We start from the raw sequence: 61,563 nt of genomic DNA on the forward strand, positions 1-61,563 counted from the left end.
ACTTTAATCTTTTCTTTAATGACCTTACCTCGAAGGTCTCACTCTCGAGTATTAATGTGTGCTGATGATGTTAAATTATGCCTTGCATATAATGATATGACATCATGTCAAATCTTAAAAGCTGACATTGATGCTTTTCTAAATGTAAGGTAATAACCTTTTATAGAAGCCTTCTTCAATTGGTTTCTTACAGCCTTGATAGCTTACTGCTCAAGCGTGCTTACAGTACTTTTAATGAAGTTAATAAAATAAATAAAAATTCGACTCTCATGTTAAGACCGTGGTCAATAAGGCCAGATCGTGTTTCGACGACAAAATACTTTACATATCTTTGGTACGTCCTATTCTTAAGTACGCCTCATGTATCTGGTCCCCACAATATGCTATCCATCAGGACAGAATTGAATCTGTTCAGAAATAATTCTTGTTGTTTGCCCTTAGTGGCTTAAATTTGAATCCTCGTGTGCTGTTACCGTCATACTCCAGCAGACTTCTAATGAATTACCATGTTGGTCGTAATATTTATTCATAACTTAATAACTGGTGAAATTGACTCTTCCGTGTTGACTAGCCAATTAAATTTCTCTATCCCTACTAAACTAAAACGTAATTTTGTACCAATATCGCTGTAATTTTGCTCAACTAATTATGCTTTGCATGAACCGTTCAGGGTTCCCTGTGATGACTATAACATTACAGAGTATTCTGCTCGCAGTCTTCTCAATCTCTATTCTAAACTATTTAGCAAGTAGATAGTCTTATTTATATTTGTAATTGTATTTGTACACATACTCATAGTTTGTATCGTTTTTTTTATTTTTTTTTATTCACTTTGCATTTCGTGCGTACGCAACATAAGTACGCCCCTCGGTCGGTTGGGCGGGGGGTGGGATATAGTACGATGCATCGGGATTCGCGTTAAAAAAAAAACATACATATAAGTATATATTTAAACGTTATACCCAATTTAACACCCGAATGACTTTAAGTAGTACAGTGGAACAACTGCTCTATGTGATTCTCATTATTGCGTCTAATTGAGGTAGGCAAGAGGCCTGCTGCAAAAGTGCGTGCGTTTTGAGGACAAATTCGAATCCGTGCCAAAAATATGATAATAAACGAATTTTCGCTTTTAACAACGAAAGCTGGCCAAAAACCCAGTCACACCGGGCTCCAGTGTAGGCAAACTGCGTGGAACCACATGCAATTTTGTGTGGACGTCTGTTGCAGGCACAATTGGTGGCATGTGGCAAGATTCTGAGGCGTGCTGCAGCCGGGGCGCAGAGCAATTGCCACAGAGAGCGGTGCAGCACAGCGGGCAGAGGTGTTGGCCACATGGAAGCCGGGCAGGCGCTGCTATTTGTATTTTGTTACAGGACATGTCATTGGACATAGCTCCAACCCCATGGAGAGAGGGTGGGCGGTATATAAATGAGCAAAACGAGCTGTCTGCAGGATGGAAAATAATATTGAAAATTGTCTATGCGAAAAATTCATAACTGCACATTTGGGTTTCGGGGTTTAGCTGTGCCCGGTCCCAGGGCCAATACCAGGACCAGCATTAGTCCTTGCTTCAGGCCCAAACACAGAAAACGTTTTTGCTCTTTCCATAGGCAGCAATTCCGACAGAAAATTATTGAATTTCTGGTTCTTTTGCAACGGCAAATATAGTCAAATTTTCAACTCAATTGTAATATGGTTATGAACCAGTTAACTAGCAATTGATATGGCGAATATCCGCCTTGTTGTTGTCCAGCGTATTGGTATTGTGTATCAACTTCGATTCGACTCAATTAGTATTGCATGCCGTTGGCATCGCAGAGAGTTAAGCAAATCTTATCAGCTAAACGACTGGACAGTTGTCTTGGCAGTTTCAGTTTTCAGTCTTTGTCTGCACACAGGCAGCTCAACATGTCAGCGTGGGCAGTCTCCAATACAAACCTCTATGACGCCACACCGAATGCCGGTGGCGCCACAGGACCCAGACATCGGCGGCTGCTGCGTCTGGCCTGGCAGACGCTCGCTGCCAGATGCCAGCAGCTGGGGGATTTTCTGAGGCGGGAGACGAATAAGCCGCTGCCCAAAGAGCTGCGCCGATCGTTGCGACTGAATAAATCGGCTAAACGGAAGGGCTATCAGCACTACGAGAGCGAGGCAGATAAACGGTAAGTGTATTGGCCAACAAAAAAGTTAGATAAGCCAATAGATTTTGTTTACCTGAAGGTGTGTAAACATATATTGAATAAAACGTTTTATTTTAGACGCATCAAGGACTATTTGAATGAGCCCATTAATATATCGATTCGAGTGGGGCCTGCCTATGAATATAGGCCTTCGAGTTATTAGCCAAATAAGACGTAATTAGCCTTAAACTATAGAAATATTAGAAAAATACATTAACTTAAAATTATAGTTGTCTTCGTATTTGTTAAATACTTTTAAAGTTTAAACTTGAGCATTTTAGACTGCATTCAAACCATTTAAAACTTTTAAAGCTTTTATCAAAAGTTTTAATTTGATATGTAAGCGTTTTCGACACTGTGCTGAGCTTTAAAGCATGTGGCAAGCTTGTAGAGCTTATAAGCTATCCAAAGCACATGTATATGCTGGCGTTGCTCTTTGCTTAGCCCAGCTCAGCTCTTATTACATATGCTTTCAAGTTCACGAATACCGACTTCTCTTAAATGCGCCCACACAAAAGTTTATTGCCCCGCTCCTAACAAGTGAATATGTCGACGTGCGCTACACTTGCTCGGCATTTAGATTTGCTGAAAGCTAGAGATTGGTGTTAATTAACAGAGGACATCATTAGCACACATAAACACACCATACGTAATTCACATAAACGACTCGACAAGTTAGCCCAATATATGTATACATTTTTTACGAAAGTTTCAAAAATTAAAATTAGCCTGAAACGAATATATAGTAATTAAAACTGAAACTTGCATTTATAAAAATTTTGATTTGATTTGATGATAAAACCTACAATATACCTGAAATACTATAATAACATATTGAAGTTCCGTTCTCAAGAGCATCAGCTTAACCAAAGCTTTGTAGCGCATTGACGAGTTGAAAAAACTCTTCCAAAACCGCCGAAAGCACGAGCTAGCTTTTCCTTTCAACAGCTCTACCGTTCGCTTTGTGCTCACTCTTACTCTTTCTCTCTATATATTTCACTTGCGCTTTGTCCGTAACCATGGCACCACATACACACGTACGTCACAGAAAGCGTAGTCTCCTCTTTTTTATGTCAGCTTAGTGTGAAAAACGTGCTCAACGCGGAAATGACATTGATAGTAAAATTTAAGCAAAGTGCATAAAGTTCAGCGGCTAGAAAAACAGAAAAGAAAATCTAACTAAAATACGAAACTATGAATTGTTACAATTACTAAAATTTTGTTATGTAAAGTGAAATTTGTTCGACCTAAACCCTTGGCTTGTTTATAGTTAACAGTGCATTTAGTAACACATGAATTTATAATTTAATTTCAAAAAAATCTCAAATATAATAAAAATGAAGCTAATTTCAACGCTTGTGTACATTCTAGTGGCATTCTATAAAGTCTTAACGAAATTTCTGTAAGTTGCATTTATTTTGGGCGCATGTTGATATCTAAATTTAATTATTGATAAAACAACAAATCACGCCACAAGGAGACTGTCAAAGTACAACAAAAATATACAAAAACAACGACGACAGAGACAATATGCATTTGCATGCAATTGGATTTTTCCGTTTTTATGGAACCCCACCAAATTGTATAATTCCTTTGTGCACTCATTAAACCATTTAACGGTCACCTTCTTTGATTTTGTTTACGTCTGTGTGTGTGTGTAGGTGTTTGCTTATGTGTGTGTGTTATTTGTAGTTTATTACACAAAATATTTTTGACTTGGATTTTAATGCGTCTGAAAGAGCAACTCAGTCTGTCAAAGAGTAAGAGTGCTTGCTGAGAGAGCAGCTGGTTGGCTGGCTAGCCAGCTCTCCCGCTCACTTTCAGTCTCTGTGCTGCTTCTCGTCAGACTGTTTGTTTGGGTTTGAGGCCGCTAGCGAATTGGCTGCTGTTGACCCCCGCATGCTTACTTACACTTGATTCAATGTAATTTACTCGAGTGCTGACAACAGAAATGGGCTTTTAATTAATAAAACGGCACTTTGTGTGTACGTGTGCCAGAGTATCCATAGCCAACACATTACATTGCTTTGTTGAGGGCGTTGCCTCCGCAGCTCAATAAGCTTTTGTTGTCGAAAATGTGTCCCTTTTGTGGATCTCCGAGTTAAGTGAACTCGCCGGACTTGGGAGCTTTATGCTTACGACTGCGCCGGGGCTTTATTTATTGTTATAAACTATTACATTTGCTAATTGTTTTAGACACGGTATATATGATGTCAATGTTTGGACATGACATTTTTGAACAAAGAGCAACAAGCTGTCAGTGCTCTTTCGAATAATCGTTTCCTTCCTTACGATATCAGATACCAAATCATGTATTTCCTAATAGGTTTAACAATTCAGGATGAAATCAAAATAATTTAATAAGACATATGATTTATATAAAATCCACATTACCTGTTGTGTACCTTCACCTGTGCTGACCTGAAAAACCTTACTTTCTGAATTCTCTATAAAGTGTAGGTGAGCTTAGGATATTAGTTACCCAGATAATAATTATACTTACGGTTATTCATCAATAGGCTGTCTTCCCACAATGAGTACGTGCCCATTCACATGACTACCCCTGTATTCCTTACCTTTCCCAAGCATAATAAATATTTAATTAGGTTACCCCGTATGGCATTGTGTACACCAAATTTCATCATAAAAATCCAGACGCTATCACAAACTAGTAATTACCATTAGTAGATAGAATGCACTCAACAGGGACCCCCTTGAAGCTACTCTGTGCTACTAGAAAACACTTTCAGTGATAAGTGCATACAGCTCAAATTCCAAAATACATGAATACAAAGCGACATATTTACGAAAATACATATACAATTACGCATATTCATATAGGTTGCAGTAGTATGCGGCACGCTTTCGTAAACAAAAATCATATCACAGCTGAAAATATATGTATATGTGTATACTTGTGTGGTGTTACGGACCATTAGAGATAAATACGCTAATGTGCCGCATGCCACGTTGGATACATTTAATTTTGGGCGGAGGAAGCACCGCAGCAAGGCCGTCAGTAAATCTAGTCGCTATCTAATCGGTATGGCTAGACCACTGGCTGTGAGCAATAAAAAATAAACCGACTTCTAATCAGCCTAGACCCAATACCCTTGATAAAATCGTTTTTAATGGAACCCAACAGACCGGCCGGCCGGTTCACATGTACAAACATATAGTTTGCTGATCTGCTGCGCATATGCAACCGCTTAAAACTAATTCGGACCAATTAGTTCTGGAGCTCTAGTTTCATGCGTCACTTTTCGTATGCAATTGGCCTCTGACCAGCCGTGTATCTTATCGCGGTGCTCGATCGTAAATATTACTCGGCCACTCTGTGGCGAATAGTCGATAATGCCGATGACAAATTCCATTTGCAAATTTCAAGTGGCGCACCGCTCGTGTGGTCCTTAATAAGATACGCGCCATGCCAGACATTAGAGCCTCAGGTCCAGACGCGACAAACTGACTGTTATCAGGTGCAATTTGTTGATGCGGTAAATACCAGTATTGAATTGTGGCGAAAAACAGAGAAAAGAGAAGAGAATATACTTATACTTATTTCAGTTGTATTTCGAGATTGTCTTATATGTATATTTCAATTTATTTTAAATTTATTTTATTTGTAATTTATTTTATTCAAATACAGCGTTTCCTTGCGTTAAGCTATTTTAACTGGATAGCATTTATATTTTTTAATATCTAATATCTTGAGTTATTACAGCACCCACTCAGCCTCTGAGGCCTCTTACAACATGTGTTTGCCTTACAGGCCCTGAGAGAATGAGCTACTGAACTTAAACTAAGTGTGTTGTTAGATAGCCACACTAAGAGACAGAAAGAGAGAGTGAGAGAGACTGCGGTAAATGAGAGAATTTTGTAAGCCCGCTGCTCACTGTTGAATTGTGCAATATATACATCGTATCGCAGCTGGCACAGCAACAATACCGCTCGGTACTCGGTACTCAGTAGAGTATGAAGCACACTGTATCCTTATCAGCATGGCAATATGGCGTGCGGGAGAGCGGGATCGATCGCCCTATAAATGGCGCAGAGCAACAATTGTTGCTTTTAGTTCTTTGAGGTTTGGCGGCGCGTTTGAATCGCAGACAGATCGCTAAATAGGGCCCCAAAAGAGCCAATTTGACAAGAGTTTAACGCAAATCCTGTGAATTTCGCGAACGAACTGCATTCAACTGCATCCAAATATATATACCCAAATTTGAACAATGTGCTGTGGCGAGGTGCTGGCATAAAAATGGTGAGTTTATATTCTGCAAACTCAAAGAAACCAACCAGCTGCCCAAACCCGAACCACTTGCAAATGCGTTACGACACCCCCTGGGCAATGCATATTATCGTACTAGGCATAGTACATAGCATAGTTAAAGTAGTTGCGGAGCCCACCAACTTCAGGCGGACAGTTTCAGTCTACGCCGGTACAGAACCAGTTTTTTCCAAATCGAGATATGTGCGTCCGACCATGTGCCCCAATGCTGCTGTTGTATAACGAAATATCTCGTTCGTTTCACTCGCAATACAAGGGGTACTTACACACTGCGTATATATACTATAGGCGTCTAGTGCAGCTGTTGATCTTTATATATATATATATTTACATATACACTTACTATCACCGTAAAGGGCATTAATTTGTTGTAATCGCAAAATCAAACTGAATATGCAACACATGAGATTAGCTTTTCTTATTCATAATTTAAAACTATTTCAAGGTTTCTTTTTTGTAATTAATATTAAATATTTATACTTTTTAATCTTCTGCAGTAACTGTCTCACTTTTGTTTATATTATCTAATGCCCTTACATATAGGGTATCTCTAGTCAAGCTGCCTTATGGGCCAAGTGTTCCCACAGACCGTCTGCTGATAAGGCTATCAAATAAAGCTGACGACGATACGTCCCATGCGAATTTATTTGTTTTTGTTTAGTTTGTTTCCCAAACATATCTACATAAAGTTCGGCAAAGTGAAGGACGATCGATCACCTCTCGCTTTGCGCAGGTGTCTAGGCTATCCGCCCCGCCACCCCCTCTCCATTGTTGTAATTGGGCGCACACCCCACACACCTTTATTAAGCTGCCGTGAGGATTGTCCGCTCACTGCCAAGTTCAAATAACATTTTCATGAAACAATCGGCACATTTTAACATGTAGACAACTGCTAGGCGTGCTAGACTGTACATACATATATAAATATATATATATATATATACATATATAGTTACGTGTAAACATTATATTTGCACACATATATATCTGGGACATATAAATAAAACTCAATGACGGACGCTGCTCTTGTTAATTTTGCTTAGCTTTCCGTGCTAGATTGCCAAAAAATAAAAAAAAAACAACGATAGAAAAACAAAATCAAAATAAAATAAGAAATGTGTTATCTGCAGTTAGCAGCAGGCTGCTAAATGACTTAGGGCTGACTAATACCGCAGAGTAGGAAGTAAGGGTTTCACGTCCATTTAGAAGAACTCAAACGTAAGACCACCTTGGGATATGTACAGTTTAATTGAACAGTTTTTTGTTTTTAATCTAGCTGGTGTTTATCAGCTAAACAAACATCGTAAACACCGAAAATATTTTGCCTAATAAATTTGAGCGACTGCAAGAATAAGAATTTTGATCGGCAGCCGAAAAGTAGACAATACATTTAGTAACTCATATTTATTTTTATTTTGAGACGTGAAATCGCTCTGAATTCTTTGCGTTCAGGGTGTTGTTACGTTTTATAAATTTAAATTGGTAAATATACGAAATAAAATAAGTATGAACCCTCCAACCCAACTTGCGCTACAAGCTTATTTGCCTTAGCAATAATATGAAAAAATGAAGAATAGTTCCCCAATAGGACTCACATTCGTACCGGCATTAGAAACCGTGCGTTCAAAAAATAAAAAAGTGAATTCATCGCACAAAAAACAAACCATCGCAATTGCAATGCTGATTATAGAATTTAATAAAGGCGCGCATGAATGTGTGTGTGCATTTGTATACGGAAATTCTTGCAATTTGCGCTAGCTTATCATGAAAGATAGTCTTCTGTGTTGCTTAACCGATCTAACTGTGCTATAGAATATATATTCTCAGGAGGACAATTGCATTACAAAGATGGCTTGAAGTTATAGCTATGGAGTGGTCGCAGGGGGTTGGTGATATCTATGAAATAAAAGATACTTGTTCTGTACCCATTATTCTAGAAGCTCATATCAAATTTGATCACTCCTGCCATTAAAAAATAAGAGATGCTTCCTTCTGTCTGTCTGTCCCTTTTTATCCATTTTAAATGGGTTCAGGCTCTAAAACTAAAATTTAATTCGAGATCATTTGCCTAATATTCGTACAGTATTGATAAGACCTAATTTTGAGAATCGCTGGACATTAAAAATATAATTTAGCTTAGGCAATTTTAATTTTATTTGTGGTGAGAATTCGCGAGGTCTTACAGTGTTTGTATATATAAATAGGTGCACATTCTTTTTATTAGCACATACATTAATAGAAATTTTGCAATTGCACATTGCGGAAATAAAGGTTTTCATATTTTTATTTTCTTTTTATTTCTTGTCAGAATTCGCGAGCACAGTAAGACTGCTTGTATATATAAATATTTTTTATTAGCACATACGTTCATAGAAATTGTGCAATTGCATATTGCGGAAATAAAGGTTTTTATATTATTTGATCATATAAATTAAATGAAATGTAAATAAATTCAGAGTGATCAGACTCTCTCAAATATTGACTGCTATAATATTTGCAACAATATTCTGAATAGATCTCGGGATTATAACTTTTATTTAACGGTCTTTAAAGACAAATAAAATTATAGTATATTCGTATATATTACAATATTAAAATGATAGCCTATATTTATATGAATTAGCTCGCATGCTGCAATAGCAGGTTGAGAAGTGAGACTTGAAGATATAATAAGATTTATGAGCGTGGCAAATTAAACATGTGGGTCTACTGCTGGCTTTTCGACGAACAAATGCACTTTACAAAACTTACAAAGTGTTAATTAAATGAGACATATATCATTAGCTAAGTGCAACAAAGTTGAACAGCTGTCAATCCGTCCTGATGCCTTGTTATCTTATATAGGCTGCATATAGTATATAGATGGATTAATCATCAGATAGTTGTAGATTTAAATCGTTGTGTTATCAACTCAAGTCTAGGGCTTAGAGTCAATGTTATGAGATGCGATTGGCGAACGCCTCTACCAAAAATAATAATTTGTTTAAACAAAAGAAAGCAAGTGATATATAAAAATAGCAAATCAAAAATTGTAGGCAGCACTTTTGTTACTTTGTTTCACTTTATTTTTTATTGCTAATTTTGTGTTTTGACATTTTGGAAAGTGCGCGCACAAAATCTCGTTTGCCTTTACTAGGGGAGCGCACAGCCAGAGAGAAACAAAATCATGTACTTATGACTGTACAACATCGACAACAACAACAACAACAAGAACAAGCACACAACAACAAGAAGCAACAACAGCAACATAAACAACAACTGGCTCAATTAATGAACGGCGGGCAGCGGGGCACCTTGTAGCGAGACACCGAGACACCGAGGCAGCGAGGCAGCGTCCACTTGATTGCCTCGATCTGGCTAGAGCGGGCCAAAGATATATAAATAAGGAAAAGCAACGCACGCGCGTATTAACACATTGGATGTTCGGTTCTAAACGCGCAACGGTTGTTCGAAAATTGCGCATACGCCGCGTGGCCAATGAATTAAAATAAAGTGTTGAAAAGTGTTAAGAAATATGAACAGTCACAATGATAAGCACGATCAGCGCCTGGGCCACCGTCGTCAGCCCGCGCTCGGCAAGGCCATGCCCGTGACAGCCTTGCTGCTCAATCTGAATCTAGCGGAGACCAACAGGGCGAGCCATGCACGCAGCGCAGCTGCTAATGCTGATGAGATTGAGAATGAGCCGCCGCCGCGTTACTTTAATATTGCAGACGAGCTGCAGCCTCCACCGTCGCCCAATGAGCATAATACGCCAGAGCCGCCGCACTACGCAGATCAACAGTTGCTTGGTCATGCCAAGGCGGACATGCCCTGCCTCAACTGCAGCCAACGTACGCCGGAGGGCTTAAGTGGTCCAGGCCTGGCCATCAATGAGATGTGCCAGCGCTTGTGCAACGATGAGTGCCGACATGGCCTCTGCTTGTCTGGCCGCCTGGCCACACAGGATGCAGAGCAGCTGCGCCAGGATTTCCTGAAGCAATATGAAATTGCGGAAGCGCTAGCCAAGACCTCGGCAATGACCTCGACAACGCAAATGAAACAGCGTCTCGCCGCGCGCAAACTGGAAATGGAAATCGAGACCCAGGCGGCGGGCACTCAGCCAGCCTGGCTGACCACACCCAGCGGCGAGGCTGCGGCTGCTGCCGTAGCTGCTGCTGCTGCTGCTGGAGACACGTTGCCGCCAATCGCTGATTATGAGTCGCCGCCGCCGCGAGATTTGCTGTTGTATCTTGTGAGGTGAGAGATAAATGCGAGCGGGCGTGCTCCATACACAAACATTGACTGTCAAAACTTGTTGCTGGTGTTGTTGTTGTTGCTCGTTGTTTTTTTTTTTTTTCTGTTGCTAAGTTGTTGCCGCTATTGGTGGCCAGCGGCAGTTGCGCTTATAAATCAAGTTCATGGCCAACACTGACAAAATGTCAAGTGTTCTTAGGCATTGTCAGGCCCCAGTAAACTTGGCTTCAATCAAAAAAATAACTAACCTTGCTCAATTCATGCGAAAAATATATAACATAGTTTATTTTACCTGCGGCTTAAAATCTATGTAAAAAAACATCAGAGACAAATCATTTCGTTTTGGTTTTTAGCAGCGCCCAATTAATAATTAATTAAATAAGAATATGCTCGTTTCTTTTCCCAATATTTTCCAGAGCATATACTTACTTCTAAAATATATGGTCGTAAGTATATGAAAAATATTTAAGCTGTGTTGACTCATGCCACGATACGAATATTTTAGGGAGGAATTGTAAATGGCAGATATTAACTATTTTAAGCAGCGAGTCTTATAAATACGTTACACTTCAGAGAGAACTTATTTAATAAGAATTTTTTTATAGAAATCGATTGCCAGTTCTTAATTTGGAACTGGTTTTAGTGTTTTATTTCGGGCATTCTTCGACAAACTATGATACTATATAATCGGAAATTAAAATGCAGCTACAGCTGCGTGTCAACATTCAAATTGGCAATTTTTAGAGCTAGTCACGTGGCGAATGATAGCATTTGTCGCTGTATCTGTGGCGCATTGCAAGTGGTTTAGCAAGTGGTTCAACATGTCCAAATCAAACCCGCCCCCGCTCCCAGCTGTCTAAAACTAACCGACTAATGCTTCAATTTTTTCCACTGTTCTATTCTAATCTATTCTTTTAGGAAATACAGCTTGAACCGCGTCTCTTTGACATTGCCATATTGACACTTAATATAAAACATTTCAAGTTAACCTAATACAAATCAAAATCAATATCAAACCGATCAATTGTAAAGAAAAAAGACGCTTGCCTAATATTTAATCCAAGAAACAGAGAAAACACATCTAGCAAAATGGAGTTTTTAATGAAAACATCGCGTTTGATTGTCACATCGAAGACGTTTGCGCGGCGTGTAGCGGTGCCGATACCCAGGTAAAAAGATACAGTATCTTTAAGTAACAGATACTTGGCGCATTTGCCAGCTGCCGCTCATTACGCATGTAACTGCGCCGCTGCATAAATTGCGCTCGCTTATGCCATAAGATACGAATATGTATCTGTATCTTTGGCCTGCAGCATATGGGAGCAGATATGCCGAATGTGCGCATTTCAGGCCTCCGAGTGTCTGCCAAATTTGCATGCGAAGAAAATTTGTTTAGGCATAAATCAGTGGAGCCATTCCCATGTCCAGCCGTACTTTTGTTTTCATTACAATACAAACGAAAGCGAGACAATGGCGTGCAGATCCATGTGAATGTATCTACATAAAGAATTTTACGCATAAATATTTAGCAAGCTGCCAGTTTTCGATGTATCCGAAGGTATTGTTGTTCACGTTGTTGCTGTTGTTATTGTTATTGTTACGCTGCTCATTTTTTGCCCAACTGAGCAACGCACGTGAGTAGAACGTATTGATCTTGTTCTGTATCTTTCAGATACATCTCACTTTGTGTGCGCTTGACTGGGTGTGCGTATGTGTGTGTCTGTGTGTATGCTGAAATACTCGTTTATGCGTCTTTGCTCTCTTTTTCTCTCTCTCTATCTCTCTCTTTGTTTCTGTCTGGCCGATCTCTAATAAAACGCCGCATTTCAGTTGCCATTCAGTTTCGCAAATGTTGCTTACAAGCGCACTTCGCACAACTTTCGGCAAAACCCACACTCCAAACAAAACTCACCCAAATCCCAACCACCATCACCACCACCACCACCACCAACCACAAACACAACCACAATAACAACTGGCTTCTGATCCTGCCGGCCACATGGAGCAAGCGATGCAATTGAATCGCAACAATAAGGCACCCTGCAAGAACGACCGCAAGGCCTTCCTGCAAAGGGTGATGCTGACCAGGTGAGAGCAGAAATCTCCAATCTATTGATTGATTGCGTTGCCAAACGCCTCCAACTGGTTTATAATCGTTATGCGCGCGCTGCCCGAAAACCAGCTAAACAGCTGTAAAGCTATTGACCGAGCGACTTTTTGTCTGTTTTTTTTTTTTTATTTTTTGAGCCGCATGCGACGTCTCAGCATGTCCGAAGATTTTTGCGTGGGTGGGCATGAATCGAGTTCTCTAGCTTGTGAAAGCTGGTATCACACTCATGTGCACAGTCATGCGCACTTACTCAGCTTTTCCCAAATATATCGGCCACAAACTTGCTAACAAAAACATTTTATGGCATTTGATATTTTAAGCTCACAAATTATGATGTTCATAAAGTTTACGGTCCTATTGAACTTGGCGCAGCTTAACGTAAAGACCAGAATAAAGTAAACTTTCTTCTTAACATTTTTTTGAGGGAATTTTAAATCACGTTGACCACATTCGACATAAATACTGTAAAGGATCGTATATTGACGGAAAATTCAATTTGGTATACATTATTCATATAGCATCCGCAACTGGTAAGGAATTTCTTAAAGTTGCAAAGAACGCCATAAGAATATAATAATTATTATTTAGTTTTTCACAAATTTCTTCAATATTTTCATTCAGAAAAAATAATATCGATATTATAATTATTTTAAACTCGAACTTCCTTTAAACCTGGGGTTGTTTTATAAGTATAAGTTTCCTCAGATCGTCGTCCTTCAATTCCCCGATCAATATTTGGTGCTTGCTTCTAATGTTCCATAGCCACATTTCAAGCGCATGCCACAAATCATTTATGCCCTATAAATTTCCCAAATGTTTGGCTAAAGATACAATTAAATATTCTTTTCAGCAAAGTTCAAAGCTCTATGGCTAAGTTCTATGTCAGCCAAAGGCATAGTCATAGTTTGTTCATTTTCAGCATAATACTACGAAAAATTCTCTTTAGAAACCCGAATGAGTTGTGAGTATTTACGTAAGATGGTTGATGAAATCATTTCTACAAATGCTTTATAAAAGCCAATTGTTATTGTAATTGTTATTATTCATTTGTTTTTTGTTTGCTGTCATGTTTATGCTGCTACTACCCTTGTTATTGCTATAGGCTTGTGAGCATTGTGTTGGTCGTGCATCATATTTTGAAGATTCAGAAAATTCTGAAATATATCTTCTTAATAATTGTATATTTTATTTTATTTTAATTGTATATTTAATAGTTTTACCTTAGCAAATAGAATCGATAGGAGAATTTTTGAGCACGATCATTTTCTTAATTTGAAGTTCAATCAAAATTAACAGTTATTAAGTTTTATACTAAAAATATTAATGTTCATCTTAGGATGGGCTCCTTTAACTCGGCGCCCAAGATCAACAATGTGGACTCCCAGGATGATGGCCTGGAGCTGCCCAAGGGTCTGAGCACCGCCGCCCTGCTCGAGCATGTGCAGCAGCTGCGCGGCGGAGGCATCGATCAGCCGTCGCTGCTCAGCCGCTGCTTCCTAAAGCCATCGCCGCTTAGCGAGGATGTGACCGATGGTATGCGGTGTCTCAAGCTGAACTCCGTCTCACGCGGTAGGTGCTAATAGATTGCATGTCCTACATAGATTCTCTATGAGTTTCGCTCACAGTTTGCAGTGCTCCAGATGAGAACGAAGGCACGCAGAATATACGATTGCTACAGTGGAACATTCTCTCGCAAAGTAAGTAAAATTGAAAATTAATAATATATTTCAGTATTGTAAATATTTAAATATTCGAAAATCGAAAAACTGATAAGTTTTTCACAACATGTATTTCAACAAGGAAAAATCTGATGACAGAAAAAATTGTAAAGCACGTTTAATTTGCACTCAAAAAAACGTTTAAAGCGAGATGTTTCAAGGAATATTTAATTGAGAAATAGTAATAAAGTTTCTTAACATTAATTAAAAATGAAAATTTCTTATAATTTGTGGTAATATCTTTCTTTTTTTTTTTTTAGCTCTCGGTCAGCACAACGACGGCTTTGTGCGTTGCCCCGAAGAGGCTTTGACCTGGCAGCATCGAAAGTATTTGATTGTCCAGGAGATTCTGCAGAACCAGCCGGATGTGGTTTGTCTGCAAGTATTTATTCACGCCCATACTTAAACGTAATGCAGTCGCGCTTTAACATCAACATTTCTGTGCAGGAGGTGGATCACTTCAAGTTCCTGCAGACTGTGCTGGGCAGCCAGAATTATGCTGGCATCTTCTTTCCCAAGCCGGACTCGCCGTGTCTGTATATTGAGCAGAACAATGGACCCGATGGCTGTGCTATATTCTACAAGCGCGACAAGCTCCAGCTGCTCGGCTATGACACGCGCATTCTTGAGGTCTGGCGTGTCCAGAGCAACCAGGTGGCCATTGCCGCTCGGCTGCAGCTGAAGTCCAGCGGCAAGGAGTTTTGTGTCTGCACCACACATCTGAAGGCTCGCCATGGCGCCCTGTTGGCCAAGCTGCGCAACGAGCAGGGGCGCGATCTGATCCGCTTTGTCAAGCAGTTTGCCGGCGGGAGTCCGCTCCTGTTGTGCGGCGACTTCAACGCGGAGCCAGTTGAGCCTATCTATGCAACAATTTTAGGCTGCGATCTCTTCAAATTGAGCAGCGCCTACGCGGATATGCAGCTCGAACGGGAACGGGAACGGGAACGGGAAAGGGAACAGGACCGGGAACAGCAGTTCACTTCGAGCTGTGAGGATCCGAATGAGTTCATTTCGCAGTCAATTAAGCGTGAACCGCCATACACCACCTGGAAAATTCGGGAGGATGGTGAAGAATGCCACACCATTGACTATGTCTTCTACACGCCTCAGCAGCTTAAGGTAAGTGGGCGTGCCAAAAGTCAACATAAGTAACCCGAATGGTAACACATTATTACGCAGATCAAGAACTGCCTGGAATTTCCAGCCGGCGAACAGATCGGCAAAAATCGCACGCCCAGTTTTCAATATCCATCGGATCATTTCTCACTAGTCTGTGACTTTGAGTTGCTGGATGACCCCCGCTCGGAGGGCAACAACAAATCGCATGGCACCATACAGTAGTGAAGGAGCACAGGAGCACATACTAAACGTACAGCAATTACATCATAAATTGTGATATTAGTTATTAGATACATTTTAGCCACTTGCATGTACATGCAAAACTTTATGACTGTTGCACATCAAAACATTTTCCGACCTTAATGAATTCAAATTTCACAAATAAACGAGTGTATCTTTGTAGTATCCATTGTGTTTGTGACCCGTCCGATAATCCTTGCAAATATTTTTCATATTTTCTAATAAGTTTCTTATGAAAAATCTCAACAAATGAGAAAGAAAGAACAAGCAATCTTTGATAGATAAAGTATCCACAGTCATTCAAAGAGAACGCTATGGTAAACAAAGTTATTTGACGAACTTAAGCTAAGTTTTTAGTTCTATTTTACAAAGATATTTGCAAATCGATTTGAAGTCTTTTGAATTAAGAACCAACCTTTGCAATAAAAGTTTATCGTAATAATAATCAAGGGGTGAATTTTGCGAAAAGTACGAAGTGTGTCTTGAGAGAATTTTTACTAAGATCTTTGAAAATAAGTTTAAAGCAGTTTTATACAAAGAGTTTATGGAGAGTGGAAGCTTTTTCCTTTGTCACCATCTTGTAAAATACCTTGCCAGGGTATTGTGAAACTATCTCAAAAATGAAATATCTTTGCAAATGCATACAAATTAGTAAATTTCACAATGACCTAGACCTGTTTGCTTTCAATATTATGTCTGTATATTCAAATTTGAAATCTTAGAAAAAATAAAAGATTTGCGGTTGACATCTTACACTGAATTTTTGCTAGAAGTTTTCTAACGTCGTTGTATATTAAGTTAATCATAAAACAGTTCTTTTTTGTCTTGAATACTAAAGGATTTTACAGGCTTTACAAATTCTATATAAACATAAAGGTGTGAAGTTCATGCGAAACAGATAACTTTCTTTATGCATAAACTAATTTAATTAATACAATGATTCTATTTGTATATTTTTATATCTGTGCCCAGCCAAGTAGAATCAAATGGTAGTGTGTGTGATTAGGAGCTAACGATATAAAATTTCTAGCTGGGTAGCTAGATGGCTGACAAATTGAGCTAGCTATTAGCACAAAACACGATATCTAACAAATTGCAGGCGCTGGCAAATAAAAACGTACTAAACAGGTCGGCGACAGTTGTTGCATAACAGAGCAAAATGAAGATACATATTATAAATAAACTATACATGTATTATGTATGCATTTATCAAATAATAGACATGTTCGCACTAAAATTTAATTAGGGTCCACTAACACTTAGCTCCGATAGTTGGTGGAGAATTTACAACAGGGCCAATATGGCAGTCAGCACGACGGAGGTGGCGACCATTACATAACCTGTGGAGTAGACCTCTTTAATCTTTAGGAAGCGGCCCGTGTCCCAAATCAGATGGCGTATGCCGTTGGCCGAGTGATAGCCAACCGGATAAGCGATGATGAACTTGATGGCGGTCAAGGCGGCGCCGCTCAGCTGCAGACCCTCCACCATGGTCACATAATGGCCGATGTCTTGGGAGGCGATGAGTGCGCCCAGCCCCAAGCCCCAAACGCCAATGCCCAGAGCCAGGCCGGTTCCGCGGTGCATGATAGACAGCATGGAGGTGAGCTGCGGCTTGTAGATGGTCAGGTGTGGCGACATCTGGCGGCCCAGCCGCTCATTCTTCTCAAAGAAGCTCTCATCCTTGATGGTTGAGCCGACAGAGACGACTTTCAACGAAACCTGACGGGTAGCCGCGGCCACCCTGAGTCCTTGACGCAGCGCTGGTGAGCGCACAAGAGTGCTGGATAGTGCATACCTATGAAATTCCAATTAAATTTCTCCCAAATGTGCGTGCAAGTGATAAATTACGTACATTCTAAATTTTTTCCACCTAGACTTGTAAGCAGTGTGGCAGCAACTCACAAGCAACAAAATACCAAAGCAATCAATTCAAAAATACAAAAAGTGGAATGTATCGATAATTTTCTTGAGCATCTAATTTACAGTTGATTTGCAAAGTTGAACACTAGCATTCTGTTAATTCCTGTTAATTTTTGTTACAGAATTTTATAATAAAACGTTTCTTTACTTTTATTTGACGGTTATAAGCCGTACGCAAGCCAGCCAAGGGAGGAGTTAAGTTTGTTAGGTGGAGCAAGCCACCTAAACTCCAATATGCGTTATGATGCTCTGTTTTGCGTTGCGCTCTGCTACGTGTCGCAGCCTGAGCGGTATGGAACGGCGTGCAATTTGAATAACTTACTTTAAAAATACTAAAATCGGTTCAAAATAATATATACTTCACTTAGCGCACACCGCAGCAATTAGAGCCGCACCGCGACCCGAGCCATCTTCGGATAAAACTAGCTCAAATTTGACTGAACCCTTTAGCAGCATGTTCATATTTTCCGTTAACAGTCTATGGTAATTTGGATGATACCGATATACACTGCCATCAATGCCGACAGTCAAGTCCTTAACATTCATTTTGTTGATCAGGCAGACGAGCCCACAGGCAGCCAGCCTTGCGGAACGCGTGGATATAGTCTCGCATATAAAGCGCAAACATCCCAGATCCTTCTCATTATTCGTTCTGATGCCCAGGCGATCCATCACCAGTGCGGCATTGCGATGCGAGCCCGGCTGATCGGACTCAATCTCAGTTATAAAGCTAGTATCAAACTTGCCCTTTATTAGAATGCTTTGCGATGTTTGGCCCTTGAAAATGGCTTCCTTTTCCATCAATTCCAATAGAACGAGACGCACCAATTCGCCCATGTACATGCCAGAGATGCACTTCTCGAATATCTGCTTCTTTGGATTGATCGACTGCTTGTCGACTTCATGATCATAGGAAGTGCGTATGAAATCCAACACGCCATTGTCGCCAAAAGCACCCCATTCGCAATTGATGATCATATTGGGCTTTGTGGAGCTTAGATAGCCATCGAAGGTTTGGGTATTCGCCGTCTTCTCCACATAGCAAGCGTTACTGCCCGTGCCAACAATCATGCCAATTTTGCAATTGCGGTGGTTAAATGCACAGGACATTAGGGTTCCCGTCGTATCGTTCAATATGGCCACGACATTGACCTTGAAGTCGCCTCGACGCTTGATTGCATCCCGCAGCAATTCGACCACGTTCTGATTAACAACTCCCTCGGCTTTGAAACCCTTCGTCCACGCGACCAAGGTGCCGTTATCAATGCCAACTTGTTTGCATGGAAAGGAAAAGGTAAATCCCAATGGTGTATTAGACTGCTCCATTTTATGCTCCTTGCAAAATTCCGCTAGACATCTGGCAATAAAGTCAAACAGTTTTATGCCCGAACCTTCCTGTAATTCCTTGCTAATGGCATAAGTCTTTCCGGTAATATCAATATCTCTGTCATTAATCAGATTAACCAAGAGGACTCGAAAATTGGTACCGCCCAGATCCAGCGCCAGATACTTTCCCCGCTCATTTCCCGTGGGCAGCTCCTGTACGTAAGTGACAAAGCACTTAACGGTGGCCCTCGGATGTGTATCCCGTGTGAGACCCATATTGATTTCCTTGGTTAGACGATTAACAATCTCGTCCATGTGTTGTTTATTTAACATGAACTTCTCGCATATCTCATAGGCCTCCGGATACTTCTGCTTTGGATCAGACATTACCAAGGAGCTTCCAAAGGGCGGGGCGCTAGGTTAGTAAATAAAAATTTAGAATTTTCTGAAGTCCGTTCCGACTTGATGTTAAAATTAAAATAACATTCAAATTCAAATCCATTTTCAAGCATTGAGAATTTTCGAGCAGCTAATGCGGAAGTAACTTGATTTAAAAAAAGGGTTACGAAACATTTTCAGGAAAAACCTGCAGCGATTTTCGTTTCAAAAATTGCCTAGTTGGCCTTGAAAATCGACGTATCGAGTATCCACGGATTATATAGTTTATGCAGTCCTATCTTACGCCTTTAGTAAGCTTTAGCAAAGAAATATTTGGAATTAAAAAGAGCTTGAATTTCGAAACACGTATAGTCTGACCCGTTTTCAGTTACACTGTTCAGACGCTGTCTTCTCGCGAGACATTAGTCAAAAAAGAATGTGGAATATGTAAGAACAATCTATATATACACATATAAGAAGATAATCAATAATCGTAAATAGATTTGAAGGCTACGATTTAGATAAATGTCTGAAGTTAAGAGAAGATGCTAGACCAGCTACGATGGCAGCACCCACGCCAGGACTATCCTGTGCGATGGTGATTTCAAACTTTAAGTCTGGATTGATTAGAGCTGCGGCATGCTTGTTGAGGACCTCCTGGTATCTGGGATACAGGCGGTAAATGCCGCCATCGACAGCAATCGAAATATTTGCATAATTCATGCGATTGATCAGGCAGGCGACCCCGGCAGCTACCAGCTTGGCGGAACGGGTGCTCACTGTTTGGCAGATGAAGCGGAGCGTGGCCAAATCGCGTTCCTGGCAGTTGCGCATGCGGAACTTGTCCATGACTTCCTGGGCCTTAACATAAACATCAGGCGGATCCGAATCGATGGCCATAATCGATTTCATTTCCATTTTCCACTGTATGCCCATATAATCAAGGTTGTGCTCCCGAAAAATGACGCCCATATTCATGAGGCGCACTATAATGAGGCGCACCAGCTCACCTAGGTAGAGGGTGCTGATGCACTTCTCATAATACCTTTTGCCTGGATTATTGGACTCTGCATCGACAATCTTGTCGAACTCGGTGCGTATGAAGTCCAAGTGGCCATTGGAACCAAAGTTGTTCCATTCGGTGTTGATGATCATCAGCGGGACGCTTGCATCGCCTTCATACATTTCGCACTCCACACTCTGCTCCACATAGGCGGCATTTGTGACGGTGCCTATGATAAGGCCCATCTTGCAGTTGGTCTGCGACCAGGAGAGGGCCATTAGCGAGCCGGCAGCGATGTTGATAATGGAATTCAGATTTATCGAAATATCCTTGTACTCGTCCAGGGCATTGCGCAGCAGCTGTACCACATTTTTGCCCACCGCTCCCTGGGCGCCATATCCCTTGGTCCAGCTGACCAGAATGCCCACGTCCAGGGACAACTTGTTCAATGCAAAGGCGAAGGCAATGCCCATTGGCAGGTTGTCCTTCTCAACCTTTTTCTCCCTTACAAAGACCGCAATGTTCTGGGCCAGAAAATTGAATAGCGTTGTGCCACGCGATGCGGCGATCGTATGTGGCACAATGACGCACTTTGAGCTCATGTAGATGTCCTTCTCGCTGCCGAACTTGACCAGCATAATGCGGCAATTGGTGGGCCACATCTCAAGCGCAAGAAATCGACCACGCTCACGTCCCGTTGGCAAATGCTGCACATAGCTGAGGTAACATGGTATCGACGAGCGGTCGTGCGTGTCCCTTCCTAGACCGTTGAGTAGCTCGCGGGTCATCGAATTCCGGATTGATAGCAGATGGTCGTCGGTGAGCATGAAGGGTTTGCATAGCTTCCACGCCTCGGGAAAGTCCGTTTCGGGATCATATGGCATCTTTGGGAAAAAATAAATAAATAAACAAATAATTGGAAATTCTAACTTAATGTCGCTGAAAATTTATATAATATTTACGGGCTCTGGGCCAGACTTTTCAGGGGAGTATAATATTTTTGATTGAACAACATTTGTGATTTATTTACAGTTCGAAATTGTATTTAAGTGTAGAGTGTGAAAAAAATACTTTAGAAAAATGCTTAGTTGACTAATTTGGTTATTGAGAGAAACAAATGGACATGGACTGTCTGTAACTGTCCATGAGCATGAATATGCAGTTGCCTGCCTGACTGCTATGACACGATGAATTCCGCGGCTATAGCTTAAGTGAGGTTAGGTGATCGCGCAACTATAAAACTAGGTTAAACTTAAACGCAGCAATTAACAAACTCTAATTATCAATAATTATTAAGTATTCAATAAACTAACAGACTGCCTGCTGTGCTGGTCACGTGAGAAATATATCCGGAAACTCGCTATGCAGCAGATCCGAGAACGGATGAAAGCTGTCCAGTGTGGCCAGAGGGCTGATGCACGCCGAGGGCTGCTGATCGCTGGCAAAGTCAAAGGAGTCCGTCGAGTGGTCCAACAGTCGCAAGCTTAGCTCCACATCTGGCTTGTCCAGTGGCAAATTCATCGATATAGGCAAATCGCCACGTGAAGGCAGCACAGAGCTTGCAGACGTCAGCAGATCAGGATGGTAGCTACTATTGAGGCAGTGCAGCGAATCACTATCCGACTCCAGCAGCAATGTGTTGAGCTCGCTCAGCGCCTGCATGCCCAGCAAGCTGTCCGCGTCCAGAGCCGCACTTCCATGGACGCTGCCGCTGCTGCTACAGCTACTAGAGGCGGCTGAGGACAGCGACGCATATGCCGAGCTAGGCGAACAGGCGGCCACACAAAAGGCGGGCGAGCCCACGGAGGAGGAGGCATAACACGATTCCGGCGAGCTGCTTGGCGCGCTTGTAGTAATTGCCGTTGTGGGCGTGGCTGCTGCTATGTCTGCCTTCGACTGTTTGCTCTGTCGCTTGGCGGGCGTCTTTTTGCTGGCCTTGGCTGGATTCTTTTTGGATTTGACAGGCGGCTTAGCTTCCACCTCTAGTTCGAAATCCAGCTCTGGCTCGGTATCCAGGCCAACATGCGCCTCCCGGTTAGCGCTCTCGCGCAGACATTCGACCAAAAACTCACTCTCGTAGCTGGGATCCTGCAGCGATTCACTCAGCATGCCAATGTACTTCATGGCCAGCCGCAGCGTCGTTATCTTGGTTAGCTTCTCGTTGGTATTGGCAGCATCCTCACCCGTAATAGACTGCGGCACGCAGTGGCGCAGCTGCTCGAAGGCCATGTTGATCTCGCGCATGCGTGTGCGCTCCCTGGCGTTGGCCGTCTTGCGGCGATACTTGCTCAGCGGCGGTGCTTTCGTTTTGGTCGAGCTTTTCGCCTTGGCCTTGGCAGCGGGTGTCGCTGCCGACTGCAGCTCTGCGGCAGGCGCAGGCGCCGTCTCGAAAAGATCGCCGGGCAGGCGCTTCTGTCGCTTTTGACGCAACGAATACTTTTCGCCACGTCGACTGCCCGGCGTTGTGGCGGCCTTGCGCTTGCGCGAGTCCGCCTTCGGCTGAACGCTGTCTGGCTCCATGTCCAAGTCCGCGTAGTTGTGCAGCTCGCATGTGCTGGATTTCATCTGCAAAGACGTTCAAGAGTGAAAGTTCGAGTCAGTCATGGATTTCAATTGATTGGTTATGTTTTGGGCGGCTGCCTGCTTGGAAGCAGGCGTGGGCTGTGCCGCACCAGCAATCAAAAGCAATTAACAATTTGTTTGAATCGCCCAAAAATGCTGCTCCATCGAAATCCACTTGGGAACGGGCCAAACCAATGGAGCGTAACTTGTCTAACCCACCCGCTAACTTCCGTAAACGGTTCAAATTGCTGCGCATTGAAGTCGCAGTAGTGGTGCCGTGTGGTGGTGTGGTGTGGGCGCTTCCTCCATGTCGCCGTCGTAAAACCCACTGAAGCCGAAAAACGCATCAACCAAAAAGTCATAAACAAATTTATTCTTAGGCAGGGTTCAGCTTTTCCAATTTGGACTTCATTAAAACCAAATATTTTCCAATTCTACAATTATGCGCTGCCTTGCGCAATTGCAAATGAAACTCATCAAATATAAACTAGCCATGAGCTTATCTGGCGAATGGCTTAAATATTCATTCTCGAGCCTGACTCATGCACATGTCCCAGAAACGGACAAAGCGAAAATGATTCGTCAGTGGTTGGCGTTGTTAATCCTAATAAGGTTGCCTCAAGGTGCCAGCTGTGGCACTTGCAACGCGGCTGCAGCTCATTGCAAATATCTCACAAGACCAGACACATGATCTTAATCTTAATCGTTGCGCAATTGACGAGTGCCTATCAAATTAGAGGCACAATCAGTCTATTGAAAGAGGCGTGTCCAAAAATAATACCATGCCTACCGAAATAATTGGCAAAGCAACGCATTTTAATATTCAGATTTAATATCAAAACAATCAGGAGTTCTTTAGTCGAGTCGTAAGTGATAGAAGATACCCTGTATATGTTTATGTATATGGATATACATATGTATTTTTTTTAAACTAATTCTAAGAACAAATATACGATATAAAATATGTGAAAAATAAAAACAAAAAAAAAAGGGCACGGCTCTATATACTTATATATATATATATATATATATATATATATATATATATATATATATATGCATATAGGACGACTGGCGGGTATAACCCGTCCTTGCCCGTGGCATGTATAAAATACGTTTTCTCAAAAAGCTTTAAAAGATAACAAATATCTTTCACACAAGCGTTTTCCGCCAATTTACCACTGGTGCGGGTGGAATTTTCCAAACACGTATTCAATAAGTTTTTATGTAGAGCTTTGAAAATAAGTTTTAACCAAATTGGACAGATCAAAAAATCTTTAAATCGCATTTCTACCGAAGAAGTTTAGATTTTGCGAAAAGTGTGAAACACGTCCCAAATGAGTATTCATATAGATCTTTGGAAATTAATTTGAGCACGAAATGTCACCCACCAAATCTTTGACACCCATTTCCACCAGGGTGGGATGCATTTTTAAGTAAATCTATGAATTTGAACATATTTTTTTAAAAGTGAGATTCAGACCGATCGAATGGTAAACAAAAAAGTTTCATACATTTTTCGATACTTGCGGGTGGAATCTACTGAAACCCTTATCAAATAAGGTAATTCAGTGAAAATTTCAGCTTCCTAGCTCTTACGGTTTGGGATGTGCGTTGATCAACAATCAGTCAGTAACTAAGTCAGTAGGTCTGTCAGTTAGGACAAAAAGTTTTGCGTGCGTTATAAAATTTTGCAGTCTCAGATCTTTATAAGTAGTTTCTGACATCGACGCTTTCACACAGAAGGCAAATCGACTCAGTTCGTCGTCCAGATCAAGCATATATATATGTACTTTATGCAGTCGGACATTCCTAATTCCAACTATTGTATACATTTGAACAAAACCGATACACCCTTTAATATGATCAATTTTCAAACGGGTACAGGTTATAAGGAGTATTGTCGTGCTAGCACAAAAAAATTCAATCATATCTTGGACATATTAAGCAATAAATAAAAGTTATTTAACAATGTAATTTAATCTGTTTGTAAACAATTCAAAATTATTCTTTTCAAGATAATTTCTATCTTTAATAAAAAGTAAATCAAAAGATAAAATTACTTATTTATTTTTAGATCTAGCAATCACCTTTTCCACGCTTGAATTACCAAATTAAAATCTTTCCACGAAACTCTCACATGTGATGTGTTTTTGTTGGCTGAAGTGAACATTGAAAAGTTGTCTTTAAATGTTTGCTCAACAATCAACTCTAGCAACAATGTTGTTGAGAAAGTTTGTTGCTTTTATATCTTGTTTGAATTTTTGCGGTAGGTTAACTGTACTAAATATTTTGCATGACTTTTACCACAAGCTTTTTATTCTATTTATTTATTTATTTTGTTTTTCCTGCGGTTGCGGCCGAAACAACAACAACAACAACAACAATAAGAACAACATCAAGAGACGTGAGTAACGGCAGGCAAATGGCAGCTTTTAATGAATACATTTTAATGCAAGAATTAAGTTACATTAAATGTAACTTGAAGCCCGTCACGGCGTCATCAACAACAACAGCAACAACAAGTTGCCACCGCCTAAACAAAATGTCGAATGCTAACGCCCTTGCCTGGTGCTTGGATTGCACCTTGGCCTCATAAATAGCCAGCTCTCAGGCCGTGGAGAGGTGTAAATCTGCGGAGATTGATTGCAAACAACGTCTCAACGGAAAGAGAGAGCGAGAGAGAGAGAGAGAGAGAGAGAGAGAGAGAGAGATCGTGTGTCCATGTCAGGTTCACATAAATGGACAATTTAGTGCAGATTGCCAAAATTGGCAGCAGATTCTTGTACTGAGTCTTAACCGGCGCGGCCCAGTCTCAGTTGGAATCGACTTGCCCAGTTGCTGGCACTTGTTGCATAGCTTTGACCATTCCAAGAGATTCGTGGCTTAAAACAAGTTGTTTTTGTTGTTGTTTATTGATTGCTGTCTCTCGCACAGCCAAGGCACTTTTCAACATTTACCGTTAATCGCGCAATAACACCCAGACTAGGCTGTGTGAGAGATCTGTTCTAAGTTAATATATCGGACGAATTGCCAACCAACTAATGCTAATGCTAATGCCCTAACTACTCGCTTCCTATGTAATCTTCGTGTTTAAGTTGCAACATTGCCTCAAAGTTCGCCACTTTCAGCACGTTCTGAAAAGAATTCACTTTGCTCTGTTCGTGTCTGCTTTGATTTCTGTTTGCTGCCCTCGCGATTTACATGGCAATTAATTTTTGCCACGCGACGTTCGTTGCATGGAAACCTGGCCCAATAAAGAAAAGCCAACGACTGTTGAATGATCTTTAGCAAAATTGCCCAAAGAAATAACAATGGAATAGAAAAATAATGTGGTTATTGAACATTTAACTAAATATTTAATCAAAACTAAGATATATAGCACACAGATGTAAAAGAATGCCTGCCCAATTAACGGGGATTCGCTGAGGTGCGGCCCACAAATGAGTTTTAATTATAGTTAATTAATTATAAAGTAAATATTGTCGAGATATTGAAAAGCACTGAGTAATATTAAAAGATATTGCTCATTAAGTTTGAGAATAGCAGAATATTTTCCAAACCTTTTACACCTGAATAAAATACATTTAAGTGAGAGTACAGGCTGGATTCTCATGAGAGATGGAAACATATAGTTGCATATATCTCTGATTTATGCTTTTTTTTATATATATATTCTTAAAAACTCTCGTCCTGCCGCACTTGGTAAAAGGCATTCTGCGAGCTTATAAAGTTGATATACCCTACAGCTATAGGTCATGAGGGGCGTGTAATTGTAAGTAGGTGCACAAAAAGTTTACGCGACATGCAAGAAACAAGCTGCAATTAAGAGCACTGCACCTTCGCGGCTGACCCCCCCCCTTCAACCTAACCGGACAACCTGACAACCTTCTGCCGAGAAGCGTTTGCTCGGCCGTTTCATGCGGTTGCTTTTGGCGCCAAAACGACGTGAAAATTAGCAAGTTCCGTGTGTTGGCTGTACAAATTGCATGCGATTAAAGATACTCGCGGCTAATGAATGTTCTTCAACACACTGCTAAATGTGGCCTGCGTGGGCGTGGCCGGCCACAGGATGTGTAGGCAGCTCCACAGGATGCGGCGCTGGCTTTTGTACTTTCTCGCTTGTTGATTGCCAAATTGGAAGCGCGCGTCGCTTTACGGTTGCTGCTTAAGTTTTCAATTACGCGCTGGCACAATGCGAAACCAATTGAAATGCGCAGACAACAAATATACACGACCAACATTTCGCCCTTTTCCCGCTCACCCGGCCTAAATTTCCCATGCAGCAACAGTAAACTAGACAAAAGGCGCGCCGTGCGTGCACCCAGCCATAAAGGGACAGGGCGGGGCTATAAAATTGTTCTACGTTCGGTTTTCTGTGAGTGTATTTTTTCTTTTTTTTTGGTTTTTGTTTTTTTTTGGGCGCTGCAGGGAGCAGTTGTCTGTCTAAAGTGCACTTGAAACTGCCCTCCAGCGGACCTCTGCCTGTCCCCCACTTGTAATAGCTGCATTTTCAGGGGGTAGTCAATGCATTCGGAACTGTTTTTTGCACGCATGTCTGCATGCCACAGAGTGTGGCTGGGGGCTGGAAGTTGGCACGAAATGGATATGAAGCGTTCGCTTGGGTAAACTAAGCCAAATATATAAGAAAATCGAAAAATGGTTTTAAAGGAATTGTTAATTAAAAATGGAGCACATTGAATATCGACTGGCTAATTGTCTAACATAAAACAAATACTGCTTTAATCTGAAATGACATAGTAATAAGTTAAATTCGTTCATTAGATTTCCAAAACAATAATTCAACTTAAGTGAAGCTATAAGTCCTGAGCGATTACCATGGACTCCCCAGGTTAAGTTCTAACAGTGTGAAAAAAATAGTATGATTATTTTAATGATAATTTATTTTTTATATTTTGTCAAAAAAAAAAAAAAAATATTAACTGGCGATTTCAGAAAATCAAGTGGAATGCATCATATTGGCAATACTTGTTGAACATTTTTCAAATAAAGTGACAGATCTGAAATTGGATAAATTTTACGATCCTTAATCGCTGTTAGGATCCTTAACAAATTTAAGCATTTCATCATCACTTCAACATTTCCATATTGTCAATAAGCAGCTTATGGTTATTCGGTTGATAACGTATATACATTCCACCATCAATACCCACTGCCAAGTTGCAGACATTCATCTTTCTGATCAGACAGACGAGCCCGCCGGCCACGAGGTGCGCGGAACGCGTTGTTACTGTCTCGCACATGTATCGCAGGTTATTCAGGACCATGGCAATATTGCGGTATTGACCAAGCGGGCTTGAATCAATCTCTGCGAGACTCGAACTTCAACTCTGTCTGAATGGCCTGTGACAGGATACCTCTGTATCATTTTGGTGTTCTCTGTTTTCTTCATATAGCAGGCATTGCCCACACTCAGGCTAATGCGGCACTTGGATGGCCTGTGGGCGCAGGCAATCATTGCGATATTGATTAACCCGTTTCTACGATCATTAGCCGCTGTAAGGATTCTTAACGTAATTGATGTCGAGAATTGCAATTCATTTGCATGAGTAGATGGCAGCTACTAGAGCCGCACCGCGCCCTGAGCCATCCTCGGATAGAACTAGTTCGTATTCAGCTGAGCACTTAAGCAAAATGTTCATGTTCTCAATTAGGAGCCTATGGTAATTCGGATGATAGCGATACATTCCACCATCAATACCTACTGACGACTTGCAGACATTCATCTTTCTGATCAGACAAACGAGCCCGCAGGCCACGAGCTGAGCTGAACGCCTTGTTACCGACTCACAGATATACCGCAGACAGGCGAGATCCTTCTCGTTGCATGTTCGGATCCCCAGGCTATTCAGGACCATGGCGGTACTGCGGTACTGGCCAAAGGGCTCTGACTCAATCTCAGCTATAAAGCGAGACTCGAATTTCCATTCCGTCTGGATGGCCTGCGACATGAGACCCTTGAAAATGACATTTTTCTTCATTAGATCCAGTACGATTTGACGCACTATTTCGCCTAGATACACGCCAGAGATGCACTTGTCAAAGGTTTGCATCATTGGATCGGGCGTTAGCTGGTCCATAGATTTATCGTAGGATGTGCGTATGAAGTCCAAAACGCCATTGTCTCCAAAGGATCCCCACTCACAGTTGACAATCATGTTCCGCTTACGGCTAGTCTGATATCTCTGAAACATTTCGGTATTTTCCGTTTTCTCTATATAGCAGGCATTGCAGACATTGCCCACAATCAGACCAATGCGGCAGTTGGGTTGCCTTTGGGCGCAAGCCATCAGGGTTCCCGTCGTATCGCTTAGTATGGCAACTACCCTAACTCTGAGATCGAGACGGCTATCAATTGCCTGTTGCAGCATTTGGACAACATTATGGCCAACAACGTCTGGGCATTTAAAGCCCTTTGACCAGTTGACCAAGACGCCCTTGTTAATGGCCGTCTGTTTGCATGGAAACGAAAATGTAAAGCCCAATGGCAGATTATCCCATGCAATTCTTTGCTCTATGCAAAATTCGGCCAGGCACTCAGCGATATAATCAAAAAGTCTTTTACCCGAGCCAGTCAGTAGATTCTTGCCCAGGACAAAGCTCTTAGACTGAATATCAACATCTGTTTGGCTTTTAAGATCAACCAATAAAACACGAAAATTCGAACCCCCCAGATCCAGGGCTAGATACTTGCCCCGCTCCTTGCCTGAGGGTACATCCTGTACGTACGTAATATAGCATTTCACCGTGGAACGTAAATTTGTTTCTTTCCGTAGGCCCATTTCAATTTCTTTGGTCAGACGATCAACAACCTCGAACATCTGGTCTTCGGTTAGCGTGAACTGCTTACAGATCTCATAGGCTTCCGGGAATTCTTGCTGTGGCGAAGCCATTCTTAAAAATCTGCCAAGGAGCGGGGCGCACAGCTGGCAAACAAAAATTTAGAATTTGTTGATGAGTCGAGTTTCGAGTTGTTTGGAAAACTGAATTAAAATTCAAGTTTTCAAATGGGCACAACAGAAGCCCAGATCCCTAGGAGCTTTCGCTTGCTGCGCCTGCGCGCCTGCCATGGCACAGTTACCGCCGTATGTGTGTGCACAAGCTACCTACATTCTATAAATACCTTCAGCAATCATTTTTCAAATTAAATTCTGTTTTGACCGGCTTACAAGGCCTAACATTCCCGTGCAACAACAACAAGGTCAAAAAAAGACGCGCTGTGCGTGCGTTGAGTTGTGAAGGGGCACAATCGGCACAGGGCGAGTTACAATTCGAGGTTTTTTCTTGTCGTTTCAGGGAGTCTATTCAAAGTGCTCTTGAAAATGCTGGCGAGCACCCGCGAGCCCCGGTTACAGTCTCTGCATTTTTAGGTGTAGCCATTAAATTTAGAACTTTTTTTCTGCACGCTTGTCTGCACGCCACAAAAGTTTGGATGCGGGGTATGTGGGAGCGGAGCTGTGAGAAAGAGGGCAGTCGGTAGTGGTTGGATGGAAAATGAAGCGTCTGTTGGAAAAAATGCAGTAAATATGCGAGAAAAACTGTAATTATTAATCGGCTGGACAAGCAAAGAGCAATGAGACGAGGCAGAGAGTTTCTTGGATCTTTGTGCTTAGAAACATTTTTTTTTTATAGATTTTAAATACATATAATAGAATGGAATAAGTCTGCAATATATTGTTTTCACAAGTTTCCATGCATTAATATATTGAATAATTTATATTTTGAAGTTAAGATATAAAACTTAAATAATAATCTTATATTATTAACTCGACATCAGGCTTCTTTCCAGAAACAAGTTTTTTATAGACCGACTATATTTTTCTTTTAATAATGGGAAATAATTTATAATTTATTTGGATTTGATATTTAGCCTAATGTTAGTAACAGCCCTCGCATTGTGCAAGTCTGTGAAAAGTCTGACTGAGTCCGATTTTTTTTATTTTTTTTTTTTGCCCCAGCTCTAAAATTAGTTTTTATTGTATGCAAGTTTCTTCTCTTTTCTTTTTTTCGATTTCTGATTCCTTATTTGCTTTTTGTGGAAAGCATCAGAAATCTGCTGCTTCTTCTTGGACTTAATGCGACTGTCGTTGTTGTTGTTGTTGATGTAGTTGTTGTTGCTGTCTCGTGCTGTTGCCAGTTGCATGTGGCCGCTTTTATTGTTTCCCTTCAGCACTCTGCCTGCGTCCCTGCTTCCATTTGCACCTCGTGTGCGCTGCCGTTGGGCTGATTTTATTTTTAGTCTGCTTGCGGCGGGCTTCTGATTTTAAATCTTTGTTTTCTTTGCTGTTTTTTGCATCTTTCGATTTTTGTTTTATGGCTTTTGTTGTTGTTGTGCTGGGTGGCTTGTTGCCATTTCTATGTTGTTTTTTTTTGTTGGCATGCTTCGCTTGAATTTGTTTGATTTTCCATTTAAGTTGAGTTTGTTTATTAAAATTGGCACACATTGCGTATGTGTGATATGCTTGTGTTCATATACGAGATAGCAATGTCTCTCCGCCTCTCTGTCTCTACCTCTCTCTCTCCCTCTTGTGGTACTGTGTGCTTTTGTATTACCAATTAATTTTTTTTATTTGTACGATTTTTGACAGATTTGGTTTCATTTGCTTTGACCAATTTCCATTTGTTTTTTCGCCGAGGTAAAGATAACAACAGCTGTTCCCATGTCGAACACATAATTGGGTCATGGTGCCAGGGTCTGTTTATCCAGGTATTTTTTTTAATAACCTTGCAGACGGAACTATAATTCTGTCGTGAAATGTATAAGGCATAGAAAAAGACATCTCCGACCCCATAAAGTATGTATGAATAATGTTGTTGTTTTTCATGATATCTTGACCGAATTCATCATTTATTAGTTTTACTATGCTTCTATGCGAAATCCTATTTAGATCGGACCACTATATCATACAGCTGCCATAGGAACGATCAAAAAGTAGGTTTTTGTATAGAAAACATTTTCGCCATTACCTATTCTTCCTATCCTTCTTAGATACGGGCAAAGTACTATGACTATTATGAAAAGGTTGGGTCTGCAAGGGTATCAAATCTTCGCATGCCTAAGATAGGCCTGCTTTACGAATAACTAATAATAATTGAAACAATACTCATGATTTTTAAATATATGCATTAATTCGCTTAATTATGTGCTTAGTTAAATTCGTGTTAAGATTGATTTAGAGCATTTTTCTTGAATGCAAGTTTTATATAAATTATAAAAATACATACAAATATTTGTGATAAATGAAATGTTCATCAATAAATCGATTCATATAAATAATTTGAGGTGTTTACCAACCATGCATTTTCTCATCATGAAAATCTTCATCTGTTATCTGTTTATCTCTATGGTATATGTGTTCATAAAAATGCCTGAATGTTTGTTTACAAACCGAAGAAAATCGAGTAAAAGTCATTAATAAGCCATAAGAAACTGAATATGAGCAGCGGCAAATCGAATAAATTTCTATTTTCAAATAATGATTGATCAGACCAATTGGCAGAGGTGATGTGCAGTAAATAATGCTTAAAATAGTACAACAAAAATCGATATGCCTTGAGTCACAGCTGCTGATGCATTAATTGAAATTTATTGTCTTTGGGCAATTCTTTGCCAAAATTGTATTCAATTGAGTGGAAGTTTTCGCCTTGCGCCATGTTAACCCAATAAAGTTCATGAAGGGCACGCAAAACAAGAGGTCTGCTTGGGCCCAGAGGAGGGGGTGGTACATTTAAAGCTGTTGACAAGTTGCCTGGCCCCAGCCCAACCTCAACGGACCAAAACTTTTCAACACCTTGGGCAAATAAATGCGTCGCTTGCTGCTGCGGCAAGCCCCGGGGTCGCCTCTCCGGGCAGCTCCCCCCAGTTGCTGCCTGCTTCTTATTTCATGTCTTGTCTATTTTTATTGATACAACAACGAAAACAACACTAACAACATATGAGATATGTACATATTTATTTACCTTTTTGATTTCATAAATCCAAAAATTGTGTGAGCTGCTCGGCTGCCGCTGTTAGCTGTTGATTTTGTTGTAGCTTTGAGTTTTTTGAAAATATATTTTAAGTTTGGAACTGAGAACACTTCAACACTTTTTAACACTTTTAATGGTATTTGTTTTTATTTTATTTGAATTTTAGCTTCATTAAAGTTAACCCACAGACATTGTGAGAATGCGAAAACATATTCGACTCAATTTAAATTCCACAGCATCAGCTAATTAGTCATACAATTTTGTTTTGCATTTTTCTGTCGGCTTGTTTTTTTTTTTGTTTTTTTTTTTTTGTTTTGTGACTTTATTTTAAATTAACGCTTGCCTCATACATACATTTTGGCAGATTAACACAATAAAAGTGATTTTGTTTTGGTTTTTGTTTTTTCTTCCGAATAAATTCTTTTTATTTCCTCAAACTTGCCTAGCAAGACTCGTTTTATGTTGCTTATATTTTGAGACAAATTATATCTTTAGTTTGTTGTTAGTTTTTTATTTTTGTTTGCGCAGACTTCGAAGAATATCAGTTGGATACGCGCTGCAACTGTATGTAGGAAAAGCCTCGAAGAACAGTTTTTCCAAAAACGTGCGAGCCGCGTGTGTCAGCAGCGTGCCTGCAACTGTGTATGGATGTGTGTGCGCGCGATTGTTTGTGTGTGTGTGTGCGCGCGCGGCCGGCTGCTAAAAATATCCGTGAGTACGCGCGCTGCGGCTGTGTATCTATGTATCTGTATCCAATAACCCGAGATGGCGCACAAAAATACACGGCCCGCCGCCGTTGCTGCTGCTTGGAGAAAGGTGCGTCTGCGTCTCCGTATTCGACGTGCTGCGTCCGCTTGCTGCGCCTGTTCGTTATGCACTAAGCAGCAGCGATTGTCGTCGTCGTCGTTGTCACCCGTCAATGTCGTCCACTCAGTTGTGTGCGTCTATGCTGGGCAGCACTTGGCTCTGACTCCGTTAGCCAAGCCAACGCGACGTCTGAATTGGCTTACTGGGCCTGAGACGGGCTTCAGTTGTTGTTGTTATTGTTGTATTTGTTGTTGTTGTTGTTGTTGTGGCTGATACGGATGCCCACACAGAACATGCTACGGGAACCCGGGACCGGCACTTGTCTGATGCGCTGAGCGTGCGGCGTGCTATTGAAACGATCAATGAATGAAATGCGGCATTAAAAAGCAGCACTTTACGTTTGTATCTTACAGATACGACTACGAGATGAAGCGAGCCAGCTCCACAGCCGACCAACAAACCGCTAAGCCCACTGCCACCGTCGAGATCGCTGCTCGCCAACGCCAACACAGAGTCATTGAAGCCCAAATCCCGCTGAGCAACAGCAAACCAGTTCTTGGTACTCTCCACTCGTTCCACACTCGCACTCACCCACTCACCCACTCAAATCACTCGGCTTGTGTGGGTGTCTCTGCGTTGGCAGGCCGGTCGGTTCGGTCGGATCTGCTGCTCTTGAGTGACTTTTTCGTTTACACTTTTGATATTCGTGTTCAATTTTCGTTTTCATTTCGAGTTGAGTTTATTTCGTTTGAGTGTTCTCTGAGATTTGTCTGTTTGGGCAGCGCTCTGGGTATGATCTAATATTGCCAGGCAATTATTTATTTAAATTTATTACTAATTTTTTATGTATGTCGAGACGCTGCATTTATATATCAGTCAAACATTATTATTTTTGACTATATTCCACTCTTTTTCAGTCAGATTTTCAACCTAATACACACTGCTGATTTCTTTAAAACCTAACCAGAAGCTATTCAGAATGATGATCGCATAGATTCATCTCCACCATGTTCATGGAATATCTTTATTGTGTTAAGCATTTTGAGTGCACAATGGGTCAGTCGTTAACACTTACTTAAAATGTAGATTTGTTGTATTTAATTTCTAAATTCAAAATATGTATGTTGCTCATTGACTTGAAATATTTTAGCTATTAAGGTAATAGTTGCATAATAAAGAATTTGAGCAGTATTTGAAATTAAATATGTAATATTGACAGATATATCAATACTAAATGCATAGCTAAGTTTAATAATAAATTTGATATTGCCGGCAGAAAAAGTTTTTCAAAAGATTAAGTTATACTTTTGTACTAATAATGTAAATTATTCTTAACGTCATGGATGATACGTTGATTCTGACCCAATCTGAATTTTTCGTTCCTTTCCGTTTCTTTCTTCTGTAGCTATTTTAATGCCGTAGATATCAATATGGTTTTGATTCTATCTCTTATTTTATGCGTATTGTTTTTTTGCCTTTTTAAAACTCTTTTTTTTTTTGTTTACTAACATCGGTAAATATTTTATTCATACCACCTAATATTTACTTTTCGAATGTTTTATTTATAGGTTATATATTTATATTTCTATATATTTATCTTCTTTATTTTATTTTATTTATTGTTAATTTAATTTTTAATGCTTCCAAATTGTTTCTATTTACCATTTTATCGAAATATCGTGATGGCATTTCGATTTGTTGAGCTGCCTTTAAGATTGAATTTGTTTTGTTCGGCGTTGAGCTTATTAAAAACCAAATGTGTTATGGTCATTTATTTAAGCAAATAATTATAATTATAAGTGGCAACAGGCAATCGGTAATTGCAAAATGGATTTGCTCCTGCGGGCAAAACAAGTTGTATGACGACATTCATGTACTCATTCGAGATACTTTATGAATACCCGCTGATAAATTGCTGGCTGACAAGGCGGAGCTGATCGACTGAGCGACTGACTGACTGATCGACCGATCGACCCAACAGCGGCAGCAGCTGATTTGCTAGACTATTCATTTGTGTGTCGATCAGTTCGTCGTTGTTGTCTTTGGCTTTTATGTTCTGTGGCACACACATAAACAAATAAATCATGATGATAACAATTAATTTTGATTATAATTTTTCAACAGCTCCGTCAGCTGTTCAACAGTAAGCTGCATAAATTTGTTCATGTCGCAAGGTCAGCGAGTGAAAAATTAAAGCATGCAACATTAATTTGATTTGCGTGCGAATCGTGACGCTTTTGGGGAGTGACTGCTCTCTGGTGCCGTAAAAGATACAAAGCATACATATTTAAAATACTTATATAAGTCTACAAATTGGCCAATAGCATTTGGCCATAATATGCTGACAACTTAATCTATAGCCAAGTCCAAAGACAGGAACATGACCAAACGCGCCATAATTAAAAAAAAACAAACGTCACATTTTGATTATTTGTATGCTTTATTTTTTTTGTTTTATACTAGAGCTTAGAAGGTCAGAGGCTTACGTAAAGGGGATTGTTTTTGAATAAAAAAGAATATCAATTATTTTATAATCATAGCTTATGACATTTCTTTGTCTCGGTGTAGCTATTTTTTTCATTAACATTTGCTTAAATTAAAGGAAATATATTTCAACTTTTGTAAATTTGAGGGATACTTACATTTTTGGAATTGAAGATGTTTTGAAAGTATAAGTTTTTTTCTATTCAAATTCTTAGCTTAAACATTCAGTTCTTGGTGACGCCCCTGGCTGCCAATTGCTTATGCAAATGCTCTAAGGCAGCTGGCCATACACACATTTGAATTTTCTACTCGCTTTGGCTTTTAATTACCAGCTTGCAAATCGCATTTGCCTTAATATGGTCACAAAACGCGAGTCCAAGTCTATGAGTTGTTGGGGGTACTGAACGACGGCTATTCATACTACTCTCTTGACTGGTAGGAGGCCCGCTTAGGAAGTAGGAGAAGCGACGCAGACCTTTTATGGCCTGCTTTGGGAAAGCGGTGAGAAAGCAAAGTCTCAATCTCCGCTAGATACTCAGCCGTGTTGGCTAATTGTGAGCATCGCTTTGGGCCAGCTTCTAGACAACTTGTTGGCGTCGCTGTTAACTGCGCTTTGCGTTGGCGCTGGGTTGACTTTGGTGCGGGGGCGTCGCGACGTTGATTTTATTTATATTTTACGTAAATTTATTATTACAAATATTGTTATTGCCGCTTTCAAGCGGAAATACACTCGAAATGCCAGCCTAGCCGCCGCCCACGCGCCAATCCGATCTAAAACAACAACCACCTGCACTCTCGGCCGCTGCGCCGACTCATTCATTCATTCATTCATTCACTTGGGCAAGTGGAAGCTGGCGCATGAGTATGATCTTTGTCTATGGCCAAGATAACCACTTGCGTGGACTCGACTGGCGAACTGTTGAGCGGAAATGCCAAGCTATTAAGTTGTTGTTTCTAATTAATTTTATACGCATTTTCATTCAGCTTTAGATTTTTTTTGTCAAATATAATTTGCATAAGTGACGGCCGCCTAGAAAGTGTCCCTGGCTTTGGGCGTATGCACGTGGGTTATTTTAATTAACTCGTAAGCCAGCTTATGAATGGCGTAGTAGACTATTTCTTGAAAATACATATGTAGGAGAGTTTGACAAACTATCTAAATAATATAGTTGAATATATCAGTATTTTGTATTTGAAAATAAGTATTGGTTTATTGTATGCAAAGTGATAAATGATATGACACATTTCCGTTAATAGTAAACTAACAAACATTCTTAAAAATAACAACAAATTAAATGAAAATAATTGTTTTTTTCTCGTGGTAATAATGGATAAAAGACTATGAAGTCCAAAAATAATATGGAGAATATTTTGGGCACTGTTTAATGACAGTTCAACCAATATGTATGCCATTCATCAATTTTAGTGTCAGAAAAAAGCTTCCAAGTGGAAATGATGAAAGATCTGCTTTATGTGAGTTTCGCTGAGTGACATTATTACCGTGGGCACATAGATCAAACATCTGAATGTCTAAGCTGATATGGAAATTTAAATGGATTTGTTGTAGGCGTGTTTTCATTATGTTGGCCAACACAAAACTTTGAATGCCTCAATTTTACTCACACCGATTGCTCAATGGTCGAATAGTTTATATAGTGCTGGATTAATAGATTGTAAAATCGGTCAGATTAACTAATGACAACCAAATGAGTGACAATTCGAGAATTAATTCCTGTCTAATTTTAGCATGGCTGCGCATAAAAAAACAAAAATAAATAAAATAATATGAGAGCTATTATAATCCAAAACTAATCGTATATTAATATTAATACGTATTCGCTGGCTGGCTGACAAAGCATAACAAATCATGGGCAGGCACGAGAGGTGGCAAATGAAAAAGTCAAAGCACGGGCAGAGGCAGATCTTGGCCAAGTTAATCGTGAGCTATGGTTTTGACTGTGTAAGTGTGTGAGCGTGCGTGTATGTGTGTGTGAGTGTGTGTTATGTCTGCTGCTCATTGAAACGTGATTTTGACTTGTGATTGCCCATTTGTTGCTTTTGTAGTATTTTTATACCCTGAACCCATTGAAAATTGTTAAGAAGGGTATGATGTTTTTGTGAAAATGTACGTAACAGGCAGAAGGAAGCACCTCCGACCCCATAAAGTGTACATATTCTTGATCAGCATCAATAGCCAAGTCGATTTAGCCATGTCCGTCCGTCCGTATATATGAACGTAAGGATTTAAGAACCTATAAGAGTTAGGGATTTAAAATCTAGAAATTTGTGTGGCTGGTGGGTAGAGGCGGCAGCAATTAGTGCGGCTTAATGCAAGTTCCAACCCAACATTTGTTTAAAAATGTATCATTATTATTTCTTATTGGAGTTCGAATAAGAGGGTTCAGGGTATCCCCTGGTCGGGAGCTCCCGACTAGAACCTATAGATTGTTGTTGTTGTTGTTTTTTGTTGACCGTCAACATTTAAGTCATTTAACATTACGTATCAGCTGTATGTTGCCAGCTGTAATCCCCCAGCAGCGCTGTCGTCATCGACTTGGCTGCTGGTTTTGTTTGTGTCGTTGCTTTTATTGATTTGGCTTCAATTAATTACGCTACAAATTGGCAACGAAACGTAACCGCAGAGACGCACAAAACCGTTCCAATTGCCACCAGTAAATGGAAAATGCAAATCTCAATCGGCCACACACTGAAAATGACATCGGGTTAGGATGCGGCTGTGTGGGATGTGATTTGTGCAAGTCCTTTGGATCGGTAAATGTCTGCCGGTGGCATTAACTCATCAGCGAAGGCAATGATAATCCAAATCAGGACAAGCACGGTGGCAAATATTGATTTGTAACAGTAGAATCAGCCCACTCTCAGTCCGCACCAGCTGCCAATTCTAATTGCTGCAGTGAGGTTGAGCCATGGAAATGAGCTGCTGCCGGCTGACCCACTGAAGAGCGAATTAATGCGTATGCACACTGACAGGCGGCAATAATTTCAGCAACTTGTCAATGCTGATGCTCATCAAAGCGACTTCTCATTGGTCTGCTTGGGGACTCTTTATGTCGTCGCCCCCGAAAAAGTTGACAACACGCCAACCTCAACATTAACGCCAACGCCAAATGCTAGCCGACATTCTATATAGTCTGTATTTTCGATATGTGCGTGTCTGCTTTATAAATAAAGTGGCTGAAATAAAGAGGTAAGTGCTCATGTTGGCAGGTGAGGTGCCCACCTCGGGAGACAGCCGCTGGGCGAAGGCGTTGCGAATTGGGTTATCTACGGCACGGACTATAAATTTGTATAGAACATTTTGATTTTATTTCAACTCGTATTTTGTTTCTAATCTGTCTAAGGGCAATAAACATATGGCTTCGCAAGTAAATATATAATAACAGAATTGTTTAAGCTCTAAAAAGTTCAAGTAATATATAAATATTACATTATAGTTTGTGCATTCAACCTTATTTCCGTGGAAGACCTAATGTACGTGTAATGTAGACAATAAATATATATTTCAGAGCAGTGACAAAGAGATCAAAGTTCAATATATAGTGTTGAGTTCGAAAAATAGTTTTGATTTGATAAATAATCTGTTAGATTTGTTCGAGCTTGGGCTAGATATAAATATATTGAATACCAATAAAGTTAGTAGAATATTCAATTTCGGATTTTCAACATAACATATTCGTTTTGAGAGGACAAGTACGCAAAAATTGCTTAATAAATTATTAGACTTCGAAAAAGTTAATATATTATAATAATAATAATATATATTATTATATGTATTTAAATGTGAATATCCCTTATGTTAATGTATTTAAATCTAATTCAAATTAATAAAAAATAATCATATAAATTGGACTTATTGACCGTTTTTAGTGTAACATATTAAATTGGCTGGCAACACCAAAATATGTGAACTGAGCTTGCCATATTTTTATATGAACTATTAATTTTATTATTTGTTATTCGTTACAATTTTTTTTAGAGTTTAACATACTGCTGGTGAATAAATAAATATTTGCTTATGTTCATATTATATTAAAAAGTAGAAATACAAATTGGGCAAATAATTGACATAATTTCAACAGCAACTCGCAAGTATCTAAATCCGATTATTGAATAAAAATTTTTGAAATTGTTTTGGGTTGTCTGTTCATGGTTCTAAATATTTAAAAAAATGCTTCACGGAACAAGTACATGATGAACTACAGGCGATACGCTTTGAACTGTGTATAAATTGGTCTGTCTTTGATCTTGCGATGTTGCAATTTCCTTGCAGTTACGCATATCAAAATGCAATCAAATGCAAAAAAAAAAAAAAAAACACTCGAAATAAAAATAAGCATGAAATATGAAGAAATATGGTAAGGTGTTAAGAGGGCTATTAAATAATGACAGCATCTATTTTTATATGACTGAAGTCAGTTATTTAAAGATCATCAAGCTGCGAGCGGAGAGCGTCGGTGTTTGAAACAGCACGAATGTCGCCTTGGGTTTCGGCCTGTAATTGCAAATAATCAGCGTCAATTGGCGTGGCCAAAATGCTGCGACGCTGGCGTCGAGGTTCACAGCCAAAAGCCAGTCGAGCGGACAAGAAAAAATAAAAAATATAAAACAAAAAATAAATAAAAATAAGAAAAGAAAAGAAAAGACGCCAAATCAAGTGGCCTACGCACGGGTCCACACAGTATGAGACACCTACCCAGGGCAATAAAAACGCGTTTCAATTTCAAATTGATTGCCAGCCGCTTATTATTATTATTTGTTTTTTTTTTTTTTTTTTTGTATTTTATTGTTATTTCGAATTTAATGATTGTTGTTTCTGTTGGTGTTGTTGTTATTACAGTCACTTGCTGGGCGCTAAATACTCGTGCGAATTTTTTTGATACTGGAGGCCACCGACGTTTCGGCTCCATTTGCTAGGCGCCACCCCCATTAAAATACACATTTTTGGCACGTTTTTCTATTTGTTTTTCTTGCTTTCTCGCCAAAATATCGCCATGGGCGAGGTGAGACGCCGGCCATAAGACGCAGGCAAAGCCCCCAACCGAAAATGCTCATTAGATAAACAAGCAATCGTGATCTTAGGTCGGCGCTAAGAGTTGGCCAAATCAATTAGAGCTTGCGCTTAATGTAAATACCTTAAATATATTAATTGATTAGCTTGGCTAGCATGTTTGGAATTTTTAAGCAGTATTCTATCAGAAAATCTCACTTTTATTAAATGCATTTTTACCATAAGAAATTATTAACGGCAATTATCTGGCGTTAGATTGGAATATACATACATGCATTTAACGTTTCCTGAATTTGTGTAATTATTTCCTTTGCAAATGCTGAGGTTCACTTTAATTCTCATGAAGTAATTGCAACCCAAGAACGTTTTGTAGTTTTAAAAATGATTAGTCTTTTTTTTATCGGTTTTTCTAATGGGTTTCATGTCTGTATGTTGAGAGTAACAACTCTTTATATAAAATGTTTCGTTCTCTATGAGTGACTGATTAATAGGTGAGCAAATCATTAAGTTGATGATGAAGCTGTATGCTAAGATGTCTCTCTGGGAAATGCCAAGTGGGAAACAACCACCGAAAATGGATGTATGAAAAATGTTTCATTAGGGTTCGATCGGACTCAGACTCATTTTCATAGATCTTTTTGAGAAATTGTGTGGTGTTTTAGAATTCCGAAGAATTTTTATTTAAATGAATTTCAGACGTGTTTCACACTCCTGGCTGAGAAAGAGAATTTGTTACCAATTTGGTTGCTCTTCATATAACTTGTGTAAGCAGTTCCTGTTTGCCCTAATATTCTAAATTGGCGTGAATATTCCACAGTACGTGCGGTATTTTTTTGGAGGGTTTGTTTTGGGTTTTTATTTTCTTGTGTAGCGTCCAATTGGCTACCTTGGCTGACCAGCTTTCCCACAAGCTGAACATTTGAAATGAATCAAAGTTGTAGCCTGTATTGGCCAGTTCTTATTGCCTTGTAGTTACATATACGACGAATACTAGTAGTACACTCGTAGTCAATGTTTGTTTTGAGTTGTGAGCTGTACCCTTTCCAAATATGGGCAGGCCGCCATCACACACTTGTAAGCCAGATTGTGTGTGCCGCTTGTGCTGGCTTGTGCAACATATCCAATTGGAAATGAAAAACTCTGACCTACTAATCACCGAGCCAAAAAGCCAATAAGAGTCAACAACAGCAGCGGCAGCAGCAGCAAGTGCCGCAAAGCAGACACCGACAACAAACAACTTCGACAGCCCAAGAAATCAAAAGATGGACAATAACTTTAAACCAGTTTCGCACCGTTCGAGCCTAGTTGCAAGTTAGCCTAACGCTTTTCGCTTGTACTGAGAACTGTTTGCAGCACAAATTTGTTTTGAATTTGATTATATGAAGTTATTGGGCGCACAGGTTGCCCCAATGCGACAGAGCCATAGACTGAGCCAGCCCCAATTGACATTTTATGCCGCATTAAACGACAACTCGTACATGGGACAGTTGGACAGGCAGACAGACAGACACGCAGACAGACAGAGAGACGGTGACTGAGGCCAATCGCAAATTACGGCGTTTCACAAAAATTATTATGTTAAATTTAACTGGAAATAGCACACAAGGACATTTGCGCATGCGCCCCCAGACGGCGCCAGTTAGTCGACGACGGCGTCGCCGATTGTTGGTTAAATTGATGATGACGACGTTGTAGACGGGGCTGGGGCACTGGAAGGCAAAGACGGAGTCGCACAGATTATCGTAGCTTTGTTTTGGTTACTTGCTTTGGCATAAATTTCAATTGCTCGCATTTAACAACAATTTAAAGCAAATTAAATTTTGTGCAGCCGCCGATGATTGGCTGCTGATAGGCGTGTGCGAATTGTGCCTACCCAGCGACACAGAGCGCCATCTATTGGCGGTTGGCGCGGGCAGCGCTGCCATGTGCATATAAAGTAATTTTCTGCTACATTAGGTTTGCGTTCGGCGTTTGGCGTTCATCGTCTGTAAGAGAGCACATGAAGGCAGATCGGGAATATCAAGTAGAACGACTTTTTGATACGCTGCCTTAAGTGAAACAATAGATATCTGTTCAGTGGGCGTCAGCGTGTGATATATGAGGTATTTCTATACATTAAAAAGTTTGATCGATTGAATCTTTGACAACCCTTTTCGGTAATGTTTATGGACCATAATCATAAAAGACGTTTAGATTAACATTTCTGTCGTTTTGACCATAGTTGTTTTTCATTAAAATTAAGGCTTGTGGTTCATATACGAACGTATGAATGATTCATCTCTTTTGCACATATAAGTTTTATCATTAATTCAATAAGAACATCCCGATTTTTAGGTTTTTCTTAAGCTTATGAGGTTATTTCAATATTGAACATTTGTTGGCTATGTTTACAACTTTAATTAATAAAATAATTTTCATATAAAATGTAAGCTTTCTATAGTCTGCATGCCTTACATATATTTTTTAAATTTTACTCTTTTCCCCAGGGGAAGCATATATTACAAATTCAAAAAGTATCCCGAAATCAGCAAAATGGCTAAGATATGCGTAGAAGAAGGAAAGCCAATGTGATATTAATAATATTAAAAATCGCCAATCTCGAGAGATTAATGTTATAAATTACTTAAAAAAGATGCATGACCAGTCTTAATAAGTCTGTAGAATTAATCAACCCAATGGAAAATTTGGCTGCTATATTAGCTTTCGACTTGGACGGGGAGAATAGTAAATATTATAGGTAGATTATAATAGAATAGATCTCCGTTAGAAGCTTTTTGGCCAATCTGTTATGCCCTAGTTTGTGAAGCGCAACAATTAAAAGAAATTATTATAGATTTGTTTTGGAGCAGCGACTGCTGCTTCTGCTGTTCGTTGGCTTCTTGGCTGCGTTCCACGCTGCCATTTGCCAAGTAAATCGCCCACCAGACAAAAGCAACCGGGCAATACGGCAGCTTCGGCAGCAACCCACATCAAATGCTCCACTTAGACGCGCTCCATTGTTTCCGCATTCGATTAAAAATGATAAATGCCTCATTGCGCTCAAGTGAAAAAATAAGAAAAGAAAAGAAACGAAACAAATACCACAGAAGCAGTCACTGACTGAGCCCAGTTAGTTTGCCTTGGCTGGCTGCTTGGCTGTGGCAATTGCCTCCTTTCTTGACCATTTTTAATGTCTCGTTTATGGATGCTGATAAGTAAAGAGCACGTCTTTTCTTTATTTCCCATGCTACAAGCACACTTCGATCTCTGCAGTAATTATTTGATTAATTTTATTGCTTGCTCAGTTTTGTGTGTGCGCTGGTTGTGCGTGTGTACGCGTGTGCGTGTGTTCGCTTGAGGGTCTTTTTGGCGTTCTTAGTTAAATATATCGTTTATGGTTTTATTAAATTGAACGCATTAATTAACTGCCAGCACTCTGGGCAGTAGGCAAAACCAAAGTCAAAGCACTGCCTCTAACAGATGCTGTGCCCTCACAGCCAGCATATCCCTCTTGTTTTCAGTTCAATTAATTGCTTAAAGCTCGGAAATTTGTGTTTTCACATGATTATTTCAATTATTTATGAGCCGTAATTGCCTTAAATTTCTGCCACATGAATGCCCATCATTTGAGCCAAACCTATTAGCCGTGTTGCGGCTAACGTATGTGATTGAAACTTAATGCAACGTATGTAAATGCCAGACTCCTGGCTACATTCTAAAATTTTAACTTGACCACAAATGCAATTTTGCCATATATTTAACATTTTGCGGGCGTCAATGCGTCATTGACATTGGCATAGAACACAGGCAAATGCGCAAATCGACCGTAAATTGACTAAATATCAGGTGATTCCCTACCCGGACACTTTAATGGCCCCATTCTCAAAATAGTTTAGGGAATGTGCGGTTTGCTTGATTATGCGAACTGTTAAGAAGCTGTTTGCATTAGTGTATTTTCAATTTAGTGTGAATTAATATTTTAATTTAATATCTAGGGGTTGAAATGGTGTGACTTGTTATTAAATACTAGAGTTTATTTCATCCTATTCCTGCCCAGTCAGGTTTCCTTTTTAAACAGGTTCAATTTTTTCTACTCGTTTTACTGCGTACTACGTTTTCAAGTAAATTTCAGTTTCAAAATATTAAGATTTACCAAAAGAAAAATATATTCAATTCAAACAATTTACAAATACCAGAAAAAAATCTTAGCCTCTTGCGCATTGTTTAATGATGATTTCCATATTTTACATTTGTATATTTTCTGATTTTTCAACTTTCAAAAGGTAATCATATTTTTATAAAACAACTAAACGTCATTAAATGAAAATGAAATTTTTAACGTGAAATTGGTTAAAATCGCAAATGCCTTTTGTCGCGCAGTTCTCAGAGCTTGCCAAGTGCTTATCATCTGGTTAATGTTTTTACTGCTTTATGGTCTGTGATTGGACAATTTATCCTCATTGCAACTAATTTGCCACACTTTGGCAAAAAATGACTTCATTTTGCGCAAAGCTGCAGATGCACATTGTTGTTGTTGATGTTGCTGTCGGTGGCGTTGGTGGCTTTTGTTCATTTGGACAGTGGGCGCAGTGTGTCCAACTAATAAGCATAAAGAGTAAACAAGTCCATATAGGGTTATTTCGGTCAGCAGCAGTATTAAGTATTGCTTGCAGTGCCATCATTGTTTTGCTTCCTTTATTTATTTTTCAGTTTTTCTACCTTTTTTTCATGCATTTTTCATTTATCCATCCTTGGCTTTTGCTTTCGGTCGCTGGCATTGCAAATTGTCAAACCGTTATGCGCCGGGAGAAAGTGCCTGGGCCCTTGGGCCTTAGGTGAACTCCAATTGCAATGCGTTGGCGTTGCCATTTATTGTGAATTATTAAAATTATACAAGCAGCTCCTTAACAAGACGAAAACGTCGACGAAGATCGCGGCGAGAAAATGAGCAATGCGACAGTTGGATCTGCATTTTATGCAGAAGAAACTGCATCACAAATCCCAGTTCCCAGTTGCAGTCACCAGTCCCACTGCGGTTATCGCCATGACAGCTGTCAATCAATTGCTCTCGGCAACCAAAAAATAAAATAAATAAATAAATAAACCAAACAAGAAGAAGAAGGAAAGAAGTAAATTTTATATAAATAAAAAACTGATGCATTGCAGTACGAGAAAGTTGGCGACTTTAATTGCGCCGTCCGTTCAATTAGCGGTACAAGTGATTTTATAGCGCCCGCTACCAATTTATTAACAATACCAAAATACCACTGCTTCTTAAATCAACTGGCAGTTAAGTGCTCCGAATGTGGTGGCCAAGACTTTGGTTACCTGAAGCTGGGTGTTGGCCCAGAAATTAAGAGCCATAAAAGGACGGCTGCAAGTGGTGCGGCATAAAAATGAGGCACATTTTGACAATTACTTTATTTACGCACTGTATTTACTTTGATTTATGCAGTCTGCAGTTGCCAGACGACGGTCCTCGAGCCACATCGAATTGTTAATTGCACCAAAATGCAAATTTTTTTGTTTTTGTTGCTTCAGCTTCTTTTTCTGCAGTTCCAGTTTCAGTTTTGGTGCTGCCAAAAAAAGATAAACAGCGACAGTTTTTACACGGGCATCGATAAAGTGGGCGAGCGTGTTGGGCTCTGTCAGACCTTGTTGCCCAACTGTCCTGCCTGTCCTGCCAAACTCATTAAAACGAATCCTTTTAATGGCCAAAAGTTTGCTGCTACTGCTGCCATAATCAGTAAAATTAAGGCCTTGGCAGCTGAAGGCAGAAAGCTGTTCGTTGCCAATGTCGTTACCATTGGGGCCAGAACATTATACAAAAATTGACACAAACAGAAGCTGGCTAGTTTTGTTATTTTTTATCCCACATTTTCTATGACCTTTATATCATATTTTATAATATTTTCTTTTTTTTTTTTTTATTGAAAACTGTTTCTTCATATAATATATAATATGCACAAAGATAAAGTTTCATACATGATTTATTACCAGTAATTATATTCTGTGCTTATTATACCCTGAACCCATTAAAAATGGGTATAAGGGTATATTTTATTTGTGCAAAATATGTATGTAACAGGCAGAAGGAAGCATTTCCGACCCCATAAAGTATATATATTCTTGATCAGCATCAATAGCCGAGTCGATCTAGCCATGTCCGTCTGTCTGTCCGTCCGTATGTATGAACGCAAGGATCTCAGAACATATAAGAGCTATAGACTTGAGGTTCCAAAACGACATAACTCCGCGCGGAGATATGACGTTCCTAAACGACATAACTCCGCGCGGATATGATATGACCTTCCAAATCATCACGATTTTTTTCAAAATCTAGGTCGGTGCGAAAATCGAATCTTTTCCGATCGTTTTTTTTAATATCTCGGCTAATAGCTGTCTCCGCGCGGAGATATGACGTTCCAAAACGACATAACTTCCGGCGGAGATATGACGTTTCAAAAATACATAACTCCGGGCGGAGATATGACGTTTCGAAACGACATAACTCCGCGGGGAGATATGACGTTTCAAAACGACATAACTCCGCGGGGAGATATGACGTTCCAAAACGACATAACTCCGCGCGGAGATATGACGTTCCAAAACGACATAACTGCGCGGGGAGATATGACGTTCCAAAACGACATAACTCCGCGCGGAGATATGACGTTCTTAAACGACATAACTCCGCGCGGATATGATATGACCTTCCAAATCATCACGATTTTTTTCAAAATCTAGGTCAGTGCGAAAATCGAATCTTTTCCGATGATTTTTTTTTAATATCTCGGCTAATAGCTGTCTCCGCGCGGAGATATAACATTCCAAAACGACATAACTCCGGGCGGAGATATGACGTTTCAAAACGACATAACTCCGCGGGGAGATATGACGTTTCAAAACGACATAACTCCGCGGGGAGATATGACGTTCCAAAACGACATAACTCCGCGCGGAGATATGACGTTTCAAAACGACATAACTCCGCGGGGAGATATGACGTTCCAAAACGACATAACTCCGCGCGGAGATATGACGTTTCAAAACGACATAACTCCGCGCGGAGATATGACGTTTCAAAACGACATAACTCCGCGGGGAGATATGACGTTCCATAACGACATAACTTCGCGCGGATATGATATGACCTTCCGAATCATCACGATTTTTTTCAAAATCTAATCTAATCGAATCTTTTCCGATGGTTTTTTTTTTTAATATCTCGACTAATAGCTGTCTCCGCGTGGAGATATACGTTCCGAAACGACATAACTCCGGGCGGAGATATGACGTTTCAAAACGACATAACTCCGCGGGGAGATATGACGTTCCAAAACGACATAACTCCGCGCGGAGATATGACGTTCCAAAACGACATAACTCCGCGCGGAGATATGACGTTTCAAAACGACACAACTCCGCGCGGAGATATGACGTTTCAAAACGACATAACTCCGCGCGGAGATATGACGTTTCAAAACGACATAACTCCGCGGGGAGATATGACGTTCCATAACGACATAACTTCGCGCGGATATGATATGACCTTCCGAATCATCACGATTTTTTTCAAAATCTAGGTCGGTGCGAAAATCGAATCTTTTCCGATGGTTTTTTTTTTTAATATCTCGACTAATAGCTGTCTCCGCGTGGAGATATACGTTCCGAAACGACATAACTCCGGGCGGAGATATGACGTTTCAAAACGACATAACTCCGCGGGGAGATATGACGTTCCAAAACGACATAACTCCGCGCGGAGATATGACGTTCCAAAACGACATAACTCCGCGCGGATATGATATGACCTTCCAAATCATCACGATCTCTTCAAAATCTAGGTCGGTGCGAAAATCGAATCTTTTCCGATGGTTTTTTTTTAATATCTCGGCTAATAGCTGTCTCCGCGCGGAGATATGACGTTCCAAAACGACATAACTCCGCGGGGAGATATGTCGTTTCAAAACGACATAACTCCGCGGGGAGATATGACGTTCCAAAACGACATAACTCCGCACGGATATGATATGACCTTCCAAATCATCACGATTTTTTTCAAAATCTAGGGGAGATATGACGTTTCAAAACGACATAACTCCGCGGGGAGATATGACGTTCCAAAACGACATAACTCCGCGCGGATATGATATGACCTTCCAAATCATCACGATTATTTCAAAATCTAGGTCGGTGCGAAAATCGAATCTTTTCCGATGGTTTTTTTTTAATATCTCGGCTAATAGCTGTCTCCGCGCGGAGATATGACGTTTCAAAACGACATAACTCCGCGCGGAGATATGACGTTCCAAAACGACATAACTCCGCGCGGGGATATGACGTTCCAAAACGACATAACTCCGGGCGGAGATATGACGTTTCAAAACGACATAACTCCGCGGGGAGATATGACGTTTCAAAACGACATAGCTCCGCGGGGAGATATGACGTTTCAAAACGACATAACTCCGCGGGGAGATATGACGTTCCAAAACGACATAACTCCGCGCGGATATGATATGACCTTCCGAATCATCACGATTTTTTTTCAAAATCTAGGTCAGTGCGAAAATCGAATCTTCTCCGATGATTTTTTTTTAATATCTCGGCTAATAGCTGTCTCCGCGCGGAGATATAACGTTCCAAAACGACATAGCTCCGGGCGGAGATATGACGTTTCAAAACGACATAACTCCGCGGGGAGATATGACGTTTCAAAACGACATAACTCCGCGGGGAGATATGACGTTCCAAAACGACATAACTCCGCGCGGAGATATGACGTTCCATAACGACAGAACTTCGCGCGGATATGATATGACCTTCCAAATCATCACGATTTTTTTCAAAATCTAGGTCGGTGCGAAAATCGAATCTTTTCCGATGGTTTTTTTTTTAATATCTCGACTAATAGCTGTCTCCGCGTGGTGATATACGTTCCGAAACGACATAACTCCGGGCGGAGATATGACGTTTCAAAACGACATAACTCCGCGGGGAGATATGACGTTTCAAAACGACATAACTCCGCGGGGAGATATGACGTTCCAAAACGACATAACTCCGCGGGGAGATATGACGTTTCAAAACGACATAACTCCGCGGGGAGATATGACGTTTCAAAACGACATAACTCCGCGGGGAGATATGACGTTCCAAAACGACATAACTCCGCGCGGAGATATGACGTTCCAAAACGACATAACTCCGCGCGGGGATATGACGTTCCAAAACGACATAGCTCCGGGCGGAGATATGACGTTTCAAAACGACATATGACGTTCCAAAACGACATAACTCCGCGCGGAGATATGACGTTCTAAAACGACATAACTGCGCGCGGATATGATATGACCTTCCAAATCATCACGATTTTTTTCAAAATCTAGGTCAGTGCGAAAATCGAATCTTCTCCGATGATTTTTTTTTAATAGCTTGGCTAATAGCTGTCTCCGCGCGGAGATATGACGTTTCAAAACGACATAACTCCGCGCGGATATGATATGACCTTCCAAATCATCACGATTTTTTTCAAAATCTAGGTCAGTGCGAAAATCGAATCTTTTCCGATGGTTTTTTTTTAATAGCTTGGCTAATAGCTGTCTCCGCGCGGAGATATGACGTTTCAAAACGACATAACTCCGCGGGGAGATATGACGTTTCAAAACGACATCACTCCGCGCGGAGATATGACGTTTCAAAACGACATAACTCCGCGGGGAGATATGACGTTTCAAAACGACATAACTCCGCGGGGAGATATGACGTTCCAAAACGACATAACTCCGCGCGGATATGATATGACCTTCCAAATCATTACGATTTTTTTCAAAATCTAGGTCGGTGCGAAAATCGAATCTTTTCCGATGGTTTGATATGACGTTTCAAAACGACATAACTCCGGGCGGAGATATGACGTTTAAAACGACATAACTCCGGGCGGAGATATATGACCTAGGTAGCTGATATTTGTATCTAATCTTTTTGTAAATCAAAATTAGGCAATCAAATTAGGTAAATCAAATTAGGTTACGGAAATATCGTCAAAAAAGCTGAATTGCATTAAGTTTCAGCGGCTTTGTATGTTCACAATGGCCGCACATTCAAATTAAAATAATTTATTACCATTTACTGCCTATTGATATCTTAAAAATATACATGTATTATTATCGTTAGATAACAAAATATTTATTTTGATATATGTATGTATATCTCTTGGTTATTTTAGATGTTACAAAGGGAATGTTGGGCTAAGAATTATTTAGAGAAAAGTGAGATAATTAGGCTAAGTTTATATAATGCATAAGAAGCATACTCTAATACACTCTCAAAATCCCACACGCACAAAGCTACACTTAGTTCCTCAGTGTTTGGATTTAATATTGGCAACAAGTACTCAGAGGAGCAGCTTAAAGGCGACAACTTGCGTGTCATACGCGACGGAACTAACAACTTAGTTAAACCAACAAGCTAGCTGCAGAACACGCACACACACATAGGGACACTGCCATGGCGCACTCAAAAGGCCCAAAGCAGCAGCTGAGCGACATAAACGTGTATTTGCCAGTCGCCTAAATAGGTTGAGATATAGGTTAGAGGGTGGGCTGGGGCTAGGGGTAGGGGAAACACTTTCTGGCTGCTTCTTTACCAATAGAGACCCCCTACTCTCTCCACTCGCCAACTTCTAGTACGTGGGCAAGTTGCACTCCGGCGCACTAATTACGAAAACTCAGCACGTTTTTCTATGCTGTGTGCCTGGCTGCCCTACTGCCCCATCGTCCCACCGTCTCACCACCGCACCAGTGGCAAGACGAAGCGGGTGATCGGGTGGTTGCCTGAGTGGTTAAATGCTGCAGTAATAGCGGCAACATGCAACGCGACAGTTGGTTGGCGGTGGCACAAAAGTTAAAACATTGCGGCAGCAATAAAAACAGCATTCGCTTTGGTTGTAGCTTTGGCCTTAGCGCCACAAGCAGCCCAGCTGGGGGTTGCTGGGCTGTCCTGGCCATGGCTCTGGCTATGTAACTATGGATAACTGATGGCTATCAGATCTATGCCAGTGGCAGTAGCAGGCCAACGCATGCCACAGTTTCACCAAAGTCAATGTCTGCGGTTGGCATCAACCGCGTCCAGAGGCAGCATAAGCAACGTAATGAGAAATGCATCAGTGGCACAAAATAGTTCGGTTTAGTGGTTGCAACGGGGTGCAACAAGGACTTCAAGCTGCAGTCAATAATAATTACAATTGCAATTGCAAACAACGTGCAACATGTGTATCAACAGAGTTAAATTACAACTAGCAACTGGCAATTAAAATATCAGCAGGGCATAACTGGAACAAAAGGGACGATAGTGTGGGCTTTAAGCAGACTTAATATTTGGTTCTGATTCATTTAATTTGCTTACAAATGATTAAATATTTTAAGGCTATTGTTTGGTCAAGTAACAGCAGAGATAACACCGACGGCTGCGGACATCATCCAACAGCAGAAAATAACAATCATAATTACAGCCTAAGAGCAAATAGTTTTTTTTGCGCGCTCTTTGTAAGCTGCTGTCCACTCTCCTTCTGAATTGCTTTGCTTGCATTGCTGCCCTTCGCTCTAACCGGCGAGCGTCTGATTGGAGTTTCGTTTCGATTCGCTTTACATATTGTTATAAGCTGTCAGTCTTTCGTTTTGATCGCAACCTAGGCACAACTAATTCGAGTTGGCTGCCAAGCAACAATTTAAAACTTATAAATTCTAATAAGTGCCCTGCGCGGCAAATAAATCCATTTGAAAACTAATCTAAGTGTTTGAATTTCGCTGCACAAGCAGTTAGAATTAATTGGTTGCAAAAAAGCTTGCAACTACACATTTTGGTGACCCCGACGTGATTATTTCTTTCTTTCATTTTTTCTATTTTTTCTTGTACTTCGTTCTTGTCGTGTCAACGGACAGTTATCAGTTCGGGCAAAGCTGTGTGGTGAGCCGTTTGCTTGCGCATCTGCATACAGTTGGTTGTTATACATAAACGCCGTAGCAAATCCCCGCTAATCGTTGCGCGCTATAACCCGCTATACGCTATCTCGCTCGAACGAACACTTGCGCGATCAGACTTGTATTGTAGTTCGGCTGTGTGAACCTTGTTGTGCGCTACATTCATAATGTTTGATGAAGGTGCAAGTGCAAATGGAAATGATGAGGCGACATCAGCTAGTCAAGTGGCGGTTGGAACCCAGGCTGCTGTTTTTAAAATAAAGATCAAGAATTTAACTGATCGACTCAATAGATTGTCCTCGGAACTTGATCCCGCTCGACTTCGCGATGTTGATGACTACGAGCTGCAAGATTACATAAGCATGGCATCTGACTTGCAGGCGAAATTTGAGATAGTCTGTGATGGTTTGTTGGAGGTGGATCATGCCAGCGTTGATGAGGATCTTCAGACAAGTTTTGAGTCAACTATTAGGCAGCTACGGCTGTCCCTTCAACGCGAGCGCGGAAATCGAAGCAAGGTTCAGCAGATTCCGCATTGTTCCACCTTCAATTCAGCCGCAGCCGATGACTCGCGTTCTACCTTTGTTGTTCCAAACCACTCTCGATTGCCTCAACTTAAATTGCCGGAGTTTAGTGGAGGCTACACAGAATGGGCCGATTTCTCGAACCTGTTCACCACGGTCATTGACAAGGATCCGTATTTGACCAACATTGAAAAACTCCAGCATCTACGGTCATGCCTTAAAGGAACAGCGCTGGATACAATTCGCTCATTGGAAATTTCAAACGCAAATTATGCTGCCGCTTTAGAACTGCTTGATAAGCGTTTTAATAACAAGCGTCTTATTTTTCAGGCACACATCTCTGAAATTTTGGGTTTGAGAAAGGTGGACAAGGGCGCGACTGCACAGCTGCGCGAATTTTCAGATAAGCTCAACTCTCATCTACGTGCTTTAAAATCGATGGGCAGTGTGGAACAGATCGCCGGTTGCGTCATAGTACATACGTTGCTGCAAAAACTAGATAGCGTTACGCAGGCTAGCTGGGAGGATGATGCGCCGTTGGACGTCATACCATCATGCGAGCGGTTTACAACCTTCATAGAGAGGCGTTGCCAAAGGCTGGAAAATGCGGATCACGCTACGGCAATGTACACGCCTAGCTCCCAGGTGGGCCAGAACAACAGTAGTAGAAGAACGTTTGTAGTGACTAGGAATGGAACGAGTGCTTGTGTGTTTTGTGAAGTCGCAGGCCACTCTATTTATAAATGTTTGCAATTCGCAAATTTATCGCCCTTGCTGCGCCTTCACGAAGCCAAGCGGCTTGCGCTGTGCCTAAACTGCCTGCAAAGGGGACATCAGCTGAGAGTCTGCGGCTCCAGCGCTTGCAGAGTTTGTGGAAGCAAACATCATAGCTTGTTGCATCTTGGCAACACAAGCAGTCACATCGCTGCTTCTAGCCCAAACAATGCTCAAGATACCGAAACTTATTCGTCATCCCAAAACACCTTGGCGGCACTTTTATCTTCGCCTCTCACTACCGCCCAGCATCTCAAGCACGATGTGGTCCTGCTTGCCACTGCCGTCATCAACGTGAAAAATCGCGCTGGCTCCTTGGTGCCTTGCCGTGCGTTGCTCGACTCTGGGTCGCAGTTGCACATCATCACCTCTCGTCTTGCTCATCAGCTCCAGCTGCGCAAATTCAAGTCAACAGCAATCGTCTCTGGCATTGGTGATGCAGCATTTGCGTCCGATGGGTTTTCGGTCAACATCAATGTCAAATCTCGAGTGTCGGAGTACTCCACATGCATCCCGGCCTTGATTGCACCATCCATCACCGATAATCAGCCTGGCTTCACTCTTGACCCTGCATCATGGAACATTCCATCAAATATACAACTAGCTGATCCTGAATTCTTTAAATCTCAGCAAATCGACATGTTGATTGGAGCCAGTCTGTTCTTCGATCTGCTATGCGTCGGCCAGATTAAACTAGCTGCTGGACTGCCGATATTGCAAAAGACTCGCCTTGGTTGGGTGGCTACGGGAGGTGCCTCACATGCTGGAAAATCATCATTCATGGCCATGAGATCAATGGAGAATCCAGATCTGCTGGTTGACTCGCATCTGCAGCCTAATACACAGATTGATGAATTAATCCGTCGTTTTTGGGAATTGGAAGGCTGCACCGACCCTGAGTCCTTACCAAACAAGGAGGAACGCGACTGTGAGGCACACTTTCAGGCCAATTTTAAACGTCTGTCGACTGGCGACTATTCAGTTCGTTTACCGCTACGTCTAGGCATGTATCCGCTGGGTGACTCCTATCAACAGGCGGTTCGTCGATTCCTGAACTTAGAAAGAAAACTAGACCGTAATCCACTATTGAAACCCCAGTATGCAGCATTTATCAAGGAGTATCTTGACTTGGGTCACATGTCACTTGTTACCTCAGCTGCACTGGGCCAATGCAAGTACTACCTGCCACATCACTGCGTGCTGAAGGAGGATAGCACTACAACCAAGCTAAGGGTCGTGTTTGATGGCTCAGCAGTTACTACCTCTGGACACTCGCTGAATGATGCACTGATGGCAGGTCCTACCATCCAACCGAAGCTGTTTTCGATACTGATGCGGTTTCGTACATTTGCAGTCGCCCTGACAGGCGATATATGCAAAATGTATCGATGCGTACGAGTCGAACCCGCAGACAGTTATTTTCAATGTATCTTGTGGCGTGAGTCTCAGCATCAGAAGATACAGATTTACAAATTAGACACCGTCACCTACGGCACAAAACCAGCATCGTTTCTCTCAGTGCGAGCTATGCACCAACTGGCCATGGATGAGCAGAAAACTTTCCCTATTGGCTCTGACATTGTTAAAAGAGATTTCTACGTGGATGACCTCATTTCTGGTGGTAGCTGTGTTCAAGAAGCAATTGAGATATTGAAACAAACATCTGGACTACTCGCCAAGGGGAACTTTAGGCTGCGCAAATGGTGTTCTAGCGACACATCTGTACTCCAAAACATACCGGAAGAGGATAGAGAAACGCTGCTTAAGTTTGACGATGGCAGTGACATCACGAAAACGTTAGGCCTCGTTTGGGATCCCGCTTCAGACTGTTTCCTTTTCTCCTTCTCTCCACTGAGGTTGCCCTCCAGACTGACAAAACGGTCAATACTCTCCGCAATTGCTCGCTTTTACGACCCCCTTGGTCTTGTTGGTCCCGTAATAACAAAATCGAAAATTTTTATGCAGGATCTCTGGAGAGAAAAGCTGGACTGGGATGAGAGCCTGCCCGTACACTTAAGCACAGCCTGGGTCAACTTCTGCGCTGATTTTGAGTATACTCAGCAATTCCAGTATCCCCGTCGAGCACTCTCATCAGACAGTACAGTGGAGATTCACGGATTTTGTGATGCCAGCCTAAGCGCTTATGGAGCATGCGTCTATACAGTCTCAAAGTGCAATGGCAACACCAGCGTGCGTCTCTTATGCTCCAAATCGCGTGTCGCGCCTGTGAAAACCATCACGGTACCAAAGCTGGAACTCTGCGGAGCTGCATTACTGGCTCAACTTCTCAGCGAAATATGCCAAATGAAAGTGTTCGACTGTCGGTATTACTGTTGGTCAGACTCTGCCGTGACTTTGGCTTGGATTCGCAATGATGCTTCGAAATTCAATGTTTTCGTTGCCAACCGAGTCGCAGCCATCCAAGAGCTCACCACTGGAATGGAATGGCATCATATTCCCACCGAATTAAACCCGGCGGATATAATTTCACGAGGAGCGCTGCCTAGTGAGCTCTTCCGGTCTCCATTATGGGCCCATGGTCCGAGTTTTCTCAGTAAGGGAAAGGAAGAGTGGCCTGCCTCCTGTGTACCTGTCGAATCCTTACCAGAACTTCGACACAAGGTACTCCTCGGAACTGCAGCGCAACCGGATCTCTCGATTGGTTGCAAGTTCATCAATTCGTTTTCCAAGCTGCAGCGGGTCTTTGCTTATGTTTACAAATTTGTAAATCGAATCCGAGGAGCTGAACTAACCGTTGACCACTTGCATCATGGCACACATTGGTTGCTGCGGTCAGTGCAAATGGCTACTCTCAGCGATGACTACAAGGCATTGAAGGAAGGAAGGCATGTCAAACCGTCTAGCTCAATGGCCTCTCTTGCGCCATTCCTTGACGACTTCGGCCTACTTCGCATCGGTGGACGGCTGAAAAACTCGTCGTTGGACTTCTCAGCGCGACATCCGATTATATTGCCCCGTCAGCATCCTGTGACGCGAGCAATCATAGTTTACTTTCATAAACGAAACTTACACGCTGGACCTCGCGCTTTATTGTCTTCGATTCGGCTCCAGTACTGGCCCATTGGCGGTCGAAAAACAGTCTCCAGTATTGTTGCCAAATGCATAATCTGTTTTCGTGCCAAGCCACGATTGGCCGAGCATATAATGGCAGACCTACCAGCTGATCGTCTTAATACATCGTATCCCTTTATGGTCACTGGCGTTGATTACTGTGGACCATTTTACTACAAGAACGAAGTGCGCAACAGGCCACCAGTGAAATGCTATATCAGTCTGTTCATATGCTTCGCTACAAAGGCGGTGCACTTAGAGCTTGTAAAGGACTTGTCCACAACATCGTTTCTAAACGCCCTAAAACGTTTCATCCTGACTCGCTCTCGACCTTCAAGGATCTGGTCTGACAATGCGACAAACTTCGTAGGTGCCAAGAACGAACTAGCAGATCTGAACCGCCTGTTCCTGAGAGACGAGCATGTCAAGGCCGTTAACGAGTTTTGCCTAACCGAATCAATTGAATGGTTGTTCATCCCTCCTCGCTCTCCGCACTTTGGTGGACTATGGGAAGCCGCTGTGAAGACTGCTAAGCACCACTTTTATCGATCTGTTTGCTCTTCCATTTTGGATTTCGATTCGCTGCAGCATCCAGGTGATCTTGACGTCTTGACACCCGCACACTTCCTGGGTACAGCGCCATCTTCATCATACATTGAGCCCGATCTAAGGCAGCTTAACTTCAATCGGCTTAATTATTTTCAGCGCGTCACATATCTCCAACAAGTATTCTGGGCCCGTTGGCGCGAAGAGTATTTGACGCTTCTTCAACAGCGCTCCAAATGGCGCACTCCTCAGCCTGGACTCTCCATTAACGATGTTGTCCTTGTAAAGGATGAGAATCTACCGCCGCTGAAGTGGCCACTCGCCAGAGTGCAAGAGCTGATCTCTGGATCTGATGGGGTATCCAGAGTTGCTGTGCTTCAAACTGCGACTGGAGTCATACGTAGAGCTGTACGAAAGCTGTGTTTGCTGCCCAAACAGGATGATGTTGAAAGCCCTTGCCTTCCAACGGGGGGAGAATGTTTGGTCAAGTAACAGCAGAGATAACACCGACGGCTGCGGACATCATCCAACAGCAGAAAATAACAATCATAATTACAGCCTAAGAGCAAATAGTTTTTTTTGCGCGCTCTTTGTAAGCTGCTGTCCACTCTCCTTCTGAATTGCTTTGCTTGCATTGCTGCCCTTCGCTCTAACCGGCGAGCGTCTGATTGGAGTTTCGTTTCGATTCGCTTTACATATTGTTATAAGCTGTCAGTCTTTCGTTTTGATCGCAACCTAGGCACAACTAATTCGAGTTGGCTGCCAAGCAACAATTTAAAACTTATAAATTCTAATAAGTGCCCTGCGCGGCAAATAAATCCATTTGAAAACTAATCTAAGTGTTTGAATTTCGCTGCACAAGCAGTTAGAATTAATTGGTTGCAAAAAAGCTTGCAACTACACAGCTATCTTGTACATATAGGTCAACAGCAGGGATAATCAAGAAACTAAGTGTGAGGCCAAGCGTGAATCAAATTTGGAAGCCAGAAGCAAAGCAAAAAGCGTTGTTGCGCAAAAATTTACGGTAATTAACCGGCAATTTTATTGTTAGCTAAAGAGAAGCTAAGAATGAATACTACTGGCTGTATACAAATAAGAAAAGAGGACAGAAAGCTGAACAGCAGAGCAAAGGGAGACGCAAGGTAAGAAACTAAGTGGCGGGATTAGAAGAAGTAAACAGTCAAGCGAAAAGTAAAATGATTCGCGAGAAGCTACCAAATAAAAAAGCCTTGTTCTTATAATGAATTAGGAAAAACAAATCTTTAATTTCTTTGTAAGCTTCACTCCTTAAATCTTCCCGCAGTGCTGCCTGTTCTTTGCAGCTTCTTCTACTGCATCCTGCCTGAGGGCTTTCAGAAGTAAGTATAATATAAAGAATCACACATGGTTCGCTTAACGTTTCTCTCATTCTTCTGTACGTATGTCTCAGCATTAGAAAGAGTGATAAATCTCATTTATGACATTAATTTTCGAGCACTTTAAGTTTTTCTGCCAAGTCTCTTTGTTGCTAGATTTCATATAAAATATTAGTTTTGTACCAGCTTTAACCGACAGGAAAACGTTTGTGCGCATTTTTTAAATTATAGATGGGTTAGCCCAACATTTGCGTTGCTTTCTTAGTCGTCGTCGTTGATTGTCCTTCAGGTGTGTCCATTTAGCCGTGGCAGCATAGCAAATTCCCAGCTAGCAGTCATGCAATCCTTCCACACACACATTCACGGACATATCCTGCATAAATGGAATTGAGTGGGGTAGCTGTAAAAGGAGTTGCCCTCATGCCATGACAAGCATTTGATTTGCAACTAACGACACGAGGTTCTTTTTGTTTTGGTTGTTCCATAGCAAACGCCAACTACATATTTGCAATCTTTACGTCGACTACATGGCTATAAAAATAAATTACACTGAGCTTAAAACTTATGTGCATCAGGAAGAAAAATGGCTTATGGACGCGCAACGAAATAAACGAGTGAAACGAATGAATCGAATGGCAGAGGGGAACGACGCGAGGTGAGGCGAGACGACCAAATGACCAATCGACCTGACCCTCGAATGGCAACGTTGATGAACGTTATGGCTCTTCTTGTTGCTGGCGTTCAATTGGAGCGCTCCAAATCTACTACACTCACACACGTAGAGAGGGAAAAGGAGAGCGCGCTGAGGTGCCTGCTAAGCGCTAACGGTAAAGGTAAAGCTTTAAGCCGACAATGAAGACATTAACATGACCAACGACAACGACAACGACAACGACAGCGACGACGTCGACGTCGACAAAACTCTATGCCATGGCTCATCACATTAATCTTCTTAATACGCCCATCAATAATTCAAAGCCAAGGCATGACCAGTCCGCACCAGACCCGACCAGAGACCATGTGCTGGCCCAAAGCTGTTCAAAGTTGTTGCCTCTGTGCCCACATTGTTGTCCACTGTTTGGACACGCAACCATTTACCGAGTATTGAACACTAGCCAAGTGTTGAGTGAATTATGACGCACTGTTCGGCTTCAGCTCGAGCGGCCACCTTCGAGACGTAGAAAGGAGGCAGCCAGGGGGATAGAGAACTGTTTGTCGTACATCAAAATCAAACTATAACATACAAATATTGAACTCACCCGCATGGCACTTCAAATGGTAACCGACAATGAAACTTTATGGCTCGTTAGCATTTGATTTATGCGCAGCTGCCGAAAAAATATCTATAGTTCGATGCTAGCCCGACAAGGAGATACCCTGTGGTTTGGCTTAAAATATTTGAACACTAAAATTGTGTTCACATGTGTCAATAGAAATTTTCAAATTGCAAAGAAGTATTATTAATAGCGCTATAGTCGGCAATGGCTGACTAGATTGATACCCTGTACTTAGGAGAGAAATATTCATGCATGCTACATGATAGACATAAGAATATGCAAAATGCTTTGACGTATTCTATGAACAATTCAAAGAAAGTGTTGTAGTGGCGTGTGGTTGACTTGACGATGCCCTGTACTCTGTAAGAGAATCTGTGTCTATCAGCCGTTCCTTATGAAGTTTTCAGCATTTAAAGATGTTTGGCAACTATAAACGTAGGTTATAAAATAAAAATGGTTTGTTTTGATATTAGACAACAGAGCGAAATTTGTTATACCTGATAAATACACTTTCGTATACCCATTTAATGTGCATTGAATAGGTAGAGGGTATATAAAAGTATTGAAAATGATTTCATATCGTGGTCATGTTGAACCGCTTCTTGCAGTCAGAGTGAATGCCTCTGAATGTAATTGTATTTGAATGACATATGCAT

At 41.1% G+C, this 61,563-nt stretch overlaps 8 protein-coding genes and 1 long non-coding RNA gene across 14 annotated transcripts; 3 read left to right on the forward strand and 6 right to left on the reverse strand.

Annotated features, from left to right (window-relative positions):
• Positions 1 to 1,881: 1,881 nt before the first annotated feature.
• On the forward strand, positions 1,882 to 2,433 carry LOC6630264 (uncharacterized). Its single transcript, XM_002053387.4, has 2 exons — positions 1,882 to 2,165; positions 2,262 to 2,433. Exons 1-2 carry the CDS (start codon positions 1,912 to 1,914, stop codon positions 2,344 to 2,346), a joined length of 339 nt encoding a protein of 112 aa, XP_002053423.1. The 5' UTR covers positions 1,882 to 1,911; the 3' UTR covers positions 2,347 to 2,433.
• Positions 2,434 to 2,435: 2 nt separating this feature from the next.
• On the reverse strand, positions 2,436 to 3,231 carry LOC26530997 (uncharacterized). The gene is made up of 3 exons (XR_001450042.3): positions 2,997 to 3,231; positions 2,828 to 2,912; positions 2,436 to 2,775 (listed from the first exon to the last, which is right to left on the reverse strand). It is a non-coding gene; the product is annotated as an uncharacterized lncRNA (long non-coding RNA).
• Positions 3,232 to 3,287: 56 nt separating this feature from the next.
• cu (NADP/NADPH phosphatase nocturnin) lies at positions 3,288 to 16,059 on the forward strand. 5 transcript variants are annotated; one of them, XM_015172427.3, is made up of 8 exons: positions 6,267 to 6,444; positions 11,626 to 11,876; positions 13,668 to 13,778; positions 14,154 to 14,386; positions 14,443 to 14,514; positions 14,796 to 14,917; positions 14,983 to 15,654; positions 15,715 to 16,059. In XM_015172427.3, the coding sequence occupies exons 2-8, from the start codon at positions 11,797 to 11,799 to the stop codon at positions 15,874 to 15,876; spliced, it is 1,452 nt and encodes a 483-aa protein (XP_015027913.1). In that variant the 5' UTR covers positions 6,267 to 6,444; positions 11,626 to 11,796; the 3' UTR covers positions 15,877 to 16,059. The 5 variants fall into 5 exon arrangements, with proteins under 5 accessions (XP_015027911.1, XP_015027913.1, XP_015027915.1 ...); XM_015172429.3 differs by lacking the exon at positions 13,668 to 13,778 and having other exon boundaries at positions 6,269 to 6,444; XM_015172425.3 differs by lacking the exons at positions 6,267 to 6,444; positions 11,626 to 11,876; positions 13,668 to 13,778 and adding an exon at positions 3,288 to 3,585.
• Positions 16,060 to 17,064: 1,005 nt separating this feature from the next.
• Positions 17,065 to 18,143, reverse strand: SdhC (Succinate dehydrogenase, subunit C). The gene is made up of 2 exons (XM_002053386.4): positions 17,750 to 18,143; positions 17,065 to 17,692 (listed from the first exon to the last, which is right to left on the reverse strand). Coding segments are annotated over exons 1-2 (516 nt in total). The 5' UTR covers positions 17,752 to 18,143; the 3' UTR covers positions 17,065 to 17,178.
• A 12-nt stretch (positions 18,144 to 18,155) lies between these two features.
• Positions 18,156 to 19,905, reverse strand: LOC6630262 (Hexokinase testis 2). Its single transcript, XM_002053385.4, has one exon. It carries the CDS (start codon positions 19,528 to 19,530, stop codon positions 18,178 to 18,180), a length of 1,353 nt encoding a protein of 450 aa, XP_002053421.1. The 5' UTR covers positions 19,531 to 19,905; the 3' UTR covers positions 18,156 to 18,177.
• A 114-nt stretch (positions 19,906 to 20,019) lies between these two features.
• On the reverse strand, positions 20,020 to 21,592 carry Hex-t1 (Hexokinase testis 1). The gene is made up of 2 exons (XM_002053384.4): positions 21,487 to 21,592; positions 20,020 to 21,408 (listed from the first exon to the last, which is right to left on the reverse strand). Exon 2 carries the CDS (start codon positions 21,406 to 21,408, stop codon positions 20,032 to 20,034), a length of 1,377 nt encoding a protein of 458 aa, XP_002053420.1. The 5' UTR covers positions 21,487 to 21,592; the 3' UTR covers positions 20,020 to 20,031.
• A 264-nt stretch (positions 21,593 to 21,856) lies between these two features.
• Positions 21,857 to 34,562, reverse strand: tx (Helix-loop-helix protein delilah taxi). Of its 2 annotated transcripts, XM_032433744.2 has the most exons (3): positions 34,295 to 34,562; positions 33,068 to 34,230; positions 21,857 to 23,089 (listed from the first exon to the last, which is right to left on the reverse strand). In XM_032433744.2, the coding sequence occupies exon 3, from the start codon at positions 23,087 to 23,089 to the stop codon at positions 21,857 to 21,859; it is 1,233 nt and encodes a 410-aa protein (XP_032289635.1). In that variant the 5' UTR covers positions 33,068 to 34,230; positions 34,295 to 34,562. The 2 variants fall into 2 exon arrangements, with proteins under 2 accessions (XP_032289635.1, XP_002053419.2); XM_002053383.4 differs by having other exon boundaries at positions 33,068 to 34,562.
• On the reverse strand, positions 28,370 to 30,096 carry LOC6630259 (hexokinase type 2). Its single transcript, XM_002053382.4, has one exon. It carries the CDS (start codon positions 29,998 to 30,000, stop codon positions 28,645 to 28,647), a length of 1,356 nt encoding a protein of 451 aa, XP_002053418.1. The 5' UTR covers positions 30,001 to 30,096; the 3' UTR covers positions 28,370 to 28,644.
• Positions 34,563 to 53,526: 18,964 nt separating the features above from the next.
• Positions 53,527 to 59,637, forward strand: LOC138910983 (uncharacterized). The gene is made up of 3 exons (XM_070207570.1): positions 53,527 to 54,039; positions 54,214 to 58,675; positions 59,579 to 59,637. Exons 1-3 carry the CDS (start codon positions 53,527 to 53,529, stop codon positions 59,635 to 59,637), a joined length of 5,034 nt encoding a protein of 1,677 aa, XP_070063671.1.
• Positions 59,638 to 61,563: the final 1,926 nt, after the last annotated feature.

Source organism: Drosophila virilis, chromosome 2, assembly GCF_030788295.1.
Source record: "Drosophila virilis strain 15010-1051.87 chromosome 2, Dvir_AGI_RSII-ME, whole genome shotgun sequence".
Classification (NCBI taxonomy): domain Eukaryota; kingdom Metazoa; phylum Arthropoda; class Insecta; order Diptera; family Drosophilidae; genus Drosophila; species Drosophila virilis.

Coding starts and splice junctions, on each gene's coding strand:
- LOC6630264 (XM_002053387.4), top strand. CDS start 1,912: ATGTCAGCGTGGGCAGTCTCCAATACAAACCTCTATGACGCCACACCG. Junction 2,166..2,261: donor GAGAGCGAGGCAGATAAACG/GTAAGTGTATTG, acceptor GTTTTATTTTAG/ACGCATCAAGGACTATTTGA.
- cu (XM_070207744.1), top strand. CDS start 9,986: ATGAACAGTCACAATGATAAGCACGATCAGCGCCTGGGCCACCGTCGT. Junction 14,387..14,442: donor GCTGAACTCCGTCTCACGCG/GTAGGTGCTAAT, acceptor TTTCGCTCACAG/TTTGCAGTGCTCCAGATGAG. Junction 15,655..15,714: donor ACACGCCTCAGCAGCTTAAG/GTAAGTGGGCGT, acceptor ATTATTACGCAG/ATCAAGAACTGCCTGGAATT.
- LOC6630262 (XM_002053385.4), bottom strand. CDS start 19,530: ATGTCTGATCCAAAGCAGAAGTATCCGGAGGCCTATGAGATATGCGAG.
- Hex-t1 (XM_002053384.4), bottom strand. CDS start 21,408: ATGCCATATGATCCCGAAACGGACTTTCCCGAGGCGTGGAAGCTATGC.
- tx (XM_032433744.2), bottom strand. CDS start 23,089: ATGAAATCCAGCACATGCGAGCTGCACAACTACGCGGACTTGGACATG.
- LOC6630259 (XM_002053382.4), bottom strand. CDS start 30,000: ATGGCTTCGCCACAGCAAGAATTCCCGGAAGCCTATGAGATCTGTAAG.
- LOC138910983 (XM_070207570.1), top strand. CDS start 53,527: ATGTTTGATGAAGGTGCAAGTGCAAATGGAAATGATGAGGCGACATCA. Junction 54,040..54,213: donor TCTCGAACCTGTTCACCACG/GTCATTGACAAG, acceptor CTTATTTTTCAG/GCACACATCTCTGAAATTTT. Junction 58,676..59,578: donor AACTGCGACTGGAGTCATAC/GTAGAGCTGTAC, acceptor ATCTTCCCGCAG/TGCTGCCTGTTCTTTGCAGC.